Below are 66,964 nucleotides of genomic sequence, written 5' to 3' on the forward strand. Positions count from 1 at the left end.
AAAGTTCTTAATGCATAGATCAAATCTGCAAATTTTTAGAAAATTTGAAAATTATTTGATACTTCATTTCATTAATTCAAATTGATGGATAATCATAAAATCATTTTATACATTGATTCGAATTAATGAAACGAAGTATCGAATAATTTTCAAATTTTCTAAAAATTTACAGATTTGATTTATGCATTAAGAACTTTAAATTGAACGGTTGGATCGTTAAAATTTGATGTAAAATGAGTTATTGAACGAAGTAAGTCAGGTAGACTTACTCTTAGAGTAAAAGGATCTCTCTCATATATATATATATATATAAAGTACTAGTATTATAATCCTAGGATTAATGTATTTACACACACACAAACAAACAGTAATCCATAATAGTGAAATAATAATCCTAGGTGTTGATCAAGAAACTACTATAAAATATACAAAAGTAGCCAAGGTTACATTGTCATCAACATGGCTCACCAAGACTCCAATTTGTCTCCAAGTAACCTTACCATGTTTCTGTTTACACATGATCACCACAGTCCAACCATTAGGAAATATGCTAGGGTAAGTCCAGTACCACCATCAAGTAAGTCTCGAATGTTACCACTTAAACTAAGAAAGCATCACCGTCAGGTATAGTATAACTTGGGTGAGGACCTATCATAGTATTGACTTGTATTAACCAAGTCACTTATGGAATTAATTCGTTAACTATCATCGCGATATCACACACCTCTCTAGTAATTAGTTAATAATTGTAGTCTTTGACTTCATACCTTACTCACAATTGACTAAGGATTTAGATGAGACTCTACAATTCACTCCAAGAGTTATCACCTACCCAAGGAGGATTTTTCAACAATTGACCTCCTAGAACACCACTCTAATATCCACACTATGAGATGTTTAACTTTCAAAAACAACTTTTTCTCTTGTCTTAAGTTAATCAACATGCTTTAATGTCTATAACATTCTTAGCATCAACACTTCAATTGGTCAACAAATCATACATAAATGTGTAAAGCATTCTTAACATCAACACCTTAATAACGTTCATCTATATGCGTTACCCTAAGTTAATGTATATAAATCTATAAACATAAATCAATTTTCAACATATATACGTAATAAGTTATTTAGTGAAACAAATATACCAAAAGTTACAATTAGAATAACTTGATTGTCATCCATATATAAAGTCTAAAATATGAATAATGAATGAAAGGAAGAACCATAATTGAAGCATTTACATGACATATAAAATCTAAAACCTTTAAATAAAAGAGACTTTTTTTTTTATTTTAGTGCAACTCATTAAAAAAAAATATTGACAAGATACATAAGTATTTGGGAGATGTGAAAACCTAAATAAAAAAGTCACTCCAAAACCATTTTACATTAAATCAAGCAACCATGGATCATCTTCGTTGGAACATCATCTTTCAAGAAGTAGTAGAAAAAGGGAAATTTTCATTTTTGAAATCTTTCACATCATCAACTGATATCATTCTTTTTCTTTGTGTTTTATAGTTTGTTTGGCTTCGGTGGGTTTTCAAAGAACATCTTGTAGTGGGGGTTCGACAAGATTGGTTTCTAAGTTCTTGTGGGTAACAAGAATCTTGTTTATTTCAAGTGTCTTTGCATGTGAAAATTGTTGTGTTAATAACTTGTATTTGATTAGTGAAATCTCAATTAAGTTGGATCATTGTTGAAATAATTGAACAAATATAAAAATGTGCATGTTCAAGCTTTCTCACTTATATCCATTGTGTTTACTGTTTTCATTGCGTATTTTTAACTAATTAAAACAGTCGTTGCATTCATTCATACATTAGCTTAGATATCATCATTCATTTACATTATGTTTCTTCGATAATCATACTAGTAGTGACAAAATCAATCGATTAAAAGGAAATTATCAAGTTAAAAAGGGTACGAAAAATTATTTGAGATATAAAGAAAATCGTTACTAAAACTAAGTAGTTATCTCAAGTTAACATCTGCGTTAACTTTATAACACTACAACAAAATTCATTTTTATCGACAATTATTTACCGATAATAAATTAATTATCTTTATTTTATTATTTAATAAAAGTATTAGTGACTAATATATAATGGTCACTAAAAATATATTTATATCACACCAAAATTTATTATTAGCGACAATTATTTATTAAGAAAAACTTTAGTCCCACATCGATTAGAAATAAGATAATTAAAGAGTATATAAATGAATAATAACTCTCACTTTACAAGTTTGTTATGTAAGATTGAGTTAGATCTATAACTTATTATTCTAAATTAGTATGAGATTACTCACTATTATCAAACTCAATAATCTTTAAAGTTAAGAGGGTCGACTATTGATTAGAAAATACTATATATATAATTAGAAGACAACTCATCTTACAAGTCCCATATCGACTAGAAAGTAAAAAATGTCACAAAAAGATATACATTTTTTTCGACCATTATAAGGATTTTTACCAGCATTTGAATAATTGTCGCTAAATATTTTAACGACACTGCATATAATGGCTAATATAAAAATGCCGGTAAAAGATTTTGTAATAATTTTTATTGCCACTAAAAGTCATATTAAATGCTACTAAGTCTATTTTGTTGTAGTGATAATATGTTGATAATGTGAGTATTGTAGCTTTATATACAGATCAAATTTTATTTACTATAAAAATTGATTTTGTATATATTTCTTATGTATGATATTCTTATAATTCATGTGATGAATTATTGATATTGTTATTATTATCGCACTAATTCATTTCTATATAATGGCACATTGAATCAAATCCACTTGTGCTTTGATAATTATTTTTTGCTAATAACTAGCGACACACGGATTTTGGTTTACGTAAGTTTTTGTATAATTCAATATTATAGTAGACAATCAAAAAGTAAAAAAAAAATAAAAATAAAAACACAATAATTGCAAATAATATTCAAATATTTTATGTGATAATATAAATTACTAGATAGTAAGACATGAGAAGTATACATAAATTATTTTGATTTAATTTAATTTTAATATTTAAAAAATGGTATACCGATACATCAAACCTAATTATTAATACAGTTCGATTTTTAAAATCTATTTTATATAAACAATGCGATTTGATTTTTTTAAAATTGGTTATATTTTTTTAAAAAAATAATGCAGTCTGGTTTCAAATCTAAACTTATTCATTTGATTTTTTTTACACCCCTAACTTTGATCTCCGTAGACACACATTGATATCAACTACTTGATATATAATTGTCATAACTACATGGATGAATTTAATATATATCAAATTATTACTATATTTATAAATCATTTTGATAGATGTATAAAGATCATGGTTTGTCCTAACTATGAGAAGAGTGTATTAGAAATTCTACTTTGACTAGTGAGAGTCAAAATAGTGTAAGTGGGGGTACAACCCTCACCCCATGAGCTAACTTTTGGAGTCGATTGACCTAAAACCCGAATAATTATCGATCCCAAAAAAAAGTTCAGAAAATAAAAACATGAAAAATAGCATAGCACTTTCAAATTGCAATTATTCTGCAAAACAATGTAACATTTTACACCACGAGGGAAATGCAACTGGCATATTTAACATGCTTGGGTGTAAGCAGCAAAAGGCATTGCATACCTATAGAACAAAAAAAAAAACATTGACAAGGATTGGCCTTCTTTAGGAGCACCAATTGCAGCAAGAAAATGATAAATATGAGGAAGGGACATGACCAGTTCTTCGTATATAGTCTGCTTGCTCTTCAGTTTTTGCAGCTTGGTGATTTCTATTGGCTTCTGCTGCTGCTCGCTTTTCCTCAGCCTTGTGCCTTGCAGCTGCTAATTTATTCATTAGCTTATCATGTGCCTTACTCCGTATTCTTTCAACTTCTACCTGCAACCAAATTATTATTTTTATAAAAATATAACATTACACTTTTGGGTAACTAACCAAAGTTTTTTTCGGTAATACTATGTATTATTGAGATTTGTTCATTTATTGCTGGGTAAGTTTGCTAAAATGTTAGAATCTAATAGAAGTCATCTCTGATTACTTAATTTTCAACACCAACATCTTGGTTTTCCTATTCAAATGTATCAGTCAAGCAATCAACTCTCATAAAAACTTCAGCACCCCATCACGTAAGAGTTTTGGACTTTGAAGTGCATGCAACTCAAACTCTTCTATCTTCTGCTGAAATTCAACTTCATTTAGAAGCATAAGGATCGAACTCCTGATGAAATGATCATAAAGTCTCTAATTCCATGTCAAGAACTAATTCTCCTAAAAGCTTGAAAGTTGATTTGGTGTCAACAGAATTCCCAATTTAAAGTGAAAATATAAAGACTAAAGAAATAAGCATAAACATGTTCTCTCAGCATACAAGAAGGGGTAGCCACTTTTTCTTTATTGAGATTGGGACAAAATACACATCTATTTGATACTCATACTATTATACACTTATTAATGTACCTCAGTCTTGACGAATAAGAAAATGTACGTGGCTTCACCTACAGTTATTCATAAGAATATTACAAAAGCTTTCTCAAATTAGTAACGCAAGAGAGCAATCCACACCTTATTCATTAAGCCAAAAGCCAAAGACAAATGTCTCATCACATCAGATAGCAACAAAAAGAATGTCCTATCATGCACAACACTGATAACTACCACAGCACCAGAGCATGCATCACACTTTCAAGTTGCAAGAAGAATTTCTTATTAAAGACCATAATAGTTTTTGTACATATCACAATTTAGTTTACATTAACTACCAATGTCCATGACCTCTATCCAGGGAAACAGACAAAAGTGATAGATTCATGAAGAGAATCTACTGTGTAGCCATTCTAGCATCCCAAATGGTTAACACCCCTTCTGATAAGCAGAAGGCATACGATGCCAATCTTTGAAACAAAATCCCCCAAACTCTAAAACATCCATGCTTCCTTCTTTGTCTTCAGAAGCAATACAATATCAGAATAGGTATTTTCCTCACCTTATTAGTTCCTACTACCACACAATATCATTATGTTGGATCCTTAATCTAACATTGGCCTTATATGTAAATAATTATGTATTATGTATTGTGGATGATTACTTAAGTTGAGCCCAATTAAAGTGATCAAATAAGGTTTGATTAATTTGGGCATTAATGTACATAACATGTTATGGGCCTTTAATGTGTAGAAAGTAGAAACTAAAGGGTGATTCTACTTGGTGATGATCTAAAACAGAAATACACAAAGGGTAACCTAAGGATTGTCTATAAATATGATATGGTCCCCAGGTCACGAATCATTCTCATTTCTAACATCCCATAATCAGGAGGAGGCAGAGGGAAAATTAAAGGATTTCCTCAAGGGAGTACGTATAGATCTAGAAGACCGAAGACCAAATCACACGATTCTAAAGAACATGAAGACCAAATCGTACTATTCTAAAGAACATTTGGTCATAATTAATTCAGGTACGTTTTCACTTTCTTTTTTTTCTAATGATCAATATGATTTGATATTTTGGTTCTAGATGATGATTTTCATCTAAGGGTTAATTTTAGTTCCAACACATGATTCAGATGTTGGTCAGTCATTGAATAACAGTGAGAGAACAATATAATAATACAAGGTAGACAAATACAAAATAGAGAAGATTAATTATAACCATATGCAAAATATTATTTTTGCATTCTCAACCTGTTTCAGCAAACTGCCCTCTTCAACAGAACACTAAATGGCTGATCAAATGGTCCATACAAAATATTTTCAAAGAAAGTAAAGACAAAGTTGAATTATAAAACTAAGACATATTTCTCTTAGACCCAGTGAAGTCAATTGTAACTTGTAAGTTTATAAGTTATAGTAAGATATAGATTAAAATATATCAGATGTTCTTATTTTCGGTTCACATTATCTATACCTATTTAGGGTCGCTTATTCATCTCCTTACACGAATGTTGCCATTGTTAGGTTGTGACTCATACATTCTTTCATATTTTTGATCCATAGACATGATATACATAGAGTTTCAAAGTTGGTAACCAAGGATTAATCTACCCTCATAGGGTATAGTTTCTTCCATTGACCAAGCATTATTTTAACACCGACGAAAATTGATCCTAGGAGCACCAAGTCGACCCCGTGTCTCAGAGCAGGCCTTACAAACATTAGGCCAAGAGGCTTGGTTATACATTCTTCCATATTACGATTAGAAGTTAGCATCCAAAGTATTACCCGAAAAAGCTAAGTTAAAGAGCCATGTTGGAAACAACAAAATTAGTAATAATAACAGGTGTATACCTCAATTTTTCTCATCTTGGCTTCTGTTTTTGCTTTCTGATGATTTTCCCATGCTTGTATTTTCATCTCCTCGCGCCTAAACCTGTGCAACTAACACCATAGAGTTTTAGAATGTAGCAATACAAATAATATTAATCTTAAGCTATGTGTTTTTGACACGGTTTATATGCCCATAAAATATTGGTTTCATGTTCCAATTATCTGGTTAATTATAGAGAAATTTTATTCATCTTTCTTCATCATGTCACAAATAAGAAACACATCCATAAACCTGTACTAAATATCCAAGATTAAGGGAGGAAGGCAAGTTTTAAGTTATTATTCCTAAATCCATAGAGATGCCAAGAAACTGACAGATATGAAATTTAAATGCATATCTATAGGCGATAAAAACTCCACACATTATCAGAGAATTCGGATACTAAGGCCTTAAGTTCTTTTTTTCCTTGTTTTTGAATCTTGAGGGATAGCCAGATAGGTATTGATGGGACTGAGAGTTGGGGGCAGTTATGACAGTTGTGGTAAATCAGTGGGAGCAGTTATGTATTTTAGGAGCAATTACTTTATGTCTGGTGTGATTGTAGACAGTTATCAGGTTCAGTTGTGCATATTTTATGCCTAATGTGATGATAGACAGTTATTGGGTTCAGTTATGTATTTTAGAAGCAGCTATTGTATGTATAGTCTGATGTGGAAAGTTATTAAGTTTTATAGGAGCAGTTACGGTAAAAGTTTTTTTAGAGGGGTATAAATGTTTTAAAAAAAGTGAAACTGAAATCAAAAGAAAGATATTTCTTTATAAATTGTTCCATAACAAAATTTGTAACTGTTTTTTGTCTCCACTTTTTAGTGAATCATTATATTTCTCAAATATTAAGAAAATAATAATTTCTCACATTCTTTCCGAATAACCAGCAACAACCATATATCTATACTTATTACATATAAGTGAGATATCAAAATTTGTAACTTTTTTTGGTCTTGGATCATTATATCTCTCAAATATTAAGAAAATAATAATTTCTCACATTCTTTCCGAATAACCACCAACAACCATATATTCCATTATCTCTTTTATTTTATTTTTATTTTTTAAAAATTTAAGAGGCACGAAGTGCCTCTTTCCTCTACAAGTAGATATTATAAATTATAAGGTAAGAATGACAACTTCTAGATGTGTGCATTAGCACTTCCAAGAATGATTGTCCTTTTTATCTTGAATTAGTATACATGATGACATGATCAAAGCCTACACAAATCAAGGAATTAGTGCAATGAAGTTCATCATCCAAAAAGCCTCTCAACCAATACGATGTAAAACTTTGTCTGCATCCCAACAATCATCTCCTCAAACAAAGGACCCAACATAGTCTCCCATTCAGCGGAATCTATTTGTATGTTATGGGTTATTAAATGTCATCAAATCCAACCAGCGGATACCACCGTTATAGTTATGTTATGGTATCTGTCTTTGAGGGAATATATTTATATAAGAGTTATTTCTTTTATTGTTTTTTATCGAGTTATTTGCATACACAACTCCATAATGGTAAGATATTGTCTACTTCGAACCTAAACCCTCATGATTTTGCTTTTGATCGCCACTCAAAAGGACTTTCGACCAATAGGGTATGTGTGTGCATCACAAACTCCTATTTCTCCTTATTTTAAGGATGTAGGACTTTGTTTATATCCCAACAATTTCACTTCAATTTTTTAACTTTGTTCCTCTGCTATATTTCCCTTTCTCCTTTTTTTTCAATTTTCCTGCCTAGATTCTTCATCACAAAGTCATTTATGATGATTTGTTCAAACAAAACATAAAAATCCAGGTAGCTTATTATCAAGAAACCAGGGGAATCCGCAAACATGAAAAAGCTTTAGAAAATGCTACTTACAAAAGAAATGTATTAGAAATATTACTTTTTATAAGATTAAACACCTAAAGAAAATGGTAGGTCCAGATTCTTTTGGCAAATATTCATGGGTCTATTTGTAGCAAAAAATAAATAGACAATTGATAAAGTCCGGTGCTCTTGAAAGCTTCAGTTATTAAGTGAATGCACTGTAATAGTTTTATATCTTTGAGATGAGATGTCACAGGCCCCTCATGCAAGCTTTATTTGGGCAGCACCCTTTACTCGATGAAATTTAATTTAATTATGAATAATTGGGCATGTTAATGGATTTACATCTCTAAAGCAGCAGAAGTTACAGATAATGTTAACATCAATAATCAATATGAACTGACCTGGCCATATACTTGGCCTTCTCAGCTTCCTCCCATGCTACTGCACGTGCTTCAATGACACTCTTAGGTGGTTCTGCTTTTGTTTTCAAGGAAGTGGATGCATCCTTATCCTCCTCTTCTTTGCTAGCCCATGCAGCAATGTTCATTTTACCTAGTTGTGTCCCAAGGACCATTATTTCTCGTCTGGTTTTCATTTGTAGCTCCTTTTCAGACAATTCATTTTTGGTGAGATTCAGATTGTCACTAAGTGAATCAGTTAAAGTAGATGCAGGGGAAGCTCTGGGAGGAGTCGAAGGCCGGGAAGAATTAGGACTGCGCATTGGTGTCGTTGCCCTCACTGGTGTACCTGTTCTTGATGGCTCCTGGCTAGCAATAGGGGTCATTTCTGTACCCATGTCTCTCATTGATACAGACCGAGCTGTTGAAGGGGGAGGAACAAATGTTGTTGCATTCTGTATGGCAAGAGATGAATTATGCTGGCTGAGACTAACTGCCAATATCAGAAAGAGAACAACAGAGCAAAGAATTATTAAGAGTCAGCTCCATGTAAAATAATTAGTAAATTAAATTAGACACAATTTATTTAATTCCTTCAAATGCAATTATGTACATCAACTTCTGGTTATAGGATATCATTTGAAGATAGAATGACTTCTCGAGCATTTTGGTGTAGGAAAACATGTTCATGTCTATTTCTCTCAAAAAAAAAAAATTATTAACCTAGGTAATATGACTTGAGACTTTTGAACTCTAATGGACAGCAAAGTAGGTAATAATTGTAAAGAAAAAAGGAAGTTACTACGATACCCTTGCAAATTGGGTTGTTTTAATCAGTGTTTTAAAAATCGACTTGGACCGATTGAACCAGTGGTCTAGTCGGTTTGAACCTTGAGTTAGATCGGTTATGCATTCGACTTGTTTTCAAACCGGAGTAAACCGGTCAATTTTCCAGTTCGACCAGTGAACCAATGGGTCAAACCGGTCAACCACAATTTTTATTTTTTTTGAAGGGACCACAAACCATAAAAATAATAATAGGAATTGTATCCTGCTCATGGAAGAGCAAAGAGCCTTATCAAACATAACAATGACTACTTGTTATAATGTATTTGTGTGTAATATATGCAACTTAAATAACTTTTATAGTATATTATTAATTTTAAATTATATATTTAATATTACAATATCTATGTAGATATTACATATATTATTTTGTGATATCAATCGCAAATATATTATATATGTACATATTATTTATATTTTTAATTTGTATTATTATACAGTTTAACATGTAATTTTTTATATATTTCTTTATACAAAGTAAAAATAAATATAATTTAAAATAAGATGAAAATTAAAATTTAAAATATGATATGAATTTATTGAAATTTATAAGTATAAAATATATTTAACATAAATATTTTTTTTAAAAATTAATAGAAACTAAGTCATGTGGTTCAATTAATGACCCACCGGTTCAATCTTTGACCCACTGACCCAGTATCCTAACCGGTTTGATCACCGGTCCGGTTTTTAAAACTATGATTTTAATACAGTCAATTTTTTAAACTAATGAAAATGATGTAAAGTGTACATTTTTTTTCTTTTCATTTTTATTTTTTTTTCTTCTACACTAAGTGATGTGTTCTTAACAAATAGTTGATCTAAGTAATTAACTTACCATTTCTTTTCACCAAATATTGGTCTAAGTGTTTCAAATTGTTTTGTAGAAATCAAAATAATTTTGAAAAGAATACAATAAGATTCTATTTGCTGAAGTTGAGGGAGATTTTTTAAATTTTTTATTCAATTTGCTCTTTACAATTTGTACACAAATGTAAAAAATCTCAATTTATCATGACTCATAATATATCAAAAATATTCTTAATAAATCCAAACATTTTGTATATATATTAAGAATTTTAGAAAAATATATTGAAATAAAAAATATAAACATGTTAAAAATCAAACAATTCTAAATCAAATGTTCAAATATTTAAAAATAAAAATAAACAAAAAATAAATAAAAACAGTTTCAAAACCCTTTAAATATATAAGGGTTCGGTAGAATTTTTCCAAAAAAATATGGAGTCCATTTGCAAGACTTTTCCTTGTGTTGGAAGTATTTTGAAGTGTGTTTTATTTTTATCTTATATTTTCCAAAAATAATAAGATTCATGCAAAATTATAAACAGATCAAACATAATTGTAATTAAACACCGGTGAATGTATAAGCAAAATCTAATTCAAGAAGTCAAGGGATAAAGACAGACACTATCATAGCCCTTCTTTAACCCAAACATGAAAATGTAATCCATCTCCACAATTTGTCTGCATCTCTTATTCGAAAATCTTGTAGCAATACCATAGAGTATAAGTCAATTCAGTTATTTCTGTATATCCATTTTGATGGCAAGTGATTATTTTCTGTGCTATTGCAGAACATCATATCGACAAAATTTAAGCAGTTTACTGATTATGCGAAGCAGTTGAAGGCATAGGATTCAAAATATCAAAACAAAAATTTTCAGGGAAAATTAGGGATATTGAAGGTTCATTGGGTTTTGTGAGTCATAGAAGGATTTGCAGGCACTGGAAAGTGTTGTAGGGATAGATTGGTGGCTCCTAGAATGCTACTTACAGAACATGTAAGATTGGATTTGGGGATTGATAGGGGGCAAATTCAAGCAATGAATAGCAAAGGATTTGATGGCATGGCGGTCTAATTTTTTTCTACCAAAAATAAATGAACCAAGTTGTTAAAAAAAATAATAAAACTACAACAGAAAATAAAAGAAGGGAAAAAAACCTCAACATCTCACATATAGTTCTTGGAAATTAGTAAATTACAACGGAAATTTTTATAGTCCTACTGTACTGAAAAAGTGGGTACTACTACCATTCATTTTTCTAACACACACATTCATGTGCACATCTGCACTTAGTTCCCTTCTAAATAAGCACTCCATTCTGACCAAGTTTTGAAAATCACTACAAGGTCAAAAAGAGGAAGAATTGCAGTAGTATCCACTCTTTCGGTGATCAGTAGAACTCATCAAGCTTGGAGTTTCCCAGGATACATCTCTTCTATTTTTGATGGCTAAGTACATTATTCATACAGGACTCATCAAACTTGGGGACCAAGTAAACCATAACTGAAGGCCCAAGTTGAATAACAAGCCCCAAAGAAATATAAATGAAAAACATAACCTCAAAATAGAGGAGAAATCAAAATACTCCAACAAGAATAAATTTAAGAGTTATTCTTCATCCTCACTCTTTATTTTCTCTCAATTTAAGGGTTCTAAAGTGTAACTCATCTTCAATTATTAGATTGAAAGAAAATAAAGGGTGGAGATAAAGAGTAACTTTTCTAAAATTACTCTTAGAGTAACTTGATTCCTCATCATCAAAATAATAATAATAATAATAATAATAGTAATAACTTAAGAAAACCACGCAAAACTAATGTCCATAAAAATACCTCTAGGCCAGAGAATAAGTTATTAACTGAATCTGAATCAACACTAATCTACCTAAATTCTAATTGTCATCTGAATTAACACAACACTTATGTCATCAGGATTGCAGAGCCAACATACACTCACTAGAAGTGACAAAAAATATATATAATCTTTCAAAAAATATTAGCAGAAAAATAAAAATAACATTTTTAGAATATAACTCCAATAAAGAACTCAAAAACACAATCAAACATTTACCACAAGAACTTTCAATTGCATAGGGATCAGCCTCCCAACTCACAAATTTCTGTCCTCCACTTTCCATATTAGTTTGATTTGTATCAATCTGCTTGGTATCTGGCTCATCTAAAGCAATTTCCCTTTGATCTGGAACTTCAACAACAACCTTCATTGAAGGTTGCCGGCTTCCATAACCAAGACTACCAACCTTACGGGGTCCTACATGCCCACCTTGCCCCTGTGTCTGTGCTGTCTTCGGCCTGTTGGATGTTGGACTTGCTATCCACTTCTGAGCATCATCCCATTTTGATGGCGCTGGTTTTGAGAATGGCCCTACAGGCACTCTCTGTGGAGCACGCTCAGCCTTTTGAAACTCAAACACTGATGATGACATGCTCGTAGTATCATGCCCACTATCATAATCTGAAGAAGGGTCTTCTAAGATTCTAGTCCTTGAACTGACTGCTGCATTAGCCTTCACAAAACGATCACCAGCAACTGCCTCTATGCTACTGGTGCGAACTATAGCAGAAGTTGAATATTCAGGAAGGACACTCACAACATCTACATCTTTACAATGATCAGAACTGCTACCACCTGTAACAGGTATGTCAAAGGGAAGTAACCTTACTCAATAGGAAACACCAGCCATTCTATTATAAATCATAATAATTAGCAAACACATACATATATCATACATGACACTGCTTACAATTATCATTGTATAAACAAATGAAATACATCAAACAAAAGAAAGATAGCCACAAGTTTAAATAGTACACCATATTTGAGATACCAAGTACATTATATATTAAAGAATGTCTTGTTCCCTTTTCTTCTCCCTTTTTGCATATAATTTAAATCATAGTATACAGCTAAATTTCCACAGTGATGACCACGGGAGTGAAATCTTACAACTTGAGTAACTCAATATCGTAGATTTACAATATGACAATATCTTTGAGTAACTCAACCTTCAGGGAAGCATTATATTCATCAAGATTAAAAATGAAATAGCATACATACCAGATTCATCCATGTCTGAATTCTGAGATCTCGTGGTGAAAGTAGAATCAAGCTCTTCCTCTTCTTTCCTTTTCTTCTCCACACCCAGCAGCATGCTCCTTAATTTTCCCGGTGAGAATCCCCCACCACCCTACAAACCCAAGTTCGCATAAGCCAAAGGCAAATCAAAGAACCCCAAAAATGAACGGATCAAAACAAGTGTCTGGACTTTGCAGAACAACAAGCAGCTTTGACTGTGATACTCAGTCTCCAAGTACAACAGCACACAGAGAGGTAAGAGTGAAATATTGAAAAATGCAAATCAAGCAAAACCAAAAAAGGTGAAGTGGATGAAAGAGATGCAAGAGAGACCTGAGGCTTTTGGATCCTTTCGTAATCCATATTTGACAAATGGATTGTCCTAGTTGGAGCAAAAATGCAATCTTTACATAATGCAGACTAAGTAAGGTGTTCCTCTCTGCTACGAGCTAAGTACTTGTTTGGGTTTGAAGCTTTTTAGTTGCAAAAGTTACAACCTTCTCTAATTTTTCAACTTTCAATAAGCAGAGAGAGAGAGAGAGAGTGGGAAGACAAGAAGATGCAGTAATAGACGGACCTGTCTCTGACCTGTTGTTGTACTACATTGGCTTTTGTGGCCCACTTCCCCCACCCTATATAATGTAATCCCTTTTGTTACTAATATAAGCTATGTGCAATTATTATCTGTCTTTTAATGCAAAATCTATCTAGTTCAGCAAGTTTAATAACGGGTTACGGGCAAATCATGATAAGAGGGGAGTTTAACATCCAATCACCATAATCATGTTGCCACGTGACTCTATCACACAGTAACACTTCATCATAGTTAATGTATACCACGTTAATGTATACTTTTTTCTTTTAGTCTTCACATTATTCTTTTTATAATTTTAACCTTTATAAAAAAGGTTATATAAAAAATTTATCTTTAAAACTCCACACTTCCTTACTAACATGTTTAAAGGAAGTCATCACAGAAGCATGAAATAATTTTTTTTCAATAATTAATAAACATAAATAAAGTGAGTTTCATATTTTTTTTTATCCGTAAAATTTACAAAGATAAAGTTTAGAAAAAAAGTTTCATATAATTTAATGTAAAAACATGGTTTATGTTTTATGAAAATATCAAACTTTTTTCTATAAATCAAACAAAAAGAAATTATTAGTATCAACTTAATGATAAAAGATTAGAATAATGTGCAGAAAATTTAAATCAGAATTTTAGGTTTAAATTTTAGTATTATCATTATAATTTTGATAAATAAAAATTAAAAAAAAAAAGGTGTGTGCTTTTTTATTTAAATAAAATATGATTAGAATATATATATATATATATAATAAAAAATATATTAAGTGAAAATATGATATTAATATTTTTTAAAAAAATAATTGATTATTTTGATGAATTGACATAGAGTTGGATCAACTGATTAATGTTAATTATAGATGATATTAAAATTAGAAAATTTTAATTAATAATATAATATTGAGACTTGTACTATCCGACCTGTGAAGCTAAGCTCCGAGCTCGGTACCACGGCACAGGATAATCTCGGGTACACATTATATGACGTCAGCTCGGCACATAAAGTAAATCATAACTGATCCCAAAGGATCTCGCCCTAGGCGAAATATATTATCCAATCATAATATATCTTATCTCAGGCCCAGAGCCCAAAACAACCTAATTCACACCAAGGTACGTGCATTATTAATATGAGACTCATATTCACACAAACCCTAACTTTAGCATCGGAGTCTCTTTTGCAGGTACCTCCCCCATCTTGGAGCACCAGCGCATCATCAAAGGAGGCTCACCGATCTTACTGGACAGATCATCGCCATAACCAGATTCCGGTAAGAACATTTGGCGCCCACCGTGGGGCCGATCGCGACAGCTCTCATCGGCCACCTGTATGGTTTCTACTAGGAGCCACATCAGACGAGCAACGGACGACGTAAGCCACTCAGTCACCATGGACAGCGATGCAACAACATTGAGAAGGCTAATTGATCAGGTCGAACAGATGCGACAACAGCACGATGCCGATCTCCAGAACATGCGCGCTCAGCATGCAAACGATCTCGCGGCTATGCAAACAGCCAATGAAGCAGAACTCGCAGCCTTACATGCTAAAAACGAGCATATCCGCTCTCAGCTTCCTCGACACCACTCCAACCAGCCCCCCGCGAGAGCAACACACGCGAGGAAGAGGCACATTCAGCCACCCAATCTCGGGCAACGACCAAAGCACCAACCTCGTGGCCCGCCACGCATCGATCTCACGCCCCGACGTATAAGTCAGGGTAGGACACCAGCAAGGCCGCCACCCATGCTGTCGAAGGCCAAGAACCTTTCCGCCGTCACCCTTTCGTGGACGGCAACATGGAGACTCCGCTACCTCGCGGATGGAAACCCCTCCACCTTGACCGCTACGACGGCACAACTGACCCCGACGAACATATTGATTCGTATACAACCCAGGTAAACCTCTACACTAACAGTGATGCTATACTGTGTAGGGTTTTTCCGATCTCACTTAAGGGAGCGGCACTTCATTGGTACACCCAACTACCTGCCGGGTCCATCGACAGCTTCAACACATTGGTAAGGCGATTCTTGGCACAGTACGCCACCTGCCGACCCCATCATACTACCTCGGCCGCCTTGGCCAACCTCCGACAGAATGACGACGAGCCCCTACGAAGCTTCATGGAACGCTTCTCCAGCATCTCGGTGAGGATACGAAACTTGAACCCCGAGGTCGCCCTACACGCCATGCTCATGGCACTCAAACCCGGGCCTTTCGTTGATTGCCTATGCCGAGACGCCCCCCGCGACATGGATGAACTCCGCGCCCGCGCAGCTGGATACATCCAGATGGAGGAACACTCCGCTTTCCGCGACCAGATTCGCGGAGAAACCCCAGCAAAACCAGAGCAAGGGCACAAAGACAAGGTCAAGGTCAACAACGACAGCCATTTCAAAAAATCCACTAGAGCAAGCAGAGGAGGGAGGTACGACTTCTACACCCCCCTAAACGCACCTAGGGTGCACATCCTAGAGGAAGCCAACAACAACAACTTTCTCGCCCTTCCACCACCAGGCAATACCCCCAACAACGCTGACACATCCAAGCACTGCCGATACCATAGAAATCATGGTCACACCACGGAGGAATGTCGCACGCTCCGAGACCGCATCGAGGAGCTCATTCAAGCGGGTCACCTCGGCCAGTACATACAGCGACAGCAGGGTGGTAGAAATAGCCATGGAGGCCGGGGACGCGGAAGGAGACGAGGTTCAGGAACCCGCACCGATGCACCCTCGGGTCCCCAACAAAACACTGGTGGCGCAGTGCAAGCCGAAATAAGCCAGGAGACGGAATCCACCCCGTTGAGGGGAGTCATCAACACAATAGCAGGCGGCTTCGCTAGAGGAGGCGCCAGCAGCTCTGCCCGAAAAAGACACTTGCGGAACGTCAACTGCGTTCACCACACCACCTCAGCTCCGCACCAAAGTTCACCACCGATTTCTTTCTCCGACGAAGACTACGCCAGCCTCGCCCCTAACCAGGACGACCTCATGGTCATCGTTGTGGAAATAACCAACTGGAAAGTACAAAAAACACTGATTGACCAGGGAAGCTCGGCTGATGTCCTGTATTGGCCAACTTTCCTAAAACTAGACGTCCCCCACTCTCTCATTCAACCTCACACGGAGCCTCTAGTCGGCTTCACAGGAGAGCAAGTCCACACCCGGGGGTACGTAGACTTGTTGACGACCTTCGGAACGCCACCAGATACAAGACGAGTCATGGTTAGGTACCTCCTCGTGGAAGCCAACACTTCCTACAACATCATCATCGGGCGACTGACTCTGAACCAACTCGGAGCAGTCGTCTCAACTCCACACCTCACTATGAAGTTTCCAGGGAAGGACGGCAAAGTCATTTCAGTCAAGGCTAACCAAAAGACAGCTCGGCAATGCTACGCCGCAAGCCTGAGAATCTCTACTCCAAGCAAGCAAAACAAGGGGAATTCCCCCACTTTAGACATTTAAATTTTAGCACTTCTTTATTTTCAGTACGCATATATTGTGCACTCTTTTCCCGCCTTGGTCCTCGACCAAGAGGGTTTTTAACGAGGCACACAAAAACCATCAATAAAATTACGTGTTTCGCACAAAATTACCTAATTACGCGTTTCGCACAAAATTACCTCTTCCATCGCTCTTGCATAAATGAAATCACGCACTCCAAAGGCCTACACTTACTAGCATTTCCGAGGTCAAGTCTGAACCTCGCAGGATTCATAAGGTCGAAAACGAACCTTACCAACTTTTCCGAGGTCAAGTCTGAACCTTGCCAGTTTCATAAGGTCAAAAACGAACCTTACCAACTTTTCCGAGGTCAAGTCTGAACCTTGCCAGTTTCATAAGGTCGAAAACGAACCTTACCAACTTTTCCGAGATCAAGTCTGAACCTCACAGGATTCATAAGGTCGAAAACGAACCTTACCAACTTTTCCGAGGTCAAGTCTGAACCTTGCCAGTTTCATAAGGTCGAAAACGAACCTTACCAACTTTTCCGAGGTCAAGTCTGAACCTTGCCAGTTTCATAAGGTCGAAAACGAACCTTACCAACTTTTCCGAGGTCAAGTTTGAACCTTGCCAGTTTCATAAGGTCGAAAACGAACCTTACCAACTTTTCCGAGGTCAAGTCTGAACCTTGCCAGTTTCATAAGGTCGAAAACGAACCTTACCAACTTTTCCGAGGTCAAGTCTGAACCTTGCCAGTTTCATAAGGTCAAATACGAACCTTACCAACATTTCGGAGGTCAAGTCTGAACCTCGCAGGACTCCTAGGATCAAAAAACCGACCTTACAAACTTTTCCGAGGTCAAGTCTAAACCTCGCCAGTTTCATAAGGTCGAATACGAACCTTACCAACTTTTCCGAGGTCAAGTCTGAACCTCGCCAGTTTCATAAGGCCGAATACAAACCTTACGTGGTTATCCGAGGTCAAGTCTGAACCTCGCCAGTTTCGTAGGATCGAATACGAACCTTACAAACCTACCCGAAGTCAAACCTGAACCTCGTTAGGTCCGCAAGGTTAGAGATAAACCGCGACGCACTTACTCAGTCAGAATTGCGAGCAATCCTCACATGAAATCGCTCCTCCCAAGCCCAAAAACGAAATCAAGAAAGACCTAAAACACAGTCAACATCAAGTGAGACCCAAACAATGACTCCCATGTAGGACTAACCGCAAACCTACACAATAATTACTTAGTCTAAACCTGAAGTCAAACGCGAACCTCTCCACGGTTGAGATCGATATCCGCCTAAGGTTAAGATCGAACTCCCAAGCGAAATTTGACTCAGAAGCATAATCACATACAAAAATACACACACAGGCACCAAACGTGTACCTCAAACAGCGCGAACACCCAAAATTAAACGCAAAAGGGGACAAGGTAGAGAAAAATATATACATATAAGTAGCATTCAAAAATTCATTAAATGGGCCCAATGAAAAAATCAAACAGAAAATTACAAGGGCAGCCTAAACAGAAGCACCCTCACTAGAGCTGTCATCGGCGTCGTCCTCCCGAATCAACATCCCAAAGCGGACGGTTTTCTCCACATGCATGGAAGAAAAATCGAATCTGGGCGCAAGAAGTCGGGCCTGGCGAGCAGCCTTTTGGAAGCCCCTCCTATGCTCAACCACGACGGAGCGCTCAACCTCGGCAAGTCTCCTCTCCACGGCCGCCTTGCCCTCAGCCAGCTCGGACTGCTCCGCCTTCAAGGTAGCAATTTCATCCTCATAGCCACCCTGAATAACCTCGCCGCGGAGACGCTCCTCGGCCGCTGCTGCCAACTCTCCCTTGAGGGAAGTCACAGTATCCTCCAACACCCGTACCTCGTCGCGGGAAGACGTCACCTTGTCTTCCAAAGAACGAGCACGTTTTATGGAGAAAGCTGCAAGCTCCTGCAACTCCTTCACCTGGGCAGCATAAGCCTCGTTGGATCGCAGCGCAATCTCAAGAGACTTTTGAGCCCGCGCGAGATCACCACGGGCAGAACGGAGCTCGACCTCCTGCCGCCTCGCCTCGCCAACGACAGCACTAAGGGCCTTATTCTCCTCCATCAAAATCTTGTGGGCCTCCTTCTAAGGTTGGAGTCGCCCCTTCAACTTTGCCAGTTCTTTCTGCTGCCCGGCCAAAACCTTCTGCTGCTGACTCCACTTGGGCTTCCAATGGCCCATTATTCCCATGACCCTTTGCAGCATAACTTGGGCAGCATCAAAACTGTCCGCGGGGCTGACCTCGTCAATCAACCCCTGATCCTTGGAACTCAGCGACCCCTAAGGAAAGAACTTCTCCGCGGTCACCCCCGCACTCCACAGAGAATTCAAGTTCGCGGAGGCGCTCAAATGGTCCAACCGCACGGTGTCAACACCTTTACCAAAGCAGTGGGCCAAATACTGAGCTAGAGGAGGACCCCGCGACGAACCCTCCAGGGGCACCGAAGCCGCAGCAGAAGCCGGCGTCCCCTGCTCAACATCCTGCAAGTCCATCACGGGGACCCCCGAGCTCGCCTACAAAAATCAGCCACACGTCAAAAACAAACACAAGGGCCATGAAAGAATCACCAAAGAAAGTACACAAACACTACTTACCTCGGCAGCCTGCATAGCAGGCTCAGCAGTCCGAGCTTCCCCAGCAGCACGTGTAACCACCTCGACAACATTTCCTGCCTGCGAAAAATCCCCCCTAAAGTCAGATAACCAACCACTACAGCAAAGGGTAGACGAAAAGCTTAAAGAACGGAAAACTCACCACCTCGGCAACTTGAGCAACATGCTCAGTTACCTGATCTCCCGTTACGGAAGCAACCACCCCGACCTGCAAAAGGAACCAACCAACCTCAATAAGTCCAACCTAGTCAAAAAAGGCACTTGGAAAAGCGATATCACTACCTCGGCAGCCTGTACGGCAGACTCAGCATTCCGAGCCACCTCTTCAACAACCACCTGGGACGGCAAACTCTCAGTGAGGCCCGCCGTGTTAATATCGGTGGTTCGGGAGGTCGCCTCGCCGACACCCGGAGGGACAGAAGGGCCAGCAGCCCCTTTCTCCTCCCTCCTCCTCTTCCGGCTAGCTTTGTGAAGGGGAGCCTCCTCCTCTGGGTGGTCGGGAACCTCGAGCTCAGCAACTCTGTAACGATGCTTAAGCTCCTTCCACAACTTCCCCATATGATCTGCAAAACAAAAAAAGGGAAATTTGAAGAAAAACAAGAAAACAAATCATCCAGCGACCAACCGAAGGCAAAATACTCACTCTCTAGATCCCTCTCCCTGTGCGCTGACCTCTCGAGCGACAGGATGAACTTGCAATCCAGCGGCCGAGGAAGCGCCTCAAGATTTTTGATGGCTACCAACTCCGCAGCCGTCAACGTCGATTGGTCCACCCCATGAAACCTAGACGGTTTGGGGCACCAATAAAATGGGAACTTCGGCAACCCGCCGAAGTAGAATGCACCATCCTCCTTCGGGTCGACATCCACTAAGGCGACCCGGAAAAACTCCTGTTTGAAGTTTTTATACGATTAGGAGTAGAGGGTGAACAAACCTCCACCCTTACCCCCATTCAGTGACAAAATACCGTAAGGAGGGACACCCAGCTTCAGCTGGTAAAAATGAAGAAAGACGGGAAGAGACACCTCCATCCCTAAAACTGTACAAAGGACCTCGAAAGCCCGCAAAAAACCCCAACTATTGGGATGCAACTGACAGGGAGCCGCATTGATGTGACTCAAGAAATCACACTCAAACTGAGTAAAAGGGAGACGAACACCCAGATCCCTGAAGAAGCACCAAAACACATAGGAATGGGGAGAGTCAGTCGACTTCCCCATAAGCACACCTTCTCCAGCCTGACAAGGGTCAAGCCGGAGCATTGAAGAAACAGAGGGGTCACAAACCCGCCCCGTTTCCCAAACGGCGTCAACATCAGCGCGCGAGCGAAACACACTCTCAACCCCAGCCACGTCGCGCCTGACCCAATCATAACCAGGAACCCCTGGCACTAGATCCTTGGGAGGATCAACCTTCGCGGCAGCGGCCTCACTGGTGACCACCGCCTTACTCCGCGCTCTGCCTCTCCCCCTAGCAGGCGCGGAAGAACCAGCACCACTCCCCCCAGCCATATAAGAAGAAGAAGAAACGAGACAGACCCCACGAAAACCCGGAGAGGAAGGAAGAAATGAGAGGAGCAGGAAATACCTGGTACTATTCCTCAGAAAAGTTACCCTAGCAACAGCGGAGTCACCGGGAACGACGGTGAAAACTGAAAAGATGAAAATGGAAAGACAATGGAGGACAGAGAGAAAAGCATGCACGAAAAGCCAGAAGAAGCAAGAAGTGAGGAGAAAAGAGGCGCGGGGAGAAGAAAAGGTTCTACCCAAATTCAAACGGCCATAACACGTGTCAATCAAAGGGCACACTTGAACACGCAATAAATGAGGCCCATTATGACAAAAGGAGCCATCATTGCATAACCGTCACACCCATCAACGCGCAGCCCTCGGTTACTGAAACGAGAAACCACACGCGGCGCAAATGAATAGGCCAGCGTATCCAAAAAGCCATTCCCCCTGGAGAAGCTCGGACTATAGTTCAGAACTCGGCACCTCGATGCAAAATGATCCCAGGCATGTAATGTGTGTGGAAAACTCGGTATTTATGACCAGGAGCCCCCGCTCCTGACTGAGTTCGCCATTTAACAGCAGTCCTAAGGTCGAGTCCGAACCTAGAGACTACATTCTCCCAGCCGAGGTCGAATCCGAACCTTGAAGACCACACATACTTAGCATATAAAAACAAAAATGATGAGGTCTGACCATGAAGCATAAGCCTCAGAAACATCTCATCGGCCCAAAGAGGTCACGCCATCAAATAAATGAACGTACGATCTGGCCACCACGGCACCCTCACATTCCCAAAAAAGCGGAACAACAAAACGACAACATGTACCAGTGTAATGAGCCGAAACACGACCCTCTAGCGAGCCTGACCTTAACTCCTCGACCCATGGTCTTCGGAGCTCGGGGGGCTAATGTACTATCCGACCTGTGAAGCCGAGCTCCGAGCTCGGTACCACGACACAGGATGATCTCGGGTACACATTATATGACGTCAGCTTGGCACATAAAGTAAATCATAACTGATCCCAAAGGATCTCGCCCTAGGCGAAATATATTATCCAATCATAATATATCTTATCTCAGGCCCAGAGCCCAAAATAACCTAATTCACACCAAGGTACGTGCATTATTAATATGAGACTCATATTCACACAAACCCTAACTTTAGCATCGGAGTCTCTTTTGCAGGTACCTCCCCCATCTTGGAGCACCAGCGCATCATCAAAGGAGGCTCACCGATCTTACTGGACAGGTCATCGCCATAACCAGATTCCGGTAAGAACAAGACTTATTTAAAAAAAGTAACTAAAGGATTTTTTTCCTTTTAAGACTTAATAAGAAGTTAAGTGTAATATTATATTATTTTAGTTTTAATAAACATTATTATTAAAATATTTTAATTATAAAAATAAGATTAATAATAAAATAAAAGACAAAAATTATTATATGAAGGAGACATTAGAGCATCATAAGAGAATAAAAATTTATATATTATAAAGGTTTGTTTGGTTCAAAGCAAAGAAGGGATTTTAATAGAGTAGGAGCGAGAAAGGTAAGGATTATAAATCTTATTTAATTGAAAGAATGGAAATAGGAGTAATTTGCATGTAAGAGAAGTAACATTTTTCTTATTTGATTTATAGGAAAAAGGGAAGAGTTTAAAAATTAATTTATTTTTATATTTTTATAATTTTTAATTTAAAAATACAAGTAAAAATATTATAAATATTATACTATAAATATTTTAAAACTCTTCTCCTCCTTTTTCTTCCAATTCTCTCAATATTGAAGAAGAATTAAAATTAAATATTCTCTCCTTCAAAAAATTAAATCAAATAAAAAAGTTAATAAAAATATTTATCCTCCTTTATAAATTACACTATGTATCTATCACATCTATATTAGAAAGAGAGAGACCAAGATGATAAAGGAAAGAAGAATGAAGGAGTTAATGAGAGAAGAAAGTGAAGTCTTACAGCAATGCGGTACTCATTTGTTTTTGGTGAGTGCACTCTTTGGATGCTTTTTTCTCTCCTGTAATTGTTGTTTATATGTTTAGTCATTCTCTAATGTAAATTCTCCTTTCCAGTAATTTTATCATTTAACTGGATGATAAACTATGCTTTATAAATGTAATATCTGGTTAAATGTTGATCCTGTGGAGATTTTAATGAGGCTGCGAATATGTTATATTAGGATTTGGAAAGTTGGCTTTTTTATTATCCTCTATGCTCTTTTTCCTTATGATTATTAATGTTTTCTCATTAGAGATAAAAATTTTATTTTTCTTCACTTTTTTTAAAATGAATATTGTATGTTTCTTTAAATATAAATAATTAAATATTATATTTTTTTTACTCTCTTATACGATGAATATTATATTTTTTTTCTCATTTCCTGTAAGTAAAAATATTGTTTTTTTGTTAATTCCCTATATGTATGAAGTCATATGTTTTCTTACGCTCATATAACACAACGCTTTACGCTTTCTTTCTATAATATACGAATGAATTTGTATTTTATACCCATGTTAAGAGATCTAATTTGGCAAGAAAATAGTAACATTTGGTCTCACAAAGATAACCAAAAGTTAGCATGAACTAAGTTAAGATAAAATATCTCCCTTTATTAGGGGTGGGATCTCTTTCGAAGTTTATTTTTATATCAAGGTTCATTTACGTAAAGAGTAATTCTATTCAATAATTTATAAATTATGTCAGATTTATGCTTATTTAATAATTCATGTTTTATATTAAATTTTAATAATATAATTGTTAATTAAAAATTTTTAATATATAGATTAAGTCTTAAAAAAAATTTAAAATTTAAAAATTAATTAAAATTTTGTTTCATTAATTTAAATCAACGGATACTCATAAAATATTTTATATGTTGATTTGAATTCATATAACAAAGTATCAAATAGTTTTCAATTTTTTTTTAAATATGTAAACTTGATATATACATTGAGAACTTTTAATTCAAGATTAAATCATTAAAATTTAATATAGAACATAAGTTATTGAATGAAGTAAGTCTAAGTATGAATCTACGGGATGTTGTATGTTGATTCATGTTGTTAGTTATATATTCATTTATTTGTGATCATGCATATAAATGAATAAGTGTTGAATTATTAAGACATTCATATTGATAATGCTTTAGGCATTTAGGCATGTTATTATTAAACAATTAAATGTCAAGGTGATGGTGCTGAAATTTTTTTAGGCATTTAGGCATGTTATGTTGATTAACTTATGACCGAAAAAGGGGGTGTTTTCAAAAGTTGCATATTCTATTTGTGACACCCTTACTACCCCAACACATATATAAATAAATCTTGTAAATAAATTAAAGAATAAAATATTCAACGTTAGTAATAAGGGTTCACATAAAACTTTCATAAATAACCAAAATGATTAAAAAATGAAATTTTAAAAGTAAAACTTGAGAGTTTATAAATTATTTTAAAAAATAATAAATACAACTCTAAATCCATATAAAAATTCCATATTCTAGAATTTTCTGCTCCGATGTCACAATATCATAGCACACTCATAACTCAACAGTTGACATTCTAGATGTCACTCAAAGCCGGATCTTCCTTACCTAAAAAATTCACAAATTGTACGGTGAGAAAAGAAAACATTTATATATAAAGCACACAAGGAAACTCACAACATCATCTCATCATAACTTGAAATGTTATTTACAAGCATTTATATATATCATAATTTATCAATCATTCATCATTTTCACATCTCAATTCACAATTACATCAATCCATCACGATCCACATAAATTTTACAATTAACACTATGCCAAGGTCATGCCACAACTGACATAAGTGATATGGGTTAATTGCCTCACTCATCCCATACCATGCCAGGGGGACGCTCGTCCTTGTAGTATCACTTACCCAAGGTTCGTTTCATCCCTGGTCATTTGGTGTGAGGAACCACAATCACATTACAATCCACACAATCTCTTGCAATTAACCCTATGTCAGGGCTGCCATATGTGACATAAGTGATGCGTGTTAATTGCCTCACTCATCCCACACCATGCTAGGGGCACGCTCGTCCTTGAAGCATCACTACGCAAGGTTCGTCTCATACTTGGTCATTAGTGTGAGGAATCACAATCACAATCATAATCATATCCAGACAACATCTCATCTCATATCTTAATTACATATTACATACACAATTTCATATCACATACACAATAGATAAGTCCCACAAAATAAGGGTTTACACACCCCTCAAGCAATTCACATCTAGATCATCAATTCTTATCAATTAACATAACAATAACATTCATAAATTAATAAAATAATCAATAAAATTATCAATTTAATATAATTTTAACACAAACAGGAAACCCCCAATTATTCCAAAACCTAATTCACGGGCACTTTTCTACAATTTCGTTCTCTCTCCCAGATCATCATTCTTACAAATTAAATATATATTTCTGATCCTCAACACATACAGAATCTAATGGTATCATTAATTCCTCAAACAGAAATAATCTAATTTTTCCAAAACCTAACTTACAGACATTTTTTTATAATTTCGTTCTCTCTCCCAAAGCATCATTTTTACAAATTAATCATATATTTGTAGTCCTAAATATATACAAAATCACATAAGACCAATAATCCTTGAAACAGAAATAATTATAAAATTACTCATAATCCTAAGGGACTCTTCCTCTACCCAATTCCCTCATGTAACTCTACATATAAATAATTCCCTTTTCCCCTGTACCTGGATAAATAGTAGCTGAAACTAAAACAAAGATCTCCTTGGTCTCCTCCTCTGAGTGCTTCTCGATCTTTAGAGAGTGTAGAAGGAAAAGAAGAGAGCAAAGAAGAAAAGAAGAGAGAAGTGAAAAGTGTGTTTTTGGGAGTGCTAGAGTGCTCTATTTATAGGATCAGATGTCTCCAGAACGGCCCGTTCCAAATACAGAACGGCCCGTTCTGGACCCTTAAATCCCGAGTAAAAATCACATCCAGAAAGGCCCGTTCTCAAACCAGAACGGCCCGTTCTGGGGTGCATTAAAAACTCTCAACGGTCATATTTTGGAACGACCCATTCTGAAATCAGAACGGCCTGTTCTCATAAAAGGTTTAAATTTAAAGGCCATTTCTGAAATTCAGAACGACCCGTTCCAGTTGGGAACGGCCCATTCCCAAGTAAGAATCATAGGCAAATTTAATGATTTGGAACGGCCCGTTCCGAGACACTAAATCACCTTCATTTTAATAACTTGGAGCGGCCCGTTCCAATTTTGGAACGACCCTTTCTGGGCTACTAAAATACCCCTGTGAATTACTAAATTACCCTCATTGGGCTTTTGGGCCCTCGTACATTCTATGAAAATTGGACTATTATACTATTCATTGTGATGATATTGGTGTGGTGCTCAAGAACTCAATTTGTTGAAAATCTTTATTAAGTAATTGACTCTTAAAGTGGATAATTGAGTCTTCTCTCAAAGACCTCAATTACTATTGTATGTGAGCCAAGTTGAGGTATACCAGCTATAAGTGACCAATATTGATTCGTATGTGAGTAAGGTTTAGACATACATATATAAAATGACTAATCAAGTAAGGTGCAAGGTCGAGGGCTTAATCCTTAACTGAGTACTGAATGGTTAAGTATTTGGAGGATAATTAGTGGGTTAATCTCGTAAAGAGTTTAGTGTTGCAAGCTAATGTCATGTTAAACTCATGCCCAAGTTGTTTTACCCTAACAAGAATATACTAGACTTCCTAGTTTAAGTGAAAACATTCGAGAAGTCGTGTTGCTAAGATTAATATCTCATTTGATTGTTGATCTAGTAAGTGTAAAAAGATTGTGTTGGTTTGGAAGGGTCAAGTCACTTAGACTAGTCACCTTTTTTGTAGGAGATCTTTGTAGCTGAATTCATGATGACAAATGTAATTGAGATGTTTTGCATATGATGTATTGGTTGTAGTGTTGTTCACATGCTTTATTGATTATATTGTGGAACGACATTGATGAGGTGAAGTATGAAGTTATCATACATTATTGAGTTTCTTACCTTGTAAGGTGTTGAATGCCATATTGAGGTATTTTTTTGTGATGCTAATTGTAACCATGAGGTGTAAGTTGTGTGATTTACATGTTGGTGTTTGTTGTGTAGTTGTTTTACTTTTGTACTTATATATGTTCATTCATTTGAAGATTAGTTTACCATTGCATATTTTCTAGTGGTTGGACTACGATAATTATATTTATATAGAAACAAGACAATGATAAGCAATAGGTGGAGTTTTATGGGGCCATGCTGGTAATGGCAATGTTAATCTTTGGGCTACTTCGATGTAGCCAGACTAATAGTTGGTAGTTGTTGCTAAATTGACAACCTAGGTTTATACATTACAATTTTTGAATTATTGTGTGTGCGTGCGTGTGTGTATATATATATAAACACACACACACACAAATACTTATATAATATTTCATTTGTTGACGCAAAACCTTTGCACATGTATGTATAGATCATCACTTGTATATCCAATAACTATTCATGTATTAATCCTAAATAGTTGGAGGTTTTTCATTGCTAGTAGTTGAGTCGTTAAAGATAGGGATCATGGCAGGTTGTAATAAGAAGTCTTGTTATTTCATTTTAAATGTCACATAGATGCATAAACACTTGTTTTCTACTTATTATTTTTTCATTTAGACTTAAAATCTCTGAGGATTAGTTTTTATATTTTTTAAGAGGTTTCATAAGGTGCCTGTTCACTCTCTTAAGTCGTTACATTAGTTTCCTTTCAATAAAGTTAACACAAAATTTTGTTTTATGTTTACATGTTTCCGCAAATGTATACATGTTTTATGGGCTGTAAGTACATATTTGACTGTTCTCAATTTTGAGTGTTAATATTGTTGAGATTTCCATTGACATTAGTTTCTGTCTTTGTTATAAATCATTTTTATTCTATCAACGGACTCAAACACGACAAGTATATCGACCGTACAAGTAGTAAATTTAAATCGTATCCACAGGGACTAGTTAGGTAAAACAAGCATTTAATGACTATTCATTACTAAAGAATAATTCCATTTTTTCATAGATTATCATGCATTTGAAGTAAAGATTATGACTATTGGAATTTCAAACCTATAATATAATTTGTGTGTATGTGAAAGGGATAAGAAATGGTATTATGATTTTGTAAGATTGTGGGGGTCAGATATCACCGAACTTCACACTGATGAATCTTTATTCTCTTGTTACATTCATTTCTTAGTCAACCCATAAGTTTACTCAAACATAATCCCTTAGAGCAAGAGCCTAGGTGCAGGTAATGAATATCAATTCCTTGAGTATCTAATACATACACTTGCATTACGGGTTAGGGTTTAAGACTACTAATGGGCCAATCTCCATTCCTAGATACATTTCCCACTAGGCATTTGTTTCAGAGCTAGTTTCAAATGTTATTTTCCAATACCCAATGGACTCTTATATCAAGCAAAGGAGAATCAATCCAAAGCAAGCATTAAGAATAAAAACATAACACAACAATGAATGAAACATCATATATATATATATATATATATATATATATATATCATTGATAATGTGAAGATTACATAAGAGTCAAGTTGGTTACATCTAACCCCACAAAATAATGGATAAAACCGCTCAAAACAATGAGGGTGAAACAAAAATAGAGATGGAAGAGAAGATGGAAGAACCGAAGGAAAGACCCACACACGAACGGTCCCAACCACCAGGAATCCCTTCCACAGCTCCTAAAAGTCGCCCAATGTGTGAATGAGGCGGAAAAGCCTCGAAGTTTTGCTCAAATACGAACTGGTCGAGTCAGGATAGGGTTCATACGCCCAGCGCGTTATACCTCGTGCCCAGCGCATGGTCTTCTAGAGGGTTAATTACTCTCTGTGTTGAAACACGCCCAGTGCGAATACTCTTGTGCCCAACACAATGTTGAGTTACGGAGTGTGTTGCTATCTGTCTTGATTAAGCTCGGGGCGGGCACTCTTGCGCCCAGCGTGATATTACTTCTCCTGCTCCTTTGCTCTTTTAATTTTCAATCCAATGGGTCTTCACTTCAACTCTTCACTCAATACCTGCACAAAAAATGAGGTGTATCAGTGTATTGTTAGATGAGTTTTGGGTTAGCTATATCTGCAAAAAATTGATCAAAAAGAGAACAATTATATTACAAAAGTGCATGAGGTGAGTGAAATTATTCAATAATTCCTATCTAAACATATGTATAAATGAGACTTAACAAATATACAACTACGTTAAATATTACGAGTTAGGGACGAATGCATGTGTACGTAAGTGACTGCCCCCACTAAAATTTTTGCATTTGTAATTTTTTTTATAATTATAAATAATTCTTATAATTTCAAATATAAAAAATTATAATAAAAATATCACTCACTAATTTATTTTAGTTTTATTATGTTGATTCTCTTAATAGATATTCTTAATATTAGTGAAAAAAATGCATCTCGTACCTCAACTTGAATACATATTTAGTGAATAGTATGAAATTATTGTTATTCAAAAATATTTTTAAGAATAAAATGTCTACATCGAAAGACTTTTGTGAATTTTATTGTTTATTATCATTAAGTTTATTTTTTACTTTTATTTTAAAGTTTAAAATTGTTAAAATAATGGGTACGTGAAAATAGGTAATCACCTTTATATGTAGGTATTGATTATCTCTTTTAATTTTTTTTGTGTATGTATTTACACATTATTTTTGCAACTAACTAAAAAAATCATCCTTATGTCAAATCATATTTTTTTCTATTTTCATGCATATAGATAAGAAATTTTTTAATTATCTAATCTTTCAATGTACTATATTTTATCTTTTTAATTGAATTTAATAGTTTTTCAAGAAATTAATAGTAATTAAAATATTTTTAAAATTTTTTATAATAATGTATAACTAAAATACTTAATTATATACATTTATATATAAATAAATAAATAAATATTGTTGACAACTTAAAATTTTTGAATCCGTTATTACTTAGAGTAAAAGTTTTATCATTTATAGAGTAGTCGTAGGTGACTCAAGTAGAACTGTCTTATGTAAAAGATATAAGTTTTGGTTAAATTGCTTTTACAGTTGGGTTGATCTAACCTCAAGGGTGTAGTTCAGTAGTAGGGATTGATCCACGCTTAAGCAAGGTCAGGGGTTCGAATCCTGCCTTATGTATGTGCAGCTGCCCTTTGAGGTGCCTCCAACGTAGTGAGGAGATTAGTCACCGCTATCGGAGGTGGATACTCTAGGGACAAACAAAAAAAAACGGTTGGGTTGATCTTCAAACATCAAGATTTTGAGTTCAAATCTTAGGTTTGATAGAAAAATGATCCTAAAAGGGTAGATATTTTTGCTAATATCATGCTAAAAAAAATATACAGAGGGAAAAAGAGAAAAACTCTTTAAAATGAGATAAAAATTATTAATAATAATATTTAGATTATAGATAAAAGTAATTAATAGTTGAGATTAAAATTTGATTATATATATCTCTCCTATACTAACATGGCAATGACAACAAAAGTGTTGATAACAATAACAATAACAACGATTAGGCATGGCAATCTAACCCGCCCCCGTGGGTACCCGCCCGACCCCGCCCCGATTTTGATGGGGAAAACCCGTGTTTATCGGGTTCGGGTTCGGGTTCGGGTTTTCCCCGATTAATAAAATCGGGGACAGGGGCGGGGGCGGGGATGTTAATACCTACCCCGCCCCCGCCCCCATACCCGCCCCCGTCCCCGCCCCGCTTAATAATATAATTAAAAATTATTTATATATATATATATATATATAAACCAAAGTTATAAATATTTATATGTAAAAATTTAAATTATTTTACTTTTATTTTTTTTTTATAAAAAATTGTTCATATTTATTTAAAAGAAAAAAGAAGAAAACAAAATAAGAGCGGGGGCGGGGGCGGGGGAAACCCGAACCCCACCGGGGATTGGGATGGGGACCCAAATTTTATCCCCGGCGGGTATCGGGGGCGGGGGCGGGGGTGGTTTAAATTTGCGGGGGCGGGGGCGGGGAACGTAAAACCCGCCCCCGCCCCGCCCCGTTGCCATGCCTAACAACGATAATAGCAATGACAACAACAACAGTGGATGATAGTCATGGTGTTAATTGTGAAAGCAACAATAATAATGACCAATAAGAGAAGTGTATATAATTAAATTTTATTCTCAATCATTAATTAACTTTTTTCTATATTATTATTAATAATTCTTATTTATCATTTTAAGAAGTTTCTCATTTTGAAAGTCATATATATATATATATATATATATATATATATATGTGTTAATAAAACTAATTAAAAAACTTTAATGACCATTTTAATGGTATAATTACTATTATTATTATAATAAGTAATTAACATCTCTAATTAAAATATTTTCCAGTGTTATTAAACACAAATTAACAACAAAAATTAGTATAAATTTTATTTATTTTTTATTTGTCAGATCTATGAAAATCGTAACATTTATTAATTGAATTATCAAAATACCTAGATATATAGATGACATTGGATCCATTTCCTTACTTATGATTGAGGAAAGGAAATTATCTCTATTTCAATGTGCTTTAATTTATTGTGAAGCTTCAATAAGGTAACAATGACACATAATTGAAAGAAGCAAAGGTCTATTCTTGGTTAAAACTTATATAGACTCATTTACCCATCATAGTGTACTCTCACACAAGGCCTATCAATTCTATAATTAGTATTTACTGTTTTACAATGTAATAATACTAAATATAATAAATATTATATAAATGATCACATAATTGATACTAATAATATTAAAATAATACAACAACATCAAGAGACATTAACCAATTGTTATGCCCCACTTGGGTCCTAATATTTTTTTTGTCATATTGGATGCTAACTTAGAGTTGAAGTTGTCTATAGATGAAATGTGACAAGCACTAGAGGTTTCAAATTGACCTAGAACCTAGTGAGCCAATTAGACCCTCCATGAGTTTGAGCTAGGCCAAAATAGAAGAAAAAAAATTGCACCATTTTTTTTACTCATTTTCAACTTGACTCACTTAAATCACGAGCCAAACAAATTTAAGTTAAATTTAGATGAGTTGATTTGTTTAGCTCACCTATGATTCAATAATTCAATTTGCTATGTTTCTTTTTTATGTATTTGTCATTTGAATGGTAATTTATTTTGTATTTAAATTAATGAATGACTTGATGAAAAATGTGATTTTTTAAAAAAAGAAAAAATATTTTGATTTTTCTTTTTCAATTTTACATTTATTTTATTTAAAAAACTTGATGAATCAACCCACTTAATTCATCAACTTGTAGTGATCGAGCAAGTTAAGATATTCTTAACTCACCAAAAAGTAAGTTAAGTTGAGATGACTCACTTAAAACTATAACTTGTGGTGAGTTAATCTAAGTGAGTCAACTTGACTCACTTTAACACCACCAAACACACATTTGCACATCAAAAGTCGTTGCATACATTGAGACACATAGGAGGTTATTTTAGGCTATAATGTCCCATCTTTAGAAAAGTCCTAATAGTCTATTTTCTTATTCATCACTATCTATAGATGTAGTGTGTAAAAGTGGTTAGTTAGGGAATGAGTATTTATATGTCCTCATCTCCTATTACTTTGTGTACTTATCAATAGATACACATGTCACCTCCTTACCTTTTTGAAGCACTTGAACATCTTTAGTGTATGAATTATAGTGCTATGGAATATATGCTTATAGTTTGATATATAGGTCATGAGTTATTAAGAAAAATAACTTTACCATCCATTACTCTTAAATAAGTGAATCTCTTTTCTACATGACTTTTATTTATATAAAAGAATTAAACTAATCTAAAAAAAACTATTTAAAGAAAAATAAAATTGATAAATTCAATAAATCTCATTTGTAAAAATAAAATACTAAAAAGTATGCGATTAACATTTGCCTAAAATTAAAATGTCAATTGAAAAGTTAAACAAAATACGTTCGACAGTTCAAACACATATTAGTGTTAATTTCACACTTGAGTAAATGAGAAATTAGTCCTTAAAATTGTATGTTGCTCTCTATTTAGTCTTTGATTTTAATGAAACTAAAAGAAAGTCCTAAAAAATGTAATTTGTCTCTCTTTCAAGTCTTTCAACTAAAAAAATGATATTTTCTTAAATAGAAATGCTTACATAACATGATAGTGTCATGTGGCATACACATAGTACATATATAAAGTGACACATGTTATATAAATATACTATATTACGTATTTATACCACATAACATATAATTATAAAACAATATCATTTTAATCCTTAAAATGTAACAATCACTTTAATCTTTAAAATTGCAATCCAATATTACTTTAGTCCCATATTTTTAATTTTTGATGTCACTTTAATCCTCAAATATTATCATAATTTTATTTTAATCAAGTAATATATATACAATAAAATACATAATTAAGTTAATATTGTACAAAAATGAATTATATTCAAATTGTATTAAAATGGTATTAGAAGACCACCAAACTAAACAATTAAAAGAAAAAAATTTCATAATAGAATGAATATTATGTACCACTTTAATCTTTCTAAAAATAATATTAATTTGAATATTTATTTCATTCTATGATTATTCAAATTAAAACTATAAACATTAAGTTTTAAGAAATAAAAAATATAAATATTTTTCATAATAAAGAAATGATTGACACTTGAATTAATTATGAAAATAAAATAATTAATATATATATATATATATACCAAAGTTTTTTTTTTAATTTATGTATTATAAAATAAAATAAATAAGAAATTTCTGAAAATTTTAATTGTGTTATATCTCATTTTTCGATTGTTAAATTTCAATTATTTGTATTTATTTTATAACACACTAGAAGGGTTGAAGCACTTCATGCCTTTAATAACTATACATAAATAAATATTAAAAATTATAGATAATTATTTAAAAAAAATATAAGAATTTTTTTTTTACTTTTTAAGGAATATAATGATTTATTAAAAAGTAGAATGATTACTAAAATATATTTCTTTTATTATAGGTATAAATTAATATAAAAAAATATATAATTAAAAATAGTATATCAAAGTCATAAAAAAATGTAATTTTTAAAAAATAAAAATAATAATATGACAAATTTGATCATTACTCCTTCACACCTTTTTTTTAGTCAAATAAAATTGACTATGAAATTGAACACAACGAATGGCCGGAATGGTCTTCCCCGTATCCTCCATAAACCCTAATAGCATTAAGCCATTCATTCTTGTTCCATCAACACTAGCAATGAATCCCTTCATGCTTTACCAACACCAATCCCCAATATGAAGAATCAAAATCCAGTTGAAGTTCTTTTCACCAAAAATGTTGCTTTTTGCGCGCAACGTCGGTGGCAGGGCCTCGCCCCGAGTAAGCTCCTTCTATTCCTCACCTCTTCAAAACCCTTTTCCCCTTTTCTTCACTCCTTCGTTTCCCTCTTCTCAAAATTCAATTTTTGCACGCCCCATGATTTGGTTCACTAGCTTTCTGTGCGTTATAAGATACCCCTTTGTCTCGAAACCTTCTTTTGATGACATTGCATCCGAATCAATGCGTAGTGCCTTGCAGAAAGACGGTCCCCACATGTTTGAATCAGCATTGGCACCCATTTGGGTGTCCAAGGCTTTGGTGAAATTGAAAGGGGACCCAAAATCAGCCCTGAAGTTCTTCAAGGAGGCCGGGGCTCGACCTGGGTTTCGCCACACCGCGGAGTCTTATTGCATTTTGGCTCACATTTTATTTTGTGGGGTGTTTTATCTTGATGCCAGAAGTGTAATTAGGGAGTGGATTTTGTTGGGGAGGGAAATTCCGGGTTGTGATTTTTTTGATATGTTGTGGTCGACCAGGAATGTTTGTAGGCCTGGGTTTGGTGTGTTTGATACTTTGTTTAGTGTTTTAGTAGAGTTGGGGATGCTTGAGGAGGCTAGGCAATGCTTTTGGAAGATGAACAGGTTCAGGGTTCTGCCAAAAGTGAGGTCCTGTAATGAGCTTCTTCACAGGCTTTCGAAATCAGGCAAAGGGAATTTGTCCTTTAGTTTTTTCAAGGACATGGTTGTGGCTGGTCTTTCGCTCTCGGTTTTTACATATAATATAGTGATAGGTTGTCTGGCCAGAGAAGGGGACTTAGAAACTGCCAGGAGTTTATTTGAAGAAATGAAATGCATGGGTCTTAGACCGGACGTTGTCACTTATAATTCTCTCATTGATGGGTATGGAAAGGCAGGGTTATTAACCGGGGCAGTTATTGTATTTGACGAAATGAAAGATGCAGGATGTAAACCGGATTTGATAACATACAATTCTCTTATTAATTGTTTTTGTAAATTTGAAAGAATTCCTCAAGCTTTTGAGTATCTGCACGAGATGAAGCAAAGAGGGTTGCAACCAAATGTTGTAACTTATAGTACACTAATTGATGCATTTTGCAAGGCGGGCATGATACTGGAAGCAAATAAATTTTTCATTGACATGATACATGTTGGTCTTCTACCCAATGAATTTACATATACATCTCTGATTGATGCAAATTGTAAAATAGGTGATCTCAATGAAGCATTTAAACTGGAAAGGGAGATGCAGCAGGCTGGAGTTAACGTAAATATTGTCACCTACACTGCTTTACTGGATGGTCTTTGTGAAGATGGAAGAATGAGAGAAGCAGAAGAATTATTTGGAGCATTGTTGAAAGCTGGATGGACTCTTAATCAGCAGATTTATACTTGCCTTTTTCATGGATATATCAAGGCTAAGATGATAAAGAATGCCATGGATATTTTAGAGGAAATGAACAAGAAAAACTTCAAACCAGATCTGTTGCTCTATGGAACTAAAATATGGGGCCTTTGCAGACAAAATAAAATACAAGATTCTAAGGCTGTAATTTGCGAGATGATGGATTGTGGTCTGACTGCAAATAGTTATATATATACCACCTTTATGGATGCATATTTTAAGGTTGGGGAAACCACGGAAGCTGTTAATCTATTGCAAGAGATGCAAGAATTAGGTATCAAGACAACAGTGGTAACATATGGTGTACTAATTGATGGTTTATGCAAAAAAGGTTTAGTTAAACAGGCTATTAGTTACTTTGAACACATGACTAGAACTGGTTTGCAACCTAATATTATGATTTATACTGCTCTGATTGATGGCCTTTGTAAAAATGATTGTGTTGAAGAAGCCAAGAACCTATTCAATGAGATGCTGGATAAGGGAATCAGTCCAGATAAATTAGTTTACACTTCTTTGATTGATGGGAACATGAAGCATGGAAATCCTGAAGAAGCTTTGAGTTGGCGGGATAGAATGATTGAAATGGGTATGGAGCTAGACCTGCATGCTTACACATCACTGATTTGGGGTTTTTCTCGTTATGGTCAAGTACAGCAGGCAAAGTCATTGCTAGATGAGATGCTCAAGAAGGGCATTATTCCTGATCAAGTTCTCTGTATTCATCTATTGAGAAAATATTATGAACGAGGAGACATCAATGAAGCTCAGGCACTTCATGATGATATGATGAGGAGGGGCCTTATTGCTGGGACTGTTGACATAAAATTTCCTTCTGTACACACTTGAGTGGGAAAACATGTTTTACATACTTGGTTTATTGTTCCTTATTTGGTGGCCTGCAATCTAGATTACTTCATTTTACACCAAAGTTCAATAACGTAATTGAAATGAATTTGATGCATCCTTATCTAATAGCAACTGGCTGTTTCAGTTGATGCATTCTCATTCTCTAGGCACTCAAATTTTTATGATATAAATCCTGCAGCTTCTGGGGCTTGCATATCACATTCATGTTCTCACGTGATCATCAAGACAGCCATAACATGATGCTTTCCTGGTTTGAAATCAACTTTGGCTAATATTATAACTAGGAAGTTCACAATTATAGGTACTGGGCACTATTCTTCTGTATACCTAGATTTATTTTCTTTCAAGTTATGTAATTGATACAAGTTGTCTTATAGTGTTATTCCTTTTGTTACAGTGCCCTTACTTCCAGCTGTTGTTAAAAAATTGCACAAGCTTAATGCTTCCCAATCAGAAATTGATTTTCACAACAGCAAATCTTCAATTGCCGGATGCAGAGTTCAGCCATAGTGGATGCCCTCTCACCACTTAGACATGCAAGGTGTATGATACTTTCTTTGCATTTTATTAATTATAATAATTTCAGCACATGCAACCATAGTAGTGATCTCAAGCCCCTTTACTGATATATAGGGCCCTGTACAGAAACTTTCTCCGTTTTATGAGAAAACGACTTGTAAAATCTTTCCTAGCTCTGTTGAACTAGCACCACTTTTATGATTCTATGTATGCATTTCACATTATAAACGCTTACTGTTGAACATTTTTCACACAGTTCATACAGTTCCAAAAACAATTTTTATTTTGATTATAATTGTCAGCATTGGCATTGGTGTTAGGTACTACTACTTTTAATCTAACAAATAAATTTTATTGCACATAGATTAGAAATTGATGCGAGTTTTTCGTTGCTAACTCAGTAGGTAGGTCTGTCCCAAGTTAATTTATCCCATATTTCTGCCAATTGTAAACCAACTACATATTTAAGCTAACATGCTGATAATCGGCAGTACATTATGATCAGGTTGTTCTTTTGCTTGGAAGCTGAGGCATTTTATGCACCTGATATGGTCTCATTTGTTTTGCTTCTAGATGACATTGGATCCACAAGGTCTAGAGCTAGAAATTTGTGAATCTTTCAATGGGTGGACAGATTCAGGCTTCCCTTGTTCTCTTTCCAATCTTGTTGCTAACAAAGAAAAATACAAGATCAGGTATATTTTTTGGCATTAAAAAGTTTAGGCAGAGAAGAGGTTGTCTCATTATAGGGTTACTAGACTCAAAGGATGACTAATAAAAGATTACCAGCATTCTCAGGTGTTTTGACCAGCCTTTGTATCACAAAGAATGAACAATTAAATGAGACAATGTGCCAAAACAATACCACTATATTATTGGGGTATGACATGCAGTATTTTCACACCTTTAAATATTTAAATGGGGGTACACAAGTTCATATGTATATTAGATTTTTGTTAGCATAAAGAAATTCAGCGACAATTTCTACTCAACTTTCGGTTTAACAAACATTTCCATCCAGAAAGCTCATATGATGTGAGTGATGGCATCCAAAGAAAAAATGGACCACATGACGTTAATGTGAGTTGTGGAATCCAAAGAAAAAGTGTACAAGACCAACAAAAAAAAATTATATGATGAACAGTATGAGTTCAGATTATTTTTCTTTTCCTTGTGTCTGCAAAATAATAGAACTGTACAAAAAAAAATTATACATCAGATTGCGACACGTATTCACCAATAATTCCCCTCTTACCCATTTCACCTGAATCTGTCGGCGTTGTATTTATTTGCTTGGCTCTACTTTCATCCAGGATAAAGCCTTTCAGTTAGTGTTTAAATATGAAATATAACAAATATGCAAGTGTAAACACGTAGAAGATATAAGTTCCCTCTAGCAGAGAGGAATCAAGTTTCATGTTTGATTTGTTAGAATGACTTCCATACGAACGATGGAAATAGAAATGAAATGGAATTATTTATTTATTTATTTTTAGTTATTATTATTATTTTATTTTTATTTATTTTTCGTGCATGGCAATTAATTTAACATTTGTTTATTTGTCTTGTCAAAATTGTCACCATGCGTACATATAATTCTAGTGCTAGAAGAACAAAACACGTGATGGCAATAGAAAATACTGGTGGCTGTAGTAACAAATAATGATGGCAATAATAAGCCGAAAAGATAATGGTGGTAGCATATTTGTCATGATTTTCTAATTCAGCTTGTCTGAGGTCGATTTTAACGAGTTTAAAAATTAATTTAATGTATTTAGATGATGGATTTAAACTATATTTTTAGTCATTCTAATTCAATGCAATGTTTTACATCATTTTAAAAATTATAAGTTTTTGTAAATAATCGTGTATTAATATTTTTATTTAATACATCATATTTTGTATAACATAATATGATATTGATATTGATATTATTTATTTTAAATTATATACTGTAAAATGTATCTTAAATTAAATTTCATACTTTTTTTTTCTAAAATTTAGTTATACATGATGATGAGATTTATATATATTAATAAAAACAAGAAATGATCCAATCTTGTCTCGTATATCATAGGGATTGGGTCTAAGTTCTAATAAATGATTGAATCAAAATTTATGATTAGGGGAAAACAAATAAATTCACCCCTAGACAAAATTAATAAGGCAAATGATACATCATACATGTATTTCCCCTTTTTAATAAATAAGTCTCTTTTCAATTTTTTTTTATCTTCCTATATACTCTTTTAATTTATTTTTTAAAATAAATTTTATTTTTAATAGTCATTTTTTCATTCAACTTTTTTCCACTCTTTTTTTCTCACTATCATTTTCTACCCACTTTTGGTTGATTATTATTTTTTACTTTTTTATAATATTTTTTCTCCAAAAATCAAGAAACTCCACTCATCATTATTATTTTTGAAGTCTTATTTTTTGCACTCTTCATTATTCTTAAATCCTAATTTTTCACCCCATCTTCAATATTACATACATTAGACTCAAGGTTGTAATTTTTTTTAAAAAAGCATCATTTCAAAAGTTCATTGATTTTATAATGAATGGCTGATTAAAAATAATGTTTGTTTTTATTATTAACAGAAAAGTAATTTCTAAAATTGTTTTGTGATTCTTAAAATACGCTTCTAAAAATATTTTTCAAAACGGTATATTTACTATCAATACTTAAAATAAAACCTCCCACTTAACGTTTTGAAGATTCAAATAAATGTCACTTCAAAGTAAATTTTGCTAGCAACACGTCAAATTTTTATTGCGACCAACTACTTTTGCATATAGATAACCCTTTTATTTGAATTTATTTATTGATTACTTAAAAACCAAACAATGTACCTCAACTAAAACCCAACTAGTTCAATCAAAAACTTGATCAGTATAAAATTATAAACTAAACAAATTATAAAATTGTACTTAATCAGTATGAACTGAAAAGAAATAGATACTTCTTCAGTTGTTAATTGTGCTTTCTCAATTGTTATCTGATGGGAATATTCAAAATCGGTTAGGATTCGTCACAAATTGCATGAAGTTTGGAGTGTTATTTCCCATTTTATTGCGGGAGATTTAGAAAGCAAGAAATGTAAATTTTTTTAGAATACTTATCAGCAACCACATGTAATTATAACCAGAATTTACAATCTTGTTGAGAGTGTGCAAAGTGCATTTGAACCCAACACTAGAGGTCCTATGCCAGATGAACATCAACGAATGGCTACTTGTATTTGTTCACACAACAATCATGTGACCTTGTATGTAGATGGAAACTGTCACACTAATCCTGGACTTGCAGGATATGGGGATTTTTTTAGGGACTCAAATGCCAGTTGAATTCTTGAGTTCTATGGTGATATCGGTGTTATGGATATTCTCAAAGCAAAATTAGAAACTATCCATCAAGGTCTACATTTGACTTGGGAGTTAAATTTTATTAATGTAATTTGTGCTTCTAACTCTTTGCATTTTGTGAGTTTGATCACACATGGTACCAATACTTGCAATGGGTATGCTACAATCGTAGAAGACATTAGAGGTTATTTTTGAAAATTGGAATTGTTACCCTCCATATATGAGAAAACCATTGTGCAAATTATCTTGCAAAGCTAAGATCACTCTCTGAAGCCTATTTCACGGGTTTGGAAGTGCCTCCAATAGATTAACGTGGACAGTTGCTTGCAGATGTGTTGAATCTATCTGTCCTAAGATTGTAATTTCTTTACTTTTTTTCTTTCCTTCTATTACCCAAAAAAAAAAAAAGGTTATGGAATTGGTTAAAGAATTATTCAACCTATAATAGAACATATCTTGATATGCCAAAGTTTAGGGTCTTTATGGTTTTCAATTCAAAATGCCATGCTTCAGAGGACTACTTGCTTTCTTGCTGGTAAGTTTTATGAACTACCTAATTTTTCATATTTTCCACTGAGTTATAGCATTGACCACCATCGAAAGTGAAACCAAAAGAAATTAATCCATAATAAAGTTTCATTTATTAAAAATAACTAAACTAAACAAGTCAAAAGAATCAAACTATTGAGCTTCTTGTGTGTGCAAAATCTTCCGATCCAATCAAAAAACCCTTGAGAAATATACGACGCACGATTTCACCACACCAATGTGGCTAATTAATAAAAATATAGTCAATTTGAGCATCCCATTACTAAAACAGAGAAAAGCCAAAAACAAACAAGATCGCCAAGTGCAAACCCAATAGATATATCTACAACTATTTACCAGACCACACCTTTCAAGTGAAAACTATACTATTTTCTATTTATTAGGTTAAATACATTTTTCATAACATAAAATACAACGAAAGCTAATAATATCAAATACCTGAGTACACCTGTGATTAAAAAAATGATGAGGACTTGTCCAAACCTGCTATGTTCCTAACCTCTTTGAACCACACTCGGAGCAGAACTTAGATGTTTCCCTCAAATACGGAGCCCCACATTCATCACAAAATTTTGCAGGAGTTGTTGGCTGTATAATAAGCAACGTGATACAACTCAGCAAAAAAAAGTTATTAAAGGAAATGGCAAACAACTAAAATCAACAAATTTGTTCAAGTGTCTCATCATATAGCATTATATAGATTTAAACTGATAGCCAGTTCATGTGCCATATTTATACTACACATAAGGCAGATCCAGTGAAAACTTAGTACTAATATGAAGTCCTATTGAGAAATCCAAAACAAGCACCTACTTTCGTAGTTATGTTTAAATGTTAAAACATCATACCGGGGATCGGACTTAGAGCAAATACAAAGTAGCCGAGTATTAACTCCGCAATTCGAGAAATGACACAGAACAGCAAAGTTAGTGTTACCACGCTTTTAGACATGCAAATCGCATTGCAAAACCCTATACTAATTTGATAAAACAAAATTCAACGAATAAACTCACCAGCATGTGCAAGCGTCCTCCAACATGGCCACCAGCGAGTGGTTGTAAGCAAGTCATATGTTGAGATATTGATATTGGCTGGTGAGCATGAGAAATTTCAGGTAGGTGTGAGGGAGGTCCACTTTGAGGGTTATGAGAATAGGGCCCTGCATGCTGACTTTGGTGCATAGTTTGGTTGTTCTGGAGAACTGGGTGAAACTGAGGTTGATGTGACAATGACTGCAGGTGATGTTTGCACGGGGTTTGCTGCTGATTTTGTGGCTGGCAAGAAAAAAAGCTTCCACATAATGCTAATGCTCTTAATAAAAGATTATTAAAATTAACAGGAAAAAAATGTCCCAAGATCCACACTAAGCATAACCAAAGCAACGGAAAGCATAATTAAGGCAAAGGCGTGAAAATTGGGTAAACAAACAATTTCCAGAAGTACACAAAAAAAAGAAGGAAGCTAATGCCCTGTGCTTAAATATAATATTATTGTCAATTTATAAATAAGAAGACACCAATCACCACTAGCAACAAGTTGTTATTTGATCCAACTTAAATTAATGGAGTCATTGATGCTATCTGCAGTTCGCACCCATCTGAAAACAAATTGTTAGGTGTCTGTTAGTTTTAGTTTGATATTGAGAAAGTTAGTTAGGTAGGTTAGTTGGGATGAGACAGCTTGAACTTTGAAGAAATGATGTATGTTTGCAAACAAAATAAGAGGGGGAGGTGGGAGAGAAGGTCATCTAGTCATTAGTGAGAGAATTGGAGGTTTTGGGCATGGAGAGGTGCAGCTACCTGGAAGTTTTGCAAATTTGATGCCTTGTTCAGAGGATATCTCCCCTATTATTCGTAATAAGATATTACATTTCTATCAACTAATATCAGAGCTTTTATCATGTCTCTCAATTGCAAACAAGTAGCTCAGCTAGTGACATGTTCCCTTGAGACTAGTCAAAGGGCAAGTGCACAGCTCATTGGCCTGGGTGCTAGGGCTGTTGAAAGTGGTGGAATATTAGGATCCAAAGGCAAGGTATGAGATGAGTCCCACATTAGAAGTATGGGATTCTAGATTGAGGTTTATAAAGCCTTGGAATCTCCAATTACAACAGTTAGCTTTTGTATTGTGGTTCCCCTTAGGCAATGAGACCTTGATAGAATTATGTTGGCTGTTGGCAGATGCTCAGGACCAACAGTGACAGAAATTTGTAGCCGTATTCATGGGAATTCTTCCCTATTCTTTGTAATAAGGTACTACATTTCTATCAAAAACCAAAAGTGACAGAAATATATATTAACTTATATATCACTTACTGAGCGAAATCCTTGAGTAGTAGCCAATGTAGTAGAATTTTCTGCTCCAGGATAACCCTGTTAAAAACAAGTCAAAAGTCAATAGCATAAAGACAAGATAGAGTTTGGATACAAAGAAGTGGCATCCTTTAAATATAGTCTTCTATTCCCTTTAGTATAATATACATCAATCACCATGATATATCAATCATAATTATGCAGGTAGCAGATGACAAACATTATATTCATAATCAGCATGCTAGTAAAACTTTTGCAAAATGGTGCAAATTTAGAAATGTCAGTTTAGACATTGTGCACAAAACTGCAGTAGCTCATGTGTTATACATCTTTAAAGAAGCAATTCATTTGCAAAAAATGAAGCACATCACACATACAGCAATATCTGGGATATTTGAAAGTGAAATTGATGCACCACGCCTATACTTGTGTCTTGGAGAGTAAAATTTGTAATCACTAGCTGAGATTGCAACTTCACTCCGACCTGTCAATTTCTTGAACCTAAAACCAACCAAGAACAAAACCAGTGAGACCAAGCATTACACTATTATTTGGTTTTTCAACAATTCTTATCCATTATTCAACTTACCACTCAGCATCATCAATCGGCACATTATTTGGTTTTTCAACAATTCTTAATCCATTAACTACCACAAAGCGAACACGCTTCTCTTCTTGTATAACTAGTTCTGGGAACCTTGTCCTCGTTTCCATTGAAGTTGCCAATTCTCTTCTCTTGAACGTACATGGTCCTGATGAGGGGCAACTCAGACAAAAGGCATTAAATGTTGCAATCAGTATGTCTGACCAAGTCAAGAAAGAGGAAAAAAGAATATTTCCTCCTACACCATACTGCCTAGTGCACATAAGGCCAGAGCACAATTTTTTTTTTTTTTAAGTATTATACATGGAATAGAAAAATCATCTTCAAACAACTAAATTGGCAACCCCCCCCCCCCCCCAACCCACCCAAAAAAAAAAAAAAGGGGAGTCAAATCTATCTATAATACACGAAGGATACAAGGGAGAATAAATACCTTTTTTTGGAAATTTCTTAGCCAGTCTTCTATACAAACCACCTGCAGCTTCAAGTGCAACCCCAATTGTCTTCTCCCGAATACCATTCAAGGAAGCAAGCCTATTATTCACATCACTAACTAAACTTTCATACATATTCGCCACATACATCAAAGGCAGAGCAAAATTCGGGTCTCCTTCATACTGGATCTCTCTCGTCCTCCTCTTACTCATTTTATCTTGGCCGGCATAATCAGCCTCAGAGTCAGGCACCTCAATGACACGGTCATCAATAAAATGGTCCACAACAATTTGCAAAAACCTCGCCCTCGAGGATTCAATAGGTGAAACATCTAGTAGTCCAAGTTGAACTAAAATCAATTCACCTTAACTAGTTAACTCAACCTTCACCACACAAAAACCACACACATCTAGAACAATGAGTCTGTTTGGATAAATTTCTCCAGAAACAGTTTTAGAAGAAAAATAAATAAGAAAGAAAATTGAAATAAACTTCTAAGTAATCTAAAATTATCATTTAGAGAAGCTAATAGAGGAGAGCTTCTACAAAATTAATTAGTGCATGAGCTAATTCTAACTTATAAAGCAGCTTATTCTATCTTTCCTTCTTATTATTTTCTCCTATAAGTGCTTATGTAAAAATTTACTCAAAAAGACAGATGTCAGAAATCAGAAGTTGAAGCGAATTTTACCCTCGACAGACAACACATCGTAAGAGGTTCTAGAAGACTCGTTAGTGTCGAGACTGGCGCGATCCTCGTCTACCTCCACACTGTGAAGTGGCAAACAGCTCCTGTGCGATTCATTGATACAATCCTGCGAGGAGATGGAAGGATTTTGATAGAGTGGAAAAATTGAAAAAAGGGAAAAGAGGGAGTATTAGGGTAAGGGAGCACTGACGACGGCGGAGGCGGAGGCGGAGGCGGAGTCGTCGTTGGGGTTGTCGTCGGCGGTGATGTGGTCGATGGCGGAGGTTCTGGCGTCGACGGCGTTGAGGACATGGAGAGGACTCTCAATGAAGGAAGAGGGAGAGTTGAGATTGTAGTGCTGGACGGGAACCCTAGCGGCCATTTTGTTGAAGAGGAGGAATTCAGCCGAAGTCGATGGGTTGAGCGTGGAGGTGGCGCTTGAATCCGTCACTGTAAAAGGGTTTGAGCGAGAGAGAAAGCATGGTAGTGAGATGAAGAGAGAGAGAGAATGAATGAGAATTTTAACGGTAACGGCTATCCAGAGAGAGAGAGGGGGGAAGAAGGAAGAGTCCAAACCTGAGGGTGAGACCGCACCTGAGGTTTCCGGTGCTCAAAGCTGTTCCCAAACCTCACTCCCATCTCCGCACCAGTTACTAGTTGACTCTACTACCTTTCTTCTTTTATTTTCTTTCTAATTTCTAATTTCTAATTTCTATAAACAATTAAATGTTTATGTTGTCACAGTTTAACATTTTAAAACAATTTATTATAGCTGCGGCTAGGATGACTGACCCAGACTCCGAGCCTGCTCCCAACTGTAGCATATACTCTATCTCTATATTCTATAGATTTTATTCATCGTTTCTTTTTGTTGCTTTCTAGCGTATAAATCCATACTCAAACTGTGCCTATAATTGTTTTTTAGCATATTATACATGTAAAGTATCTGTTAATTTTTCTGATTTACATCAGAAATTTTAGTTTGTGGTCTCTCATTTTAATCTTAGTATTTTTATTCATAAATTTTCAACTCGAAATTTTACTTAAATAATTCAAATCTAAGTTCAATTGTATCTCTTTGATTTTGTTGGTTATTTACATGTTTAATTTGTAAAATTCTTATTTCAGTTTATAATTTTATAGAATTAAAATTTATATTGTCATATAATCGCATTATATATATAATAATAATTTATTAATTTTTATAATAATTAACTTTTAAACATTTTATAAATTAAATATTATAAATAATTTATTTCTAAGTGAGTGAAATAAGGAACTCTTTATCTCAATGATACTAGGTGCAAGGTATGTTACCCCAAGCGCAAGATACTTGAATGATGATTGTGTTTTGAAATGTGGTATAATGAACGTACATGAGTAGATGTATGAACTCTATTCCGTGTCATATGAAGTGTGAAAGTTGTATTTCTATATATATTAATTAGATATGACATGTGTAGATGTTTGTATGGTGTTGGATGATGAGGAGCATATGTATGTTGTATATATGTACGATGTTACTAATCTTTATACACATTAACTGGATGTGATGTATTTAGATGATGTTTACATGAGATGTAGATGTTGAGAATACGATATGAGATTAAGGCATGATTGACTAACTTAGGACTTGAGGAGAGAAAATGAGTTTTGAAATCTGAAGATCACATATAGGAAATCTTGGAGTAGTAGTGTTTGGGTAGGCCACTATTAGAAAACCCCCAATGAGTAAGTGTGTCTCTTGGAGTGAGTTTTGAGGTGTGTTGAATCTCTTCCAAGTCCTTAGTTAGTGGATGAGTAAGATAGGAGGTTGAGGGCTGCAACCCTTAACTAAGTACCTGGAAAGGTTGTGTGATTCTTTGAGAATAGCTAATGGGCTAACTTCACATGTGACTTGGTAATGCATGTCAAAGTCGTGATATGCTTATACCCAATGGTACCACTCCTAATGGTGGAACCAAATTTTTCTAATGTAAGTGACGAAATCTGAAAAATCATGTTGTTAGGATTGGTGAGCTAATTCGCTTGATGGGTTTATCTATTTTAAAGACGATTGTGTTGACGAGTCCATCTAGTCTAGAGATGATCAAGTTGATTTCATAGTATCGAGTCACTTAGACTATCTAGTTGATGGGAGATTTTCGTAGGTGAATGCGTGACAATACATTGATTGAGATGTTTGCATATGATGTATATTGCAGTGTAATCATGTGCATTGTTAGATGTCTTGTTCGACAAGGTTTGAATGAGATACATATTTGTCTTGGAGTGTTTCGCTTTCATGTATGGTTGTTATGCTTACATATTTTTGAACTCTAGCTTACTTTTCTATTTCTACGTGGTTTAGATTGTGATGATCATATATTGCATAGGAGCAAGCCAAGACTAGGCTGGAGGAGCAACGACGGTGAGTTGATGGTAGGGATGGCAAATAAACCCGTACCCGTGGGTAATACCCGAACCCGTCCCAACTTTGACGGGGAATACCCGGTTTGACCGGGTACGGGGACGGGTACGGGTAAAACCCGATAAATTAAACCGGGTATGGGTATGACACCATACTCGTACCCGTACCCGTACCCGATTTAATTATATTAAAAAAATTTAACATTTTATTATATATAATTATTTATTATAATATGAAATATTTATAGTTGTATAATTATTAAGAAATCTCTTGATTAAAATATGAGATAAAGAAATAATCTAATTATAATTATAATATAATAGAAAAATATTTTAAAAATATTATATATTTTTTTTTTCAAAAAAAAAAATAATTTTTTACGGGTACGGGTATACTCGAACCCACGGGGATGGGGATGGGGATAAAAATCCCATACCCGGCGGGTACGGGGATGGGTTTATGTCACGGGGACGGGGACGGGTATCATAAAACCCGTACCCGACCCGCCTCGTTGCCATCCCTAGTTGATGGACCCTTTTGTTGGGTGTTTATGCTACTTTAGTGTAGCTTGTATAATTGTGTTCGAGTGACACTAGGATATACAATTTATTTTGAGATTAATGTACATAAATTTATATAATTGGTTTATACTAGTAAGGGTGTTTAACTTTTATAATCATGTTATATATATATATATATATATATATATATATATATATATATATATATATATATATATATATAAATATATGGGAGCATATCAAGTGAGAGAGAATTTATTATGAGAGAGTTAAAATATAATTCTTAGATTAATTTCCTCTCACTTGATTAAATTCTAAATTTTCTCTCACTTAATTAATCTAAAAGTTATATTTTAACCCTCTCATCTCTCATAATAAATTTCCTCTCACTTGATATATATATATATATATATATATATATATATATATATATATATATATATATATATATATATATATATATATATATATATATATAAGCACAATACTTTTGTGCTTACGAGCCAAAGTTTTTATACAAGAAAGCCGAAGTATATATTTTATTTGATACAAACTCTTTTTTTTTGCAGATCCATTGTAATAATGAGAAAAATTTCTACATATACGCAAAAATTGGTCAATAATATCAAAATAAGATAAATTGGCCCAAACCAACTTACTAATGGGATGACCCAATAGATTACAAAATTTTGCTTTTGCCAATGATCTAATTAGAGGAAAAATTGAAACTATTGTATCAAGCTTTTTTATAACAATTTTTATTAGAAATGAATTTTGCAACATTTGACTTCGTACCACTGAAATATTTAGCCGAATACTTAAAAAATAGCCCAAAAAGTGAAATGAAAAATAAAAAATATAATATAGAAATTTATATTTTTTATTTTTATATTATTATATATATATTATAAATTATTATATTATTTTATATTCTATATTATTATATATTAATTATATATATTAATTATCGAGTTATTATAAGAAATATTGTTGATATTTCAATTTTTAAAATAAAATATTTCAAAAATTTTATTTTGTATTTTATATTAATCGAAATCGAATACAATTAATATAGAAAAATAGAATATTAATTCTAGTTAGAAACTAAAAAAGAATATTTTTTTTTACATGAAATGAATATATCCATACCATATATCTTGGATTTATTTTTATGAAAGAATTATATATATATATATATATATATATATATATATATATATATATATATATATGTTCATATGTGCTTATTTCTTTTATAAACTTGGTATATCCCTAGTTGTCAAGTTTTCACTATCAATAGTGTTGATTTTAAAAAGTGTATGAATCATAGTGGATCGTTATAATAATAAATATATACATATACATAAAATGTATCAATAAAAATTATGTTTATAATAAAAAATATAAATATAAATACAGATCGTTAAATCATATTTATATAGTTAGAATCAAAATAAAATTACATGAATTTTTTAAAGTACTATTTATTGTTTGGCAAGACATTTCAAAAGTTTATAAGCACCTTTAACTAATTTACAAGTTAATTTGAATAAAATAAATTTGTTTGATACGAGTGTATTTTAGAAACTTATAGTTTATTCTTATAAGCTAATTGAAATTAGCTTTATTTTCTTTTCCCTTATTATTCTCATTAATGTGTTTGAAATTCCTTTTTATCCGTTTTATTTTGCCTATCATGTCATTCTTTCACCATCATTATAACACTTATTTTATATTTATCAACTAAGTTTATCAAATACTTTCAATATAATCATATAGTTTATTAGTTTCTAGCTTTTCGACTCCTAATTTATTATAAGTCTTTAGCTAGCTTTATAAGTTAAATTTATTAAGATTAATAGAAGCATTTAAGGTAATTATTTTTCTTTAATAATATCATAAATTTATTTTTTTATTCCAAAAACATCCTTTGACTTTAACTGTTTAAATAGTAGTCATATTTTTTTAGGGATACGGTCCACACAGTCTTCTAAAATTGGCAATCAATAATTAATCTACACTCGTGAGATGTGTCTTTTACTCATGAAACATAGTTATATTTAAGAGACGTAAGTGCCTTAATAATATGCAAGCATTTTAGTAAAAGATACTTTTTTCCACCATTTAATAGAACAATAAATACATCCACTTACATAATAGGTACGTGTATGTCTTATTAATATGTATTGTAGTTTGTGTAATACACATACACTAAAATTTATAACATATATCTACAAATAAATATTATATTTAAATATATAAATTATATTTAAATTCTACACAAATAAATATTTTTAAACATATAAATTATATTTCAGATTTATGATAAATGATTTATATCTATCAAAAAATGATAAATGGTTTATATCAAGATGCAATATTGCTTTTAATTATTAATGATTTATTTTTAAAGTATTAAAATTTAATTTATAAATAAATATAATAAAATAAAATTGAATTAGATAAAAAGTTAAAAGAATCTCTAACAACTCTCTGGTAAAAAAAAATGTTTAAAAAAACTTTTTTTTAAAGATAAGTCTCTAAAAATGCTCTAAATAGTCAACCATATTCAATAAAATTAGATTTCACAATAAATAAAAAAATATAAAACGATAGTATAAAAAAAATTAAATAATTAATAATTAATATATCTTAAAATAGTTCTATATTTCTTATAATTTTTTAAAAAATAATACATATTTATTTCTTATTTAAAGAATCAGAATATATTAATCTCGAATGACCATGTATCCACGTTTTTACTATCAATAAAAATATTATCACCTAACTTTTTATTTTATAGTAAAATTATCACTTAACATTCGTCCTATATTTATATTTATACAATAACATTTTTCGCATTGTCCATTGTTTTTCATGTTTTTATCATTTCATTTTAAAATGCTGTGGGCATAAAGAATGAATCGTGTGATAAGCTCTATGACAGCTTAAAATCTATTTTTGATAAAATACTATTAACGTTGTTTGAACTTTAAATAAATATTAAAATAATTAAAAGTTAAATATCTTTTATAATTAGATAATTAATTATATAAAAATTGACTGGATTAAAAGTTCATAAATAGATTTTATAAAATAAGAATAATATTGAGGAAAAAAAAATACATGTTAAAAACACAAATATTACCAAACGACACGACGGTTTGCCCTATGCGACCAGATGTAAACTTCAATCACACGGATGAAATTAGTCAATAAGAGATGACAGAAGTGCATATTTCAAGCTAATCTGAATCTGACATGACACCATCAAATATTCGCCCATCTTGAAGTTCTATGACTGGAATATAAATTATCCCCCAGACAGCACAAATTATTTAAGCTACATTGAACTCAGTAAATTTCAAGAAAAGATTATTAACCATAATGTACAAAGAAAACAATAAACACCCAAACAGCTGCAACTCAAAGGGGTGAATTCAGCGTCTCCCAGATGCTACTGATTCGGTATTAAAGAGATACTTTACGCGTGAAAGAACCGAATCATGTGCTGGATCATAAGGATGGTCTTTAGAAGGGATTTCAAGTATTGCAGGAACAGGCTTGTTATAACTATCAACCAAAAACCTTATCATATTCGCAACCTGCACGGCATAAGAAAGTATAAGATTAGGGGTTCTTTGAAATTATGGAAAACATGCATGTATACCGAGGTTAGGAGTAACAGGGTTGTAACCAAGCTCACACGTCACAAGTAAACAAAATAAATAAACAAAATACTTTTTAAATCTCAGGTATGATACCATGATGGCCGAATCAACAATTAAAGAGATGGACCTAATAATTGAACTAAAAATGTGAGAAACCATATGACTTGGCAACATGTAAACCCCCAAGGTTACTTCTGAATCGCAGCGACAAGTCAGTCCAGCAAAACTCTAGTATTGTATACACCATAATTCATTGAGCATTTTGTTCCTTCAAAACCGCATGTATGTTTAGGAACCTGCTGTTGTGGATATGAATAGATTCCTTCCAGAATTTCTCAATTCTCAATTCTCACAGCAAGTAAATGGGCTTATGGAAAAAATAAGGTCATGTTTCAGACCATATGAAGTAGGAAAAAATTGCATATATTATAGCCATGTTAACTAACATGCAAGCGCACAACTGCCTGCACCATTTATTATAGCCATGAAATATGACTTACATATTGGCTAATTAGCACAATTGCAATATCCTCCCTTGTTGTAAATTCTTTGAATGCATCCTCAATTTGTTTGACAGTTGTTTCTGAAAATAAAGTCAAGATAAATAAAAAACTTATGGTAAAATCAACTACATTTCAAACTGACCAAAAATATTTCATAACATGACACGATTGACACGCAAAAGAAAAATGTTGTAGATCTGTAGTAACCAAAGCACTACCTAAGGTTTTAGCTTAATCAACCCCTTAGTTTCTTGGATATCTACTAATTACCAGTGAGAAAGTAATAAAAATAATGCAAACACAATAATAGTATGATATGTCAATTTCTTACTAGTTTCTAGGATAAAAAAATTATTCTCTATCCTTTCTACTACAGATAAGGAACATGGACTTTCATACAGAAAACTTGGCTTGTATTGTTTTATAAAAAATGTTCTGTTTTCATTTCCTATTTTCGCTAATAATTAGGAAAACGCTACCTTGTTTTCAAAGATTTTTGTAGGAAATGGAGAAAACAGCCTACAACAAATCTTTTAAAACAAGAAATAAAGTGAAAACATGGTAGCATTTTTGCAATTATTAGTGAAAAGGGGGGAGAGAGAGGGAGGGGGGATTCAATTTCTTCCGCAAACTCTTTACTTTTCCACCAATACTATTGAAGATGATTACATCTCTACTCTTAAGCAGTCTTCAATAGAAAACAAACATTAACAAGAACATAGGTATTTTTATTGGTTATCACAATTTGTCTGGTAGCTAAAACAGGAAGGAGTCACTTTTAATGTAAAATTTAACAAGAAAAACATTGTATTTAGGGGATTGTCACCAACCCTACAAACATAATACAGAATAGTGAGTAAAATATATTTCATTGGCATACTTGAATCCACAATGAGGTAATTTGTCTTCCTGCGTATGTCAACATTTCCCACTCCAGCCAACAGAAATCCAACTACAGTATCCTGTGTAAAATAAAATACTCATTGTAAGCCTTCAGGATGTTTTAATCATTTCAATCAGAATGCCAATTGCAAAAAAATTACAACTGTAACATAATGGGGGAACTGGTGCAGTCAGTGTTGAGACATTAAAAACACAAGCTTAAAGAATAAAATATCCCACCAATTGGATTCAATTTGATTGTGGCTAATTTTAATGATGCAGTTCTTGGTAGATTAGGAGTGTGTTTGGGAGAGATTAAATTCTCTCTTTTCAGCTGTTTTGGTGGGAAAAAAGCTGTTGGTGAAATAAGCTACTTGTTTGGGAAACTAGCTTAAATTTGTAAAGAGTTTTTTTTCCCTCAAAAGTAAACAGTTTTTATGAAACTGAAAATTTAAAGCTTATGATTATTTTTCAACAACATTTTTCTCTTTTAAGCTGATTTACTACATTAAAAACTGATTATTTTGTTGCATACAAATGAAATTAAACATCTTAAAATTGTTTTATAACAAACTTAACAAAATTTCATTTTAATTATAATCGATTATAACAATAATCGTTTATTTATATAATCGATTATCAAAATAATCTAATTTCCACAGCTTTCCCAGACACACTCTAGCTATCAATTTTTAATTCTTATAATTTTTTAAGCTATAGAGATATCTCAGTACTTTCCTATTAAGGTTGTAAAGGCAAGTATTTAGTTGTGTCATACTTAAATGTATGGGTTTTAGGTGTGTGTGCTCTGTAGGTGTTTCACTTTTGCTTTTCTCTATTTTGGGGTTCCATTATCTTGCTGAATAATCAGATTTGAGTAATAGTCTAATTGAATTTGAAACTGAAGTTTAGGGTCACTTACTCCTAAGTTTTGATAAGTCCTATACTCCTATTTAATCGAGGCACTCAAGTATCAGAATATATATAAGTGATCAGCTTATGTCTTATGGCAGCAAATCACTCTTTCTGACTGAGTGTGATGCAATCAAACCAAATGCTTCATGCCCCTGACCATAACCCATAAGTGTTGACACCTAGGTTCATTTCTTCTTTTGCGGTTTTGCCACAATTTCTATGAGAAACTTCAGTTTTATCAGGTATAGATTTAATTTGTTGGGATGAGAACAACAACCTAAAAACTCCATTTTATTTTTCCAAATCCTAGTAATTATTGCTTGAATCTACCCAAAGAACTGCAAATTATAAACAGCCAAATTAGCTTCTTACACAGCATCTGAATTGTCATCAACTTGACCCCTGAACCATTTTAGTTTAAAAGCCTTGCCTTCAAATTTCCTCAGGAACCTATCAATTCAATCAACTGTTTTTATAACTCAAGTCTGAACCATTCAATAGACCTTAAGCCTAACCAACCAAATCTTAAGCCTTTTATTGCTCCATACAAGGAACACATAGAATAGTATATCTTCCTCGGTTAGTCTGCAGTGGTGCATAATCACTAGTAGACTGATAACAAAATAGATCTCCAAAAGTATTGCAAAATTTTCTTGCTGCAGTCTCAAACATTTTAGCCAGGACCAGGATGATTTCAGACTAGAATCTCCACAGAAATTTGCTTTCTTATTCACTATTACTGGATCCCAATCATAATATCATCTGCTTTAACAGTCTTTCAGACAACTTGATCGCATGACACAAAACAACTTCCATATTGCATAAAATACGCAACAATCATATTGCATGAAGCAACAATCAACACAATTCAACTTAGCATACTATAATTTCCAACTTAGCATACTATCAAGACAATTCAACAATCAAAGTTACGTGCCTCAATAATTATTTCAACCTTCACAAAATGAAATTTTAAGCGTGCCAAGGAAAATCTAAAGGGCATGCATCATAAACACACAATACTTGTTGTTCTGCAGTGAAGACTTGAAGAATGCACACACGACATTGCCACACTCTTACCTCATCTGCAATCATGGCAATAAGTGCTGAACTGTTGGTAGGAATTTGAACTCTGTTGGCCATTTGGTATGACTGGAGAAGATAAACAAGAATAACAATAAAAGTCAGAGAGCCTGTCAATTAGCCTTAGGTATTAGACTGTAAGTAGTATTGAACAATAAAATGCAATCCACTTCCAAATAATAAACATGGTACATCATTAAAGCACATTATCCGTTCATTACTACGAGTCAATTTGGCATCCCCTTAAAATTAGGGTTGAGAATCAGCAAGGAATTTTTCACATAAACTCTTCCCTGAATAATTCACCACAATTTTTCGTGGGGATACCAAACTAACCACGACTCGAAGATCGTAAATCTAAGTCAATCCGAGTGCTCTTAAATAGTAAATAATCACAGATCTTAGGTCCTTTACACGTGACTAATTGAAATTACGATCCCTTTACTCGTCATTGATCCCAATCAAAAGATCTATAAATTGAGAAATGAAATGCGAATTGAAAACAGGCGTACAACAATCTGCCCTCTGTTTAAAGTGATTTAAATGAATTGTGCTCTGAAATTCCTCATAAGAGGATCGACGTAACCAAAATCAGCATCAAGGGAACTAAATCCAAAAATTTCACAGTTCAGAGCAAAGGACAGATAGAACGAACCAGATCGGAAGGCCGGAAGCGGAGAGGGCGGAGACGACGGAAGATTTCAGAGCGTACGGCGGCGCTTGGCGGAGCTAGGGAGGAGTCCGGCCTGGTTTGGAGCTCCAACAATTATGCGTGCTATCTGTTTCGGACCTATTTCTTTCGCCACCCTTTTTAACTTTTTTATTTTTCTTTTTTCTCCCTTTGTTTTGTTATGCAGTGTAAGGAATAAATTACAATTAACTTTTAATTGAAATAGGCTTTTTTTAAAATTTATTTCAGATTTTAGTAACATTATCTCTTTATATAATAAAATTGTTAACATATAACCAGACTTTTTTTTTTATAATAAAATTGTGTATATTTATCCTCTTATAATATATATATATATATATATATATAAAGAATATCTATTTTTGTTTTCATATATACATTTATATCTCTCTATTATATATTATTTATTTATTATTATTATTATTTTAAAAGTAAAATAAAAGAAAAAATATCAATAAAAATTAATTATCTATTCTATTAATAATAATTACTCTATTATTTTGTACTCACATTTGATCTTCATTTTTATTTAAGATTATTTTACTCTTTTCAAATTATATATTATATCTATTATCTCACTTAATTTGTACTTTACAATCTTTATTGTTTTTAATCTTAATTTTTAGTATTTTTAAATAAAATACATAAAAATGCAAAATACCTTCATTCCACTGATCTTCTGTGAAAACAATATCAACTAACACTGGAATAATATATGCAGCTGAGAAACTATATTTTATACCCTCTTATAAAAGTAATGTCAATTAACAATTAAATAATATACGACGATGAAAAGGATGCATATACAAGTTTCTGCTACTAATCTCATTAAAAGGGTGACCTGTCAATGAAAATAATCCAAAGATTGATCAACTTCAACAATATTCATTATCACAAGTTTCATGTGTTTTTATTTTGTTTAAATTTTATGTATTTCATGAAAATTGGATGTTGTTAGGGTTTGTCATCAAACACCTTAGTTGATTAATCTAAGTAGTAACATTAAATTTATTAATATTTTTTTAAAAAATAAATTAATAATCTTTGCCTGTACTAAATTGTTTTTTTGACAAGGACTAGAGTGGGTGAGTGAAGCCTCACCGTGAGAAACATGGTCTACACTCTACACCATTCAATTTTGTTACATTAAAATCAAATTGCTGAGATTTATTATTCTTTTCATTTTTTATTCATCTATTTCGTGATTTAGCCTCTTATGCTCTCTCCTTACTTCGCCTCCATCACCCTTCCTCTTTGTTGTTTCAATTTCTCAACACCATTGTGTTGGTCATCGTCATGTAAGGGCTTTGCACTTCAAAACATATCCATTTATTTTTTATTTTTTGATTTGGTTTTCCTTTTATGCTAATTTATTTGGTTTTCATAATGGTTATGTTTTTAGTTGTGTATTGGTGCAGCGAAATGGTGGGAGAAGGTTACAGAATGTGGATCTAGGTGGGCGGAGTAGTTTGTTTAGTTTCTACAGGCGAAACATCTGTACTACACGAGGTTGTGTCGGTGTCAAAGACCAAAAAGAGGTTACAAGTGTCAAAAATAAGTTAAGTCGATTAGAATCAATCTTATTTATACATGTCAAATGTTGTTTTAGATTAAGTAACCTATAAGTTAAATTAGCTTAATTAAAAAATATATATTTTAAAAATTAAATATATCTTTTAATGAAAAAATAAAAAAATAATATGATTAATTGATATTATATTTGTCATGAAATATTTAACAACTTTACATGTATATAATTTTTCACAATCATTGCATTTAAGTTATCCATTTCATCAACTAGATCAATATTTTTATAATAATTCCATATCTCAGAGATATTACTTTGTTTTCTTAGTTTTTCAATATCTTAGTATTTGTCAATAATATGCATACTTTTACTTTTATCTTGACTTAATGAACATAGGCATGAGCATAGCTGCATCTTTGTCTTCTTTGACAAATAACATAGAGATGACGAGTTACGAGGTCCAATCATCGAGGGCACAATGGGAAAAATGAAGCTCTTATAGTGATTAACCTTAATTCTAAGCATGTAACCATTGTAACATTGCATGCCTTATATGCTTTATTATTTAAATTATATGTTGTGTAATTGTTGCTATGTTGTATTTATTGTTGTTTTAGAATTCGAAGAGTTAAGAGATCCTTGAGAATTAAGTTATTTTGAGGTTGTTTTTTAAGGCTTGAACTTCATAAGTTTGTATCCTAAGAAAACTAAAGAAAAGCTAGAGAGATAGACTTTGGAGTCAAAGATAATCCTTTTTCCTTCTAACTATGTAGAAGTGTCCAAACCCTTTTTCATAACCAAGTAGTAGTGTTAGATTGGAAGATTCAAGGATGATCTAAGAATCAAGGTCGAGATTATCATATGGCAAACTTTTGGAAGCCTTTTTTCTTTACCATCCTTCCTTCCTTTTTCTTGTTTTTTGAACAATTCCAGGTAACGAAAGTTTGTAAATTGATGTTTGTTGAATTAGTTGATTTTTGCTTGGAATTCACTATTCTTGTGGTTGTATTGATTGAATCAATAGTCAAGGATACTTGTTTTAAGTTTTGGTTTATTTTGAATGTGGTTGAAAAGAAATTGGTGATCCTTGACTTTAATGGTTGCATGGTGTTGTTTTTTATTAAAATGATTTACTTTTGATGTATGGGTGTTGGATTATTAGCTAAATGTTAGTTAATACGACATTTTTGTAGGTTTGAGACAAAATTATGATTCTATTAAGTGTATAGATCATCATCACACTAGGATAGCTTTATGGTGTTGAACATGATGCAAGTTAGAGACTCTTTGTCTCACTAATGTATGGTGTGAGATAGGTAGTATCAGGTGTGATTTAGTTTAGGGCTCTCTGACTTGGTTACGCTAGGTGTGAGAGAAGAGGCATCGAGTGTGATTTCCCTAAGAGCTCTCTAACTTGGTGACGTAAGTACGAGGCTCTCTACCTTACGACGTCGGATATGAGTTGAGTAGCATCGAACGTGGGTCAAGCAAAGATTCTTTGCCTGGATGACGTTGAGAGCATGTTTAGTAATGTTAGGCATGGTTTATATAGAGACTCTATTTCATTCTCGTCGAGTGCAAGTGTATTGATGTCAAGCATGAGTGAGTTAGAGGCTTTCTACCTCATTGGTGTTGGGCATGGTCATGTTGAGTGAGAAATGATGATTAATTTATTTTAATGTTGAAAGTATGTCAATTGTTTACATGATGAATATTGATGATTGATTTTAATATATTGTATATTGACCTATAATGATATATGATGATGATTTTAGTTGTTTAAAGTTGGGATTAGTTGTTGTTTGAAATTGTAAGTTGTTATGTTATATGAGTACATGTGAAACATGTTTTTAAGTTGAAGTTGCATAAAAACTAGAGGAGAAAAAAATTATTTTCAAAAAATTAAATATCTCATAAGTGGCCATTGAGTAAGGTACAAGATTGGTGGCAAAAATCTCTAACTAAGTACTGAAAAAGTGCACATTATTTAAAAGGTGGTCAGTGGGCTAATTCCATATAGGCTTAGTTATACATGTTAAGATTGTGGTAGACTTACACCCAAGTTGTTCTATCTTTGACAATGGTACTAGATTTTCTTAGTTTAAGTGATGAAACTTGAGAAACAAAAATGAGTTGTTAAAGAAGTCATGGTGTCTGAAATTGCCTGTACTTGACTTAGAGAAGACAGGTTAGACATTATGATTCGATAGATCAAGTCACTTAGACTGTTCATCTCAGTTGTAAGAGATATTCATAAGTTGATATGTGTGATGATGCATTAAATATTTAAGTTGCTCAATCAAATTTAAGTTGTTTATTCAGTTGTCTTGTTGACTTTAAGTTGTTCAATCTTTAATTAATCTTTCCTTAATTGCTATCAATTGTTAAGTTGGGAATGATGTTGAAGTTCTGGTTATGCCTTCATGTTAGAAAACTAAACTAGTGTTTTAAGCTGGTTATATTACAAAAGTTGTTACTTTGTTTACCTATTAATATGTTGTTTTCTTTCATAAGCCTACCTTTTTTTTTCAATGTTGTTGGACTATAATGGTCATACTTAGTATAAGAGTAGATCAGGATTGGGTGGAGGGCAAGCTTGAAGGTTGGCTATTTAGAGATAGTTTTGTTTTGGTTGAGTTGTTATTATACAATTGTTCTATAGAGACGCTTAATCGATGATAGGGCCTTTTGTATTCAATATTTCATACTTTTGTTGTGTAGTTGTATATATGTATAAAGTTTTATTGTAACCCTATAATTGGTTATATGTTTTCAAGTCAAATTAAAAAGAACTATTTTATGTTTTTTGCACCCTATACTAATTTATTGCATTAATGTCTAGGTAGTTATTGTATTGTAGTTGTAGTATACTAAGTGTAGTAACTTGTTGGATCATTACAACCATAACCCCATAAGTCAACACAAAAAAGTGAAAAGTGTGGATGATTGAGTATACCAAGACTAGAGTGGTGAAAAATGTTTGAGATTTTAACTAATTTTGTTGAGGAAATTGGAGAGAAAAAATGTTATTCAAGTGGTGACAAACAATGGAAGCAATTATGTTATGGTGGATAAGAATTAGTCATCGACATTCCCCAATGAAGTTTTTAATTTTATAAATCATATAAGATTATAAGCTATAAGTTATGATTTTTAATTATTTTGTCATCGGTCTTTTTAGGTAAAATTTTACAAACTGTAAGGTCACATTTATTTTAACTCTATGTGTTGTTCATTGCTTTGACTTGATGCTAGAAAAATATTAGAAAGATCCCTAAAGTTAAAAGGGTAACACAATGAGGCATCAAGCTTATGAGTTACATTTACAATCATTCTTTGACCTTAAACACCATGAGGAAATATACAAACAAGGTTGAATTGGTGAGGCATGGAGTTACTAGATTTGCTACCACCTTCCTCACTTTGCAATGATTGCATAAGCAAAGGCCAATCTTAAAAGGATGTTTACTTCCAAGGAATGGTTACAGTCAAAGGAAGCCAAATAAGCCAGGGAAAAGAAAACAACAAATATTGTTCTTATGCCTTCATTTTGAAGTGATGTTGTTTATGCTTTAAAGGCTATAAGGCCTAATGTACATGTGTTGAGATTGGTGGATAATTAAAAAAAACGATAATGAGTTACATTTATGAAGCTATGGATAGGGCCAAAGAGGCAATTCAAATTTCTTTCAATCACAATGAAGAAAAATATAAGGATATATTTTCAATTATTGATAAAAGATGAGATTGTTAAATTCATCATCCTTTGCATGCAATGGGATATTATCTAAATCCAAGGTTTTTTTTTGTAGAAATCCAAATTGATGATATTAATGATGATGAAGTGATGGATGACCTCTACAAATGTATTGATAGACTTAGTAAAAGTGATGATATTGTAGACAACATTCACACTCAATTGCTAATGTATTAAAAGGGTGGGAAACAGGTTTGACATTTCTACAAGAGTGAGAGCAAAGGTTACAATGGCTCCTAGTAAGTGAGAAAGTTTTTAAGTCTTAACTTCATTTATAAATTTTATGAGTATTGGATAATTATGTGCAAATAATAACATTAAATTATTAATGCACAGTATATGAAATACATTATAATTGAGTGGTAGAAGATGTATGGAGGACATACATAATTGCAAATTCTTGCCATTGGGGTACTGTTGAGATCTTCGTTGAAGCACTTTTGTTATAATTGTAAATCAGTTTAATTATATCAACGGTCTCAAACACGGCAAGTATACTGGCCGTTCAAGTAGTAAAAATATTGTATCCACAGGGATTAGAAAGTAAAATAAGCATTTATTGACTATTCATGACTAAAGAATAATTCCAAATTGTAGTTTGTCATGTATGTGAATTGAAGAGCGTGACTACTGGAATGAAAACTATAAAAAATATTTGTTTGTGAGTGAAAAATGTTAGAAATGGTATTGTGGTATTATGAGGTTGTGGGGTCAGATTTCACCAAACGTCAGACTAATAAATCCTTAATCTCTTGTTACATACATTACTTAGTCAACCCATAAGTTTACTCAAACCTAATCCCTTAGAGAAAGAGTCTAGGTGCGGATATTGAATATCAATCTCTTGAGTACCCAATATCTACACCCGCATTACGGGCTAGGGTTTAAGACTACTAATGGGTCAAGTTCTATCCCTAGATACAATCACCACTAGGCATATGTTTCAGAACTAGTTTCAATGGTATTTCCCAATACTCAATGGAACCTTAAATCATGCAAAGGGTGATCAATCCAAAGCAAGCATTAAGAATAGAAACAAACACAACAATGAGTGAAACAACATATATATATATATATATATATATATATATATATATATATATCATTGAAAACATAAGGATTACAATAGAGTACGTTGGTTACATCTAACCCCACAAAAAATGGGTAGAACCACTCAACAATGAGGGTAAAGCAAAAATAGAGATGGAAAAGAGAAACGAAGAAACCGAAGGAAAGATCCACACACGAATGTTCCCAAGCTCTGAGAATCCCTTCTACAGCTCCAAGGAGGCGCCCCTGCGTGAATGAGGAGAAAAGCCCCCGAAAATGCCTTCAAATACGAGCTTGGGGAGTCAGATTAGGGTTTACGCGCCTGGCGCATGATTCTTTGCGCCCGGCGTAGGGCCTTCCAGGGAATTTAAGCACTTCCTGCCTCAGTACACGCCCGGCGCAATTCCTTTTTGCGCTCGGTGCAATGTCTTCCAGAGAAACTCTCTGTCTCGATCACGCCCGGCGCGGGTAGTGTTGCGCTCGGCGCAGACACTCTGCTCTCCTCCTTAGCTCCTTAGATTTCCAATCCTAAGAGTCTTCAATCCTCAATTCTCTAACTCAATACCTGCACAAAAAATGAGGTGAATTAAGGTATTGTTAGCTAAATTTGGGTTAGTTATATTTGCACACAAAATGAACCAAAAAGAGAACAATTATATTGCAATGGTTCAGAGGATGAGTGAAATTGTTCAATAAGTCTCATCCAAAAAGAAGTATAATTGAGACTTAACAGGTACTAAGCTTGATTTATAGCTCATCAAGTTGTGAGCGTAATTGGAATACCTAAGTTAATCATTTAATGTATTTATGTGCAATTGAAATGAACAATTTAAAATTTGAGTTTACCAACAAAAATGGAAAGTTAACTAACATTTGTGTTTTTTTTTAAATTATTATAGATTCACTAAAGGAAGAAAAGTAGGCTTGAGCACCAAAAGATTCGATACTTAATTTTTATTAAATATAATCAAGCTCTTAAATAACACTTTAAGTATTGGGATGTCATTGATCCTATTGTTTTAAATGACATTAATGATAATAATGAATGGATATTGAGAGATTTGGATGAAGATGGTGATGTTGAAGATGAGTTGGTTTTTGATGATGATGTTTTTTTGACTTGGATAGATGGTGCCAAGGCAACTGAGGTTTATGAAAATTTGAAATACACTAGGAGACAAACACAAGTGAAGAAGGCAACAACAATTGCAGCTACATTCAAGAAAGAAAAAGGAAAAAAAATGATGGAAGCAGTGAAAAAAGAGGATTTAAATGAAAAAAAAATAAAGGAAGAATATAATAATGACAGTTGAAGTGCAAAATTTGAAGGAGAGAAAGATTTTAATATTGACAAGAAAAAAAGGTCGAACTTTAATGTTTATTTATTTAGTTACTTAGAACTTTAATTATGTTATAGATGATTTAAGCTTTAGCACTTTGTTTTTTTTTTAGACATTTTATGTTATGTTTTGTTTAAGTAATATGAACTTTTATTATTAAAAATGATTAATGCGTGAATTTAGTATTATTTTTATTTTTTTAGCTTTTATATATATATATATATTATTTATTTAACATATAAATATAATATTAGAATAATAGTCGTTTAACTATATGCAATTTCATTATCTTACTTTTGAGATAGACCTCTTTACTATCCGAAATTGATAACTATGATTTAAAATATATATTTTTAATCTTACTTATCATTTCAATCATTTTTAATACATATAATTTAAGATAAATTTTTTTAATTTTTATATTTATAATTTTTTAATCTTTTTAATTTTTATGTTAATTTTTTTATGTTATTTTTTTGTATTGACATGACAAACTTTAACACAAGTAAATATACTAAATGTATAACTATAATTATTTTATGCTTAAAGTACTTTTTAGTTTGTATAATATAGTTATTTTGATTTTTTTAGTTTGTTTTATATGTTTTGATCTTCATAGATTTTTTCATTTAAATTTTGTTTATGTTTAATAGTGTTGGCAAGGAGTTTGATCCAATTAAACTTAATTCAAGTTATCTTCATAAGAATTAAAAGTTAATCATATCATTCTTAAATATTAAATATAGATCCATATTGAGAGTGTGAAATTTTTTTAAAAAACTTTTATTAAATTTTTTTTTTTAGAAATTCTTTTAACCTTTTATCTAAGTTAATTTTTATTTAAATTAAAGTTTAATATTTTTAAAATAAATTATAAAAAAATAATCATGTATTATATATAAACTGATATTTTAGTTTGTATAATAAACAAGTTAAATATTCATTATATATAACTAAATTTTTTAATAAATTATATATATATAAGTATTATATTTAAATATATAAATAAAAACATATAAAATATATAGCATTTGATTATTTATCATAAATTTAAAATATATTTTTATATATTTAAAATATTTATTTATATAAATTTTAAATATAATATATATATATATATATTAAATATAATATTTATTTATATATTATTTATTTCAAATTTTAATTATATATAATAAACATTTAACTTCACATATATTAAAATACTAATAATTATGAACGTCAAATGAACAAACAGCACAACTGATTTTTCGGCCCTTTGAATTCCGCATAACATAACTATTTTTAACCAAAATTAATCTTTTACAATATCAAATACGAGTTATCAAATATATAGATAAAAAATAGTGATCATTAACAACTCATTAGTTCTAAAAAAAAATTAACAACTCATTAAATACCTACTGTCTAATTTATTTAATACGTACGTAATGATAGCTATTAAAATGTAATTAAAAAAGTCAACACCAAAAAAAAAATGTAATTAAAAAAATATTTAAGTGCAAATTAATGCCACCTTACTTTTTTTTAGTCATACTAATTATTTAAAAAAAATTACTTAAATTCTCTAAACTTTATCTAATATATACGTAATGATAGTTATTGAAATGTAATTAAAAAAAAGCATTTAAGTGCAAATTAATGTCATCTCACTTTTTATTAATTATACTAATTATTTAAGAAAAAGTACTTAAATTCTCTAAACTTTATTTCTTTTCAAACAAATAAAACGCACAGTAAACTTTAATTTCATCTCAATTAATCTTTAGTTATTATAATTATTTGACAGGTCACACTATATAATACAATATTACATAATGGTAAATATTAAACAATAGTCAACTATCCAAAGGTTTTCATGTAATAGTTATTTGGTCATTCATGCAATCTTTACATGTATACGATAAAAATATAAATCTGTACGGGTAAGAGCGTTCGGTCACCACCTTGTCGGCCGCCGAATGGCAGAACCAGGTGGTCGAGTGACGTTCGGCCACTTGGTTCGGCCCATCATCACTCATGGCCCTTAATCCATGATTAGGGGTTAATTAGCTGATTAAGGTGTATTACCTAATACGGTAAATACGTTGCAGGGCCCATGGGGTCCAGGGCCCATAAATGTCAGTATAAATAGCTCAGGTCAAAAGGTAACGTCACTGTTCATTAATTACCCTAGATATTTGTGCTTGTCCTGACTTGAGCGTTGGAGTGCCTTTTGCAGGTACCAACCCCTCCACTCGCATTGGATCGGAGCACTCGTTCGGCCCTCAGATTACGAGAAGATTACTGGTGTATCCTTTTGACAGGTACATTTGGCGCCCACCGTGGGGCCGAACGAGGACAGTAAGAAGTTAACTGAGCATAACAATGGCGATAACTAGAAGAACAAATACGCAAGATCATCAGGTGGAAGAAAAGGAACATGTGGAGGTTGTGGATGAGACGGATCTTTCCGAAGCCGTTCATTTGTTGAAACAAGAAATGGAGGCTATGAAACAACAACGACAAAAAGATGCTAGAGAGCTTTCGGCCTTGAGAGCTGAGAATGAGATGCTAAGGAAGCAAGATACCTCATGGAAACCTACTCAGGCCACAAATGCACAAACTCAAGGGTCGTATCAATCCCATACAATCCATACCTCGGTCTCTCATGCCTCGGTGGCACCTGAAAAGTTACCCACAGCCCAACCAATGGTTGGCAGGCCAACAGACTTGGCAACCATTGGAACGCATCGCCACCCCTTCACTCCTACTATCATGCAACTCCCGCTGATGGATACCTGGAAATCTTTGCCTATTGATAAATATGATGGAACCACTGATCTTGACGAACATCTTGATGTTTTCTTGATGCAGGTAACACTGAGCACAACT

At 33.4% G+C, this 66,964-nt stretch overlaps 5 protein-coding genes across 13 annotated transcripts; 2 read left to right on the forward strand and 3 right to left on the reverse strand.

Annotated features, from left to right (window-relative positions):
- Nucleotides 1-3,505: 3,505 nt before the first annotated feature.
- Nucleotides 3,506-13,911, reverse strand: LOC109804899 (Remorin family protein). Of its 2 annotated transcripts, none has more exons than XM_020366817.3 (6): nucleotides 13,642-13,906; nucleotides 13,291-13,420; nucleotides 12,283-12,861; nucleotides 8,561-9,050; nucleotides 6,310-6,391; nucleotides 3,506-3,904 (listed from the first exon to the last, which is right to left on the reverse strand). In XM_020366817.3, the coding sequence occupies exons 1-6, from the start codon at nucleotides 13,669-13,671 to the stop codon at nucleotides 3,692-3,694; spliced, it is 1,524 nt and encodes a 507-aa protein (XP_020222406.2). In that variant the 5' UTR covers nucleotides 13,672-13,906; the 3' UTR covers nucleotides 3,506-3,691. The 2 variants fall into 2 exon arrangements, 1 of the variants encoding a protein (XP_020222406.2); XR_002240268.3 differs by having other exon boundaries at nucleotides 3,731-3,904; nucleotides 6,310-6,399; nucleotides 13,642-13,911.
- Nucleotides 13,912-16,153: 2,242 nt separating this feature from the next.
- LOC145955167 (uncharacterized) lies at nucleotides 16,154-17,374 on the forward strand. The gene has a single exon (XM_083069876.1). It carries the CDS (start codon nucleotides 16,154-16,156, stop codon nucleotides 17,372-17,374), a length of 1,221 nt encoding a protein of 406 aa, XP_082926002.1.
- Nucleotides 17,375-34,791: 17,417 nt separating this feature from the next.
- On the forward strand, nucleotides 34,792-39,025 carry EMB2794 (Tetratricopeptide repeat (TPR)-like superfamily protein). 5 transcript variants are annotated; one of them, XM_020366633.3, is made up of 3 exons: nucleotides 34,792-37,564; nucleotides 37,661-37,804; nucleotides 38,274-39,025. In XM_020366633.3, the coding sequence occupies exon 1, from the start codon at nucleotides 34,987-34,989 to the stop codon at nucleotides 37,240-37,242; it is 2,256 nt and encodes a 751-aa protein (XP_020222222.2). In that variant the 5' UTR covers nucleotides 34,792-34,986; the 3' UTR covers nucleotides 37,243-37,564; nucleotides 37,661-37,804; nucleotides 38,274-39,025. The 5 variants fall into 5 exon arrangements, with proteins under 5 accessions (XP_020222222.2, XP_020222220.2, XP_020222223.2 ...); XM_020366631.3 differs by having other exon boundaries at nucleotides 38,288-39,025; XM_020366634.3 differs by having other exon boundaries at nucleotides 38,356-39,025.
- A 2,902-nt stretch (nucleotides 39,026-41,927) lies between these two features.
- LOC109804785 (PPR containing protein) lies at nucleotides 41,928-46,478 on the reverse strand. Of its 3 annotated transcripts, none has more exons than XM_020366636.3 (9): nucleotides 46,334-46,478; nucleotides 45,951-46,189; nucleotides 45,743-45,866; nucleotides 45,050-45,400; nucleotides 44,602-44,764; nucleotides 44,390-44,513; nucleotides 44,016-44,072; nucleotides 42,714-42,974; nucleotides 41,928-42,288 (listed from the first exon to the last, which is right to left on the reverse strand). In XM_020366636.3, the coding sequence occupies exons 2-9, from the start codon at nucleotides 46,119-46,121 to the stop codon at nucleotides 42,187-42,189; spliced, it is 1,353 nt and encodes a 450-aa protein (XP_020222225.2). In that variant the 5' UTR covers nucleotides 46,122-46,189; nucleotides 46,334-46,478; the 3' UTR covers nucleotides 41,928-42,186. The 3 variants fall into 3 exon arrangements, with proteins under 3 accessions (XP_020222225.2, XP_020222226.2, XP_020222224.2); XM_020366637.3 differs by having other exon boundaries at nucleotides 45,050-45,382; nucleotides 46,316-46,471; XM_020366635.3 differs by having other exon boundaries at nucleotides 46,316-46,471.
- A 5,376-nt stretch (nucleotides 46,479-51,854) lies between these two features.
- Nucleotides 51,855-56,547, reverse strand: LOC109804754 (vacuolar ATPase subunit F family protein). Of its 2 annotated transcripts, none has more exons than XM_020366595.3 (5): nucleotides 56,380-56,547; nucleotides 55,722-55,834; nucleotides 53,725-53,806; nucleotides 52,842-52,924; nucleotides 51,855-52,275 (listed from the first exon to the last, which is right to left on the reverse strand). In XM_020366595.3, the coding sequence occupies exons 2-5, from the start codon at nucleotides 55,782-55,784 to the stop codon at nucleotides 52,111-52,113; spliced, it is 393 nt and encodes a 130-aa protein (XP_020222184.1). In that variant the 5' UTR covers nucleotides 55,785-55,834; nucleotides 56,380-56,547; the 3' UTR covers nucleotides 51,855-52,110. The 2 variants fall into 2 exon arrangements, with proteins under 2 accessions (XP_020222184.1, XP_020222183.1); XM_020366594.3 differs by having other exon boundaries at nucleotides 55,722-55,793; nucleotides 56,380-56,545.
- Between the last annotated feature and the right edge of the window lie 10,417 nt (nucleotides 56,548-66,964).

Source organism: Cajanus cajan, chromosome 2 (genome assembly GCF_000230855.2).
Source record: "Cajanus cajan strain Asha chromosome 2, NIPB_CcT2T_4, whole genome shotgun sequence".
NCBI classification, from domain to species: domain Eukaryota; kingdom Viridiplantae; phylum Streptophyta; class Magnoliopsida; order Fabales; family Fabaceae; genus Cajanus; species Cajanus cajan.

Excerpts from the sequence above, each read along its gene's own strand:
- LOC109804899 (XM_020366817.3), bottom strand. The coding sequence starts at position 13,671 with ATGGATTACGAAAGGATCCAAAAGCCTCAG. Across the intron at positions 13,421-13,641 it reads AAAGGATCCAAAAGCCTCAG|GGTGGTGGGGGATTCTCACC; the intron begins GTCTCTCTTGCA and ends TTGGGTTTGTAG. Across the intron at positions 6,392-8,560 it reads AAGGCCAAGTATATGGCCAG|GTTTAGGCGCGAGGAGATGA; the intron begins GTCAGTTCATAT and ends TTAGTTGCACAG.
- LOC145955167 (XM_083069876.1), top strand. The coding sequence starts at position 16,154 with ATGGATGAACTCCGCGCCCGCGCAGCTGGATACATCCAGATGGAGGAA.
- EMB2794 (XM_020366630.3), top strand. The coding sequence starts at position 34,987 with ATGTTGCTTTTTGCGCGCAACGTCGGTGGCAGGGCCTCGCCCCGAGTA.
- LOC109804785 (XM_020366636.3), bottom strand. The coding sequence starts at position 46,121 with ATGGCCGCTAGGGTTCCCGTCCAGCACTACAATCTCAACTCTCCCTCT. Across the intron at positions 44,765-45,049 it reads TAAGAAATTTCCAAAAAAAG|GACCATGTACGTTCAAGAGA; the intron begins GTATTTATTCTC and ends GCCCCTCATCAG. Across the intron at positions 42,289-42,713 it reads GAGGACGCTTGCACATGCTG|CCAACAACTCCTGCAAAATT; the intron begins GTGAGTTTATTC and ends CTTATTATACAG.
- LOC109804754 (XM_020366595.3), bottom strand. The coding sequence starts at position 55,784 with ATGGCCAACAGAGTTCAAATTCCTACCAACAGTTCAGCACTTATTGCC. Across the intron at positions 53,807-55,721 it reads TTGCCATGATTGCAGATGAG|GATACTGTAGTTGGATTTCT; the intron begins GTAAGAGTGTGG and ends TATTTTACACAG. Across the intron at positions 52,276-52,841 it reads TTGTGCTAATTAGCCAATAT|GTTGCGAATATGATAAGGTT; the intron begins GTAAGTCATATT and ends TATGCCGTGCAG.